The sequence below is a fragment of the Hemitrygon akajei genome, chromosome 21, assembly GCF_048418815.1.
Source record: "Hemitrygon akajei chromosome 21, sHemAka1.3, whole genome shotgun sequence".
Lineage (NCBI taxonomy): Eukaryota > Metazoa > Chordata > Chondrichthyes > Myliobatiformes > Dasyatidae > Hemitrygon > Hemitrygon akajei.
This window is the reverse complement of record NC_133144.1, coordinates 52724581-52796669: the sequence shown is the minus strand read 5'-3', so window position 1 is coordinate 52796669 and position 72089 is coordinate 52724581. Positions and strand designations below refer to the sequence as shown.

Below are 72089 nucleotides of genomic sequence, written 5' to 3'. Positions count from 1 at the left end.
CGTGAATTATTGGCAATTATCTACAGACGCTTCTCAACCCACTGAGTTCCTGCAGCAGATTTTTTGTTGCAACAACTAAAATGACTATGTTTTGATCCACGTCAAAATACTAATTATACACTCAAAGTGTCACTTCCCATCTTTTTGCCTTCCGAACACTGCAGCTCCACACTGAAAGACTTTTAGGAACAGCTTTCTCCCCTCTGCTATCAGGTTTCTGAACAGTCTATGAACCCATGAACATTGCCTGATTATTCCTCTTTCTTCTTTGCTCTTTAATTATATTTTGTCATTTATACTCATTTTTATGCCTTTGCACTGTACTGGGGGGGGGGGGGGCAAGAAAACAAATGCCGCGTCATATGAGTCAGCGACAATAAATTGTATTGTGAGCTCTTGCTCTGAGATGCCTTCCACAAATTAATTTCCTACAGCAATTTTGCCAGTCATAATTTCCAATTTTTATGTTGTTTCGGGAATGGCTGAGATAGGCACACCTGTGCCATTTGTAGGGCTTCTTTCTCGTCAGTAGGTTTCACAAGCAACAGGATCACCCTTGGCAAAAATTACATCTAGCACCCAGGAATAGTGAGTAGCAGCAATGAAACATTGTTTATCAAGAGCAATTTGAAACTAGCTACAGATGCTCTAGGCCAGGGGTTCTAACCTTTTTATGCCATGGACTCCTACCAGAGGGCTTTCTGAACGCCAGGCTGGGAACCCCTGCTCTAGGGAATTGAGTTCAAGAGCCGTGACATAATGATGCAGTTCTATACACTCAGTGGCATCTTTATTAGCTACACCTGTACACCTGCTCATTAATGCAAATATCTAACCAGCCAATCACGTGACAGCTGCTCAAAGCATTAAAGCATGCAGACATGGTCAAGAGGTTCAGTTGTTGTTCAGACCAATCATCAGAATGGGGAAGAAATGTGATCTAAGTGACTTTCATCATGGAATCATGGTTGGTGTCATATGGGGTGGCTTGAGGACCTCAGAAACTGCTGATCTCCTAGGAGTTTTCACACAAAACAGTCTCTAGAGTTAATAGAGAATGGTGAAAGGAACAAAAAAAACATCCAGTGAGCAGCAGTTCTGTGAGCAAAAATGCCTTAATAGGTCACTTTATTAGGTACATCTGTACACCTGCTCCTTAATGCAAATACCGTGCCTATAAAAATTATTCATCTCCACTCCCCTCCCCCCACTGGAAGGTGTCATATTTTATTGTTTTACAACATTGATTCACAGTGGATTTAATCTGGCTTTTTTTGACACTGATCACTTGAAAAGACTCTTTTGTGCCTAAGTGAAAACAGATCTCTCCAAAGTGATCTAAATTAATAACAGATATGGCACAGCTGTAAATCTGCCTAGAACAGCCGTCCTCAAAAACTGAGTGACCATGCAAGAAGGGGACTAGTGAGGGAGGCCACCAAGAGACCTATGACAACTCTGGAAGAGTTACAAGCTTCAGTGGCTGAGATGGGAGTCTGTGCATACAACTGTTGCCTGGGTGCTTCACCAGTCACAGTTTTATGGGAGAGTGGCAAAGGGAAAGCCACCATTGAAAACTCACATGAAATCTCAGCTAGAGTTTGCCAGAAGGCATGTGGGAGACTCTGGTCAGCTGGAAGAAGGTTCTATGGTCTGATGAAACCAAAAGTGAGCTTTTTGGCCATCAGACTGAATCACACATCATGAAAAACACACTATCCCTACCATGAAGCATGGTGGGGGCTACATCATGCTGTGGGGATTCTTCACTGTAGCAGGCCCTGGAAGGTTTGTGAAGGTAGAGGGTAAAATGAATGCAGCAAAATACAGTGAAATCCTGGAGGAAAACCTGATGCAATAGACAACAGACAATAGGTGCAGAAGTAGACCATTCGGCCCTTCGAGCCTGCACCGCCATTCTGAGATCATGGCTGATCATCTACTATCAATACCCGGTTCCTGCCTTGTCCCCATATCCCTTGATTCCCCTATCTATAAGATACCTATCTAGCTCCTTCTTGAAAGCATCCAGAGAATTGGCCTCCACTGCCTTCCGAGGCAGTGCATTCCACACCCCCACAACTCTCTGGGAGAAGAAGTTTTTTCTTAACTCTGTCCTAAATGACCTACCCCTTATTCTTAACCATGCCCTCTGGTACTGAACTCTCCCAGCATCTGGAACATATTTCCTGCCTCTATCTTGTCCAATCCCTTAATAATCTTATATGTTGCAATCAGATCCCCTCTCAATCTCCTTAATTCCAGCGTGTACAAGCCCAGTCTCTCTAACCTCTCTGCGTAAGACAGTCCGATGCATGGAGAAACACCCATTCATCCATGCAGTCTGCAAGAGAACTGCGATTTGGGAGAAGATTTGTTTTCCAGCAAGACAATGACCACAAGCATAAACCCCAAGCATAAAACTTCCAAGGGCCCATATCTCAAAAAGGATGTATTATCATTGGAGATGGTCCAGATGAGGTTCACAAGGATGCTTCTAGGAATGAAGGGGTTAAAATATGAGGAGCGTTTGGCAGCCTTGGGCTTGTACTCACTGGAATTTAGAAGAATGTGGTGGGGATCTCATTGAAACCTACCGAATGTTGAAAGGACTAGATCGGATGGATCTAGTGGAGAGGATGTTTCCTATGGTGAGGGTATCCAGAACTAGAGGGCACAGCCTCAAAACTAAAGGGCAACCCTTTAGAACAGGTGAGGAGGATTTGTTTTAGCCAGAGGGTAGTAAATGTGGAATTCTCTGCCACAGGCTGCGGTGGAGGCCAAGTCCGTGCGTATATTTAAGGTTGAATTTGATTGTTTCCAGATTGGTCAGGGCATCAAAGGATATGGCAAGAAGACAAATATATGGGGATCAGCCATGATGGAATGGCGGAGAAGACTTGATGGGTTGAATTGCCTAATTTTGCTCCTATGCCTTGTGGTCTTATAAAGGGGTGAATACTTTTTACAGGCACTGTATCTAATCAGCCAATCACATGGCAGAAACTCACTGCATTAAAGCATGCATACAAGGTCAAGCGGTTCAGTTGCTATTCATCATAATGGGGAAGAAATGTGATCTAAATGATTTTAACTGTGGAATGATCTTTGGTGCTAGACAAAGTGGTATGAATATCTCTGAAACCACTGATCTCCTTGGGTTTTCATGCAGAACAGTCTCTTACTCTTACAGTAAGAGTTTACAGAGAATGGTGTGAAAAACAAAGAACAACCATCAAGCAGCAGTTCTTTGCATAAAAATGCCTTGTTAATGAGAGAGGTCAGAGGAGAATGGTCAGATTGGTTCAAGCTGACAGGAAGGCAACAGTAACTCAATTAGACACTCATTTCAACAATGCTGTTCAGAAGAGCATCTCTGAATGCACAACACATCTCTGAATGCATGGGCTACAGGAGCAGGAGACCAGGAACGTCAGAACAGCTTTCAAAATGGTGTACCCTCACAAGCTGTCAGGCCTGCATTTGGTACCTGGTGGGGCTCTGAAAATCTGTGCCAACCAGCTGGCAGCAGTGTTCAGGGATATCTTTAATCTCTCACTGCAGCAGTCAGAGTTTCCCACCTGCTTCAGAGGGGTGACAATCATACCAGTGCCCAATGACTATCACCCAACGCCACTCATTTACTGTGATGAAGTACTTTGAGAGATTGGCTATGGCTAGAATCAACTTCTGCCTAAGTAAATACCTGGACCCACTGCAATTTGCTCATGACCACAATAGGTCTATGGAGGATGCAATCTCACTGACTCTCCATTTGGCTTTGGCTCACCTGGACAATATTATTACCTGTGATTACAGCTCAGCTTTCAACACAATCATACCATCAGTGCCTATCAACAAGCTCCAGAACCTGGGCTTCTGTGACTTCCTCACTGGGAGACCACAATATGTGTGGATCAAAATTAACATCTCCTCCTTGCTGACATCAAGTACCTTAAGGATGTGTGCTTAGCCCACTGCTCTACTCCCTCTACACCCATGTCTGTGCGGCTAGGCACAGCTTAGACACCAACTATAAATTTACCTGATGGCATCCGTTAGTCTTGCGAGACCATGGATCTGCACCTGGAAAGTCTTGCTTCAGTCTGTGTTGGTAGAGCAGCGTCTGTTGTGGCTGTAGAGGCCCACACGGGAGTGACTGCACTTGAAGGCGCGGTCCCCCAGTGTCCTGCAGGGCCTGCGTCCTCAGCACACTGCTTTACGGCAGTGAGACCCGGAGCCTCTACTCCAGACAACAGCGGCGTCTCAACGCCGTCCACCTTCGCAGCCTGAGACGCATCCTGGACATCAAGTGGACTGACCCAGTCCCCAACAATGATGTCCTGGCCCGCACCCAGATACCCAGCCTCTATTTGCCTCTGACACAACTAAGGTTGGCAGAATTTCCGATGGTGATAAGGAGGCATATAGGAGTGAGATAGATCAGCTGGTTGAGTGGTGTCACGGCAACAACTTTGCACTCAATGTCAATAAGACCAGGGAATTGATTGTGAACTTCAGGAAGGGGAAATCAAGGAAACACACACCAGTCCTTGAAGGAGTAGCAGTAGAAAGGGTGAGCAGTTTCAGGTTTCTGGGTGACAACATCTCTAAAGATCTATCCAGGGCCCTTGATGCAATTACAAAGAAAGTACAACAGTGGTTATATTTCATTAGGAGTTTGAGGAGATTTGCTATGTCACCAAAGACACTCGCAAATTTTCGCAGATGTACCGTGGAGATATTCTAACTGGTTTCACTGCTGTCTGGTACGGAGGGGGCACTGCACAAGGTCAGAAAAAGCTGCAGAGAGTTGCAAACTCAGCCAGCTCAATCACGGGCACTAGCCTCCCCAGCATTGAGAACATCTTCAGAAGTGTTGCCTCAAAAAGACTGCGTCCATCAGTAACGACCCCATCGGCAGCACATACCTTCTTCTTTTTACTGCCATCAAGGAGGAGGTACAGGAGCATTCAACTTTTCAGGAACAACTTCTTCCCCTCCATCATCAGATTTCTAAATGGACCATGAATCCAGGAACACTATCTCACTGCATATTTTCCTCTTTTTTTTCACTTTTTATTTCATTTAATTCTTTTAATATATGTATACTGATTGTAACTTATAGTTTTTTCATCATTTTGTATTGCACTATACTGCTGCTGCAAAGCAACAAATTGCATGATATATGCCAGTGAAATTAAACTTGATTTTGAGTCTGACATACATTCAGTGGACAATTTATTAGGTACATGAGGTACCTAATAAAGCTGCCTCTGGTGAAAATGTTTGCATCATTCTGATGTAAGTGTAATAAATTGTGCTTTTTGATTTCAGTGTAAAAACTAATGCATTCTTTGGATTATTAAACTAAATTCATCACTAAACATCTTAACCTTTGCTTATACATAAGTGTTCCAGCAGGTACTGGAAATCCAGAGCAATGCACACAAAATACTGGAGGAACTCAGCAGGTCAGGCAGCATCTATGGAGGAGAATAAAGAGTCGATGTTTCGGACCAAAATCCTTCATCAAGATTGGGAAGGAAGGGGGCAAAGGCTAGAAGAAGAAGTTAGGGAGAGGTAGAGAAAAAGTTGGCAGGTGATAGAAGGGCGTTTGGGGGAGGGGGGATGAAATAAGCAGCTGGGAAGTGATAGGTGGACAAGATCAAGGGCTGAAGAAGAAGGAATCTAATTGGAGATGAGAGTAGACCACGAGAGAAAGGGAAAAAGGGGCACCAGGGAAAGGTGATGGGTTTTGTAGATATTTCTTCTTTGGTCAATCTCTTCTATTCCCCACAGAATGTGAGTTGAGATGTAAATATTTCTAAATGTATGCTCAGATCAGAACATTCAGGCAGTGAAAGTAATTAGATATTGGACCAGATTTTTATTAACTCGGAGCTTAGAAAGTCTATTAATAATGAAAGTGGAAAGTGTAATTATGTCAGTCATCGACTGCAAAATCCATATCTGCTATCACCTAATTAATAAATAATAGTTCCTAGATAACAAACTAACATCACTCATCTGTCCTAGACTTCAGTTCATCTATTCCTGATGCAAGGTTTCAACTCAAAATGTCTTCAATCCCTTTCCTCCCACACAACCTGTTTGACCCACTGATTTCCTCCAGTCACTTGTTTGTTGCTCAGGATTCCAACATCTGCATTCTTGTCTTTCCAGACCAACTTTTCTTGTGCTTAAATCAATTCAATTTTAACTGAAGTTAGAAGTATATCATTAAGTTGCACTGCTGTGTGCTGGCTTGTGTCTGCTTTGACAACCATTTCCAAAACAGGAAATTTAAAAATGAATAATTTGGTGTTTCTGAGGAAATTTCATTTGCACAGAAAATGTACACGAAGGCGAATGCAGTGTTAACATTTATTTTGAGAGGACTAGAATATAAAAGCATTGATGGAATGCCGAGGCTTTAGAAGTCACTGGCCAGACCACACTTTCAGTATTGTTAGTAGTTTTGGAACCTTTAAGAAAGGATGTGTTGACATTGGAGAGGGTCCAGAGGTATATGGAGCATTAGATGCCTCTGAGCCAGAACTCACTGGAGTTTAGAAGAATCAGAGAGCATTCTCATTGAAACCTATCAAATATTTAAAAGCATAGATAGAGTAGACGTGGAGAGGATATGTCAGATAGTTGGAGAGTCTAGATCCAGAGGGCACAGCCTCACAACAGAAGGACCTCCCCTTAGAACAGAGATGAGGAGGAATTTCTTCAGACAGAGGGTGTTGAATCTGTGGAATTCATTTCCACAGACGGTTGTGGAGACCAAGTCTTTGGGAGTATTTAAAGTGGAGTGTTAAGTTTTGTAACTTCAAAACATTAAGCTAATTCAAATGAAGAAATGGGTGTAACTTCAAGTTTACTTTAAGCGAGGAGTGCATGTATCACTTGGAAACAATTAACATATTTTTACAGATGACCATGATCAATTTTTTAAATTAACAAGAATGCTTAATCAAACAATATATAAACAAGATTACTCAAATATTATTGAAATATTAAATAGACAACACTCCTTCCTGCTTAGCTATAAAATCCAACTCAATAGAGAATGCATCAAGAAGATACACAGAATACTATATATATATATACACACACACAACTACTATATACAGGCATCCACAGCATAGTAAGTTTTTAAATTGTCCCATTCAGATTCAATGATTTAATCACTGTGCAGGATTTCTCACTCTTGTGGGATAATATCTTTCCTGACAAGAGGGACCACTCTGCTTGACAGGAGAGACTTGTGACTGTGAAACAATCTCAGGTTTTGTGGTCTCCTGTGTGGTGATCATAGGAGTTGACTCTGAGACTACAGGAAGTGGTTCTGATAGTGGTAGCTATCTTTCTTCTTCCTTTTTTGTTTTCTAGTTTGTGCATCTTGATCTTGGGAAGGTGCATTTAGTTCACTGGAGCGTGCTCTTATTAATTTTTCCATTGCTCTCTTTATGATCTTTTCTTTCTTTTTCAATCTTTTTATTATTATTATTATTATTATTATTATTATTATTATTATTATTATTAATATCAACAAAATAAAATTGATACATAGATAATGGGATTACAAACATACACATTTCAACTGAACATGAAAGAATACATAAGCAATGATTACAGTATAAATGAGTATTCCCAAATCATGGTCGATACAATTTACAAATAAACAAGGCAAACCTAGGTATATCATAATATATATTTTAAAAAACAGAAAAAAGAAAAAGAAAAAAATATGCAAAAAACTAATCTAATAATCTAATAACTAATAAGGAAAAAAAACAAAAAAAGAAAAAAGAGAAAAAGAAAAAATGGAAAAAAAGGGCTGTTTATAATATCTCACAAAAATACAAAATCATCAGTGTCGTCAACTACGATCCTCTCAACATATATAAAATCGAAACTGGAAAAACAAATAGGCTTGGAACAGGGTCATATTACATCATATGAAAATATTGAATAAATGGTCTCCATATCTTTTCAAATTTAATAGAAGTATCAAATACAACGCTTCTAATTTTTTCTAAATTTAGACATAACATTGTTTGAGAAAACCAATGAAATACGGTAGGAGGATTAATTTCTTTCCAATTCAACAAAATAGATCTTCTAGCCATTAATATAAGAAATGCAATCATTCGACAAGCGGAAGAGGATAAATGGAGTGAGTCCATCATTGGTAAACCAAAAATTGCAGTAATAGGATGAGGTTGTAAATCGATGTTCAATACCGCAGAAATAATATCAAAAATGTCTTTACAGTATTTTTTCAAAAGCGGACACGACCAGAACATATGAGTTAAAGATGCTTTCTCAGAATGACATCTGTCACAAATAGAATTTATATAGGAATAAAAATGAGCCAATTTATCCTTGGACATATGAGCCCTATGCACAACCTTAAACTGTATTAATGAATGTTTAGCACATATAGATGATGTATTAACTAATTGAAGAATTTTATCCCAATTCTCAATAGGGATAGTAAGGTTAAGTTCTCTTTCCCAATCATTTTTAATCTTATAGAAGGGCTCTGAACATATCTTCATAATTATATTGTAAAGTTTTGATATTAGCCCTTTCTGAGAAGGATTTATTTCAAACAAATTCTCCAAAATACCTGAAGACACAAAATTTGGAAAAGTAGGAAGTACAGTATTTAAGAAATTCCTAATCTGTAAATATCTAACAAAATGAAATCTAGGCAAATTATATTTATTAGATAATTGCTCAAAAGACATAAAACAATTATCCAAAAATAAATCAGAAAATCGTAGTAATCCTTTAGTCTTCCAAGCTGAATAAGCTTGGTCTATAATAGAAGGATAAAAAAAGCAATTGGATACAATAGGAATATTTAAAACAAACTGAGTCAACCCAAAAAATTTCCGAAATTGAAATCATATACATCAAGTATGTTTAACTATCAGGATGTCAATTCGTTTCGGCAATTTAGAAAGAGCAAAGGGAAGAGAAGTCCCTAAAATAGAACCCAATGCAAATCCTTGTACAGATTTAATTTCCAGGTTCACCCAATGAGGGCTAAAAGATATATCCCAATCCTTTAACCAACATATCAAATATCGGATATTAACAGCCCAATAATAAAATCTAAAATTAGGCAATGCCAATCCACCTTCCTTCCTTGCCTTCTGTAAATATATTTTACCTAATCTAGGATTTTTATTCTGCCATATATATGAGGAAATTTTTGAATCAACATTAGCAAAAAAAAATTTCGGAATAAAAATTGGTACCGCTTGAAATACGTATATATAAAAACTTGGGTAAAATAAACAATCTTAATAGCATTAATCTGACCTATCAGAGATAAAGATAGTGGTGACCATTTAGTAAACAAACATTTAATCTGATCGATTAAGGGTAAAAAATTAACCTTAAATAAGTCCTTATAGTTTTTTGTGATTTTAATCCCTAAGTAAATAAAAGAGTCATTAACTAATTTAAAAGGTAAATTTCCATAAATTGGAACCTGTCTATTTAAAGGAAACAATTCACTCTTATTAAGATTTAAATTATACCTGGAAAAATCACTAAATTGAGCCAACAATGATATAACTGCAGGAATGGATTTCTCAGGATCAGAAATAAATAATAATAAATCATCTGCATATAATGATAACTTATGTATATCTGTCCCATGATTAATGCTAAAAATGTTCTGTGATTCTCTGATAACAATTGCCAAGGGTTCTAAAGCAATATCAAATAATAATGGACTAAGAGGACAGCCTTGTCTAGTACCCCGAAATAAACGAAAAAAGGGAGATCTTTGATTGTTAGTAAGCACCGAGGCTACTGGAGTATGATATATCAGTTTAATCTAGAAAATGAATGTCGGACTAAAATTAAACTTCTCAAGCACATTAAATAAGTATGGCCATTCAACTCTATCAAATGCTTTCTCTGCATCTAATGAAATGACACATTCTGAAGTGCTATGTGAAGGAGTATAAACAATATTCAATAATCTCCTAACATTGAGAAAAGAATAGCGATTTTTAATAAAACCAGTTTGATCTTCCGAAATAATTTGGGGTAATACCTTCTCCAGCCTGGATGCCAGTAACTTGGAAAAGATCTTGAAAACTACATTCAATAAAGATATTGGTCTATAGGATGCACAGTCAGTAGGGTCTTTATCTTTCTTCAATATTAAAGAAATGGAAGCTCTATAAAAAGATTGTGGCAGATTGCCCAATCTAATTGCTTCTTCAAAAACCCTGCATAACCAAGGAGAAAGAGTAGTGGAAAAACATTTTAAAAATTCTACTGTATACCCATCTGGACCTGGTGCTTTCCCAGAATTCATAGAGGAAATAACCCCTTGAATTTCTGCATCCGTAATAGGAGTTTCTAATATTGAAAGATCATCTGATGATAATTTTGGAAAATTCAATTTCCCAAGAAAATCACACATGGTATTATGATCATGAGGGAATTCCGATTGATACAGGGAGGTATAAAAATCTTGAAATGATTTGTTTATCTCATCATGATTAACTGTCAGATCCCCATTCTGCTGACGGATCTTAGTAATTTGACGTTTAACCAAAGCATTCTTCAATTGACTAGCTAACAGTTTACCCGATTTATCACTATGTATATAAAAATCAGATCTGGTTTTCATTAATTGATTTTCAATCGAAGATGTAAGTAATAAACTATGTTCCGTTTGAAGTTCAACCCTTTGTTTGTAAAGCTCCTTACTAGGAGTAATCGAATATTTCTTGTCAATCTCTTTAATTTTATCAACCAATAAAAGAGTTTCCTTCTTAATGCGTTTTCTCAGACCAACAGAGTGGGAGATAATCTGTCCACGTATATATGCTTTAAAAGTGTCCCAAAGTGTTCCGCAAGAAATATCATCTGTGGAATTAGTTGAAAAGAAGAAATCGATCTGTTCCTTCATAAATTTAATAAAATCCGGATCTTGCAGTAAGGTAGAATCAAATCACCATTGTCTAGCACTAGAAGCTGTATCCATAAATTTAATAGAAAGTTTTAATGGAGCATGGTCAGAGATGGCTATAATATCATAATTACAACCAATTACCAATGGAATAAAACAAGAGTCAATAAAAAAATAATCAATTCTCGAGTAGGAATGATAAACATGTGAGAAAAATGAAAACTCTTTGTCCTTAGAATGCCAAAATCTCCAAATATCAAAAATTTCATTATCAGTCAAAAAAGAGTTAATACAAGTGGCCGACTTATTAGGTAAAGTCTGAGTAGATATAGATTTGTCCATCAAAGGATTTAGACAACAATTAAAGTCACCACCCATTATTAACTTATATTCATTTAGATTAGGTAGAGAAGTAAATAAGGACTTAAAAAAATCGGGACAATCCACATTTGGAGCATAAACATTAACCATAGCAACTTTTTTGTTAAAAAGTAAGCCAGTAATTAACAAAAATCTACCATTCAGATCCGAAAAGATATCGTGTTGGACAAATGCAATAGAGGAGTCAATAAAAATTGGAACTCCCTTTACTTTAGCATTCGAATTCAAATGATACTGTTGATCCCTCCAAAACCTAAAAAAGCGATAATTATCCTCTTTCCTCACATGAGTTTCTTGTACAAAAATAATATGAGCATTAAGTCTTTGGATACTTTGAAAATCTTTTTCCGTTTAATCGGATGGTTTAAGCCATTAGTATTCCAAGAGACAAAATTAATGGTCTGAGCCATATTTCTGAAATCAACCCTTTGGTATATAAAGGGTTAACCAAATTATGAACTCATGCACCCGGAAGAGGAACAAAAATAAGGGGCGGACCCGGAAGTGATGACATCGCGGACATTTTAGTAGTTTAAAATCAGCCCAAATGAAGAAACTAAAAAAAACTGATGTAAGGAACATAAGATTTAGAAAAAAAACCCCACCCCCCACCCAAGAGAAAAAAAGACCACCCCAGCCAGGGATAGGCTGGGAAAAAGGAAAGGTGAAACTAAATCTACCCCCATATCAGCAGAAGACAACTCCATATATAAAGGATTTAAAAAAAAGATCCACCCAAACTCTAAAGAAATAATAATCACTATACTAAAACCAAACTTCTTAATATAATTGGTAGTAAAAAAACCAAAAAGAATATAATCACTAGTAACTTATAAATCGGGTTAAAACCCAAACAAACCAAAAAAAATTTAAACTGTGATAAGAAATGCATTATAGGAAGAAGACGAGAGAAAAAAAATGGCGAAATCAAAAAAAAGCCAAAAATATTTCAGAGAAGAAACCGCCATCTTAGTAAAAAAAAATTCACCTTCGAAGGATTAATAATAATGACCAAAGATAAAGTACAGTGGTTGAAGTAAGTAAAATAAAAAGATTAGTATGTCAAAAAAAAACTTTAACTAGAGTATAAAATATAGAGTAAGCCTACACCAATAGCCAGAAACAAAATCTGGTTTTGGAAACAAAAACCATCTTGCACGATCAAAATCACTCATTTATTAGAGATGAGAATCCGTAGCAGTAGGGAAGTTCTCATTCAGAAAGCTTCTCGCTTCAGATGTAGAAAGAAAAACACGCCGTGGTGCATTCGGAGGCGAGATTCTGAGCTTCGCAGGGTATAAGAGCGCAGGTTTTAGATTTTTCTCATAACATTCAGACATCAGAGGTTTAAAAAGAAGCCTTGCCTTCATTACTTCTGGACTAAAATCTTCCACTAATCGAAAATTGTGATCTTGAAATTTGACCATCCCTACACGCCGAGCCACACGAATAAGTTGCTCTTTCACATGCACATAGTGAAATCGGACAATTACAACCGGTGGTTTAGCTGAAACACTTGGTGATCGACACATAATTCTGTGAGCGCGATCAAGTAACGGAGGACTGTCTGGGAATACAGAAGGGAACACATCCTTTAAAAGTTGAGCAAAGTACTTCGAGGGGTCCCCTTGTTCAATACCTTCCAGGAGACCAAGTATGCATAAGTTCTGTCTTCTGGACCGATTCTCAAAGTCGACACTCTTGGCTTTAAGTGTTTCCACCTGTTTAATCGTCGAAAGTAATTTCTGCTCCAGTTTTCCAATTATCAAATCTCGCTTCCGAGCGTCCTCTTGCAAAGTTACGATTAGAACTTGCTGCTGGTTAACTACTGAATCTGTCTTATCCATATAATCTTGAAAAGCCTTTATATCTTGTTTAAAAATTTGTCGTTGTTCTTCAAATTTTTCATTTAAAACCTCCAATAATATTTCATAAGTCAATTCAGTGCGCTTAAGATCAGTTTTTTTCTTCTTCCCGTTCCCATTAGGATCCTTCCCAGGTTCTCGCCCTTTAGATCTAAGAGCCATTTCTGTATTCGTTTCTTCAAAAATTCACAATAAACTCTTAAAGATAAGTCCAAAAAAGTATCAAGAATCTTTTGGTGTAGGTAAAAGTAAGTTAAATAAGGGTGAGCATAGGTTAAAAAAAGTAAAGGTTATGGAGCGAATCTGAAACAATGCTCACTCCATGAGCGTCTCCTGCTGACCCCCCTCTTTATGATCTGATCTCTCCTCTTGGTTTCCTCATCCACAACATCATCTGCTTAATCCTCTGTTTTTGTATCTTCATTGACTCCTTCCTTTTTGGCCTTCCATTGGTCCAGCTATGGTTTCGTATTAGCATCTAATTTTATAAGAAGCTTTTTGCCTTCCACTTGAAGTTCACACAATAACTTTAATGTACTCAGGGTATATTCTGGTTCTTTATACTCACAAAAGCCGAATGCTTGTAACTTTCTCTTCCAGCTTAAAACCATACCACATTTCGCGAGCAACTGCCTGATTGACATATGAGAAGCTTTCTCAGATATGTTGCCTACAAAAACTGTTGTAGTGGGACCTCTGCTTTTGTCACTTTACAATTCCTCTGAGCAGCATGGTCCTTCCCTGGTCTGATATACTTTCCAACCAGAGGCACAGAGGTTGGCACCAACACATGCTTATGTAATGGTTCATGGTGATCAACATGGAGACATCATCCAGTACATTTCTTAATTTGCTTTCATATGGCTTCATTGCAGGAGACGTGGCATTGAAAATTGTGGATGAATCTCCAATCAAATTGTAGTAGTCTCAGTCAATCATGCCCCACCAGTGCTAGTCTTCCTGTTTTAACCACATACAAGCTCAAAGTGGCTTGTTGATTTTTCTATTTCACTGTTATGGATGTCATTCCCACAGGAGTTATCTTTTCTCAATATAAGTTCTTAGTTGGATATCTGCAGGCTTCAGTTTAGTATCATTGACATACTGTTCAAACTTATTTTGTGGAATGACTAAAACAGCTGAACTGGTGTCTAATTCCATTTTAAATAATTTGCTGTTCACTTCAAACGCAAGCCATGTTGCTTGTCTATTATTAATTTTCACACTGTAAATCTCAAGGCTACACAATCCTGTCTCACTCTTATCATTATCAGATTTTCATTAACAGTCTGCAGATTTGTGCTCCTTTTGAAACTACAACTTGACGTTTTATCATTTTCTCTTCCCTGTGCAGTCTTTTTTGGTTGCCTGAAATACTCTTTGTATATGTCCAACTTTGTTGCATTTTCTGCAAGTTTCATCTGCATTTGTGAATCCCTGCCACAACGGTAACACAATTTGTTAGGCCAGGCCGGCTTCTGTTTAGATGCTGCAGTTTTGTTCATGCTGACTTTCATTCCTGATTCAATTGCATCTCTGTCTGCAGTTTCCATTGAAATAGTAATTTAAATTGCTCCTTTGAATATAGGTTGTGCTTCAGTTGGGAGATGTTTTTGAATACTTTCTTTTAAGATTCCACAAACTAAATGAACACTTAGTGTGTCATTAAGCCCATTACCGAACAGACAGTGCTCAGACAATCTCTTAAATTCAGCCACGTATGCTGAAATAGACTCTCCTTTTGATTCCACTTAAACCTAAAGCATTCTGTGTTCAACAATGGCTTTGGTTCAAAATGTTCCTGCATTACTTTGATAATACTATCTTATTTCTGCTGGTTTTGTTGGAGCAATCATACTTTGGAGCAATTTGTATGCCTTTTTCTCCAGTCCTGCTGAAGGGTCTTGTCCCGAAATGTCAACTGTACATTTTTCCATAGATGCTGCCTGGCCTGCTGAGTTCCTCCAGCACTTTGTGTGTGCTGTTTGGATTTCCAGCATCTGCATATATTCTCTTGTTTGCCTTTAAACCTAATATACTTAGTAAGATTGGTACTCGCTTCTCACTGGATATTTAATTTGCTTCAGAATACTGTTGAATTAGCTCAGTGTACATCAGCCAGTTATCCATTGTGTAATCAAACTCATCAAACTTTCCAATGTTGCCAGCAATTTCTGCTTTTTTTTAAATGATTATTATAACCCGGTACTCATTCTTTATGAAACAGTGAATTCTTCCATTTTCTTACTTCCTTTTTAAAACTCATTTGTGTTTTCCCTTCCGAAGAAAATGTGCTGTGCTGCTTTGTTTCAAACTCGACCATCTTGCTGCACATGCTGGACTGCATACTCACTTGCCATTCCTCGCTGCGTTTTTAAAAAAATTTTGAAAATCTGTAGCCGCCTTGTGTTTGATTCTTAAAAAAGCCTCATTGCCAATGTTATGTTTTGTAACTTCAAACATTAAACTAATTCAAATGAAGATACAGGAGTTTGAAAATATAGGTGTAACTTCGAATTTACTTTAAGTGAGGTGCACACGTATCATGTAGTAGTGTGATGACATATACAATTAATGTCTTTTTACATATAACCGATAAATAATTCTTTAAACAAGAAAGAATGCTTAATCAATCAATCAATCAATATATACACGATTACTCAAATATAATTGAAATGTTAAATACACAACATGCAGGTTGATAGGTTCATGATTAGTCAGGGTATCAAAGGCTATGGGAAGAAGGCAGGAGAATGTGGTTGAGTGGGAAAATAAATTAGCCATGATCAATTTTACTCCTGTGTTTTATAGTACCTTACAAGGCTAAAACCGCAGAAAGGTTATACACTTTATTTTAAGGAACAAGACTAAAATATAACTAATTCTAGTAGAAGGCTATTTTGTAATCTGTGTTAAGAAATCTCATAGATATATCAAAAACATAATTTCTTCCCTAACTCTGCCAAATTAAGTTGATTCTTCCCTGGTTTAATCTGTATATCTTTTATATATCCATTTTCTTCCTGTCCTTCCTTCCTCCATTCAATGTGTTATGTTCATCCCATAGTCTTCCCAGCCCCATCTACAAGGAGTCTGGGATCACCACCATTCATGTGAACACCACCACCTCTGACTTTCTCGTTGTCCTGAGATCTAAACTTCCTTTCTCAAGCTCAACTTAATAACCCTCTTCCTGTATAGCCAATGAAACCAGAACTTAACCTGACAACTTTTGCACCTCAGATTCTTTCTGCAAGACCTGCATATCTGCATCGAAACATACCGTGTTAAAAATCAACACACCCAAGTATGCGCTGGGGGCAGCCCACAAGTGTCGCCACATACTCTGGCGTCAACATAGCATGCCCACAATGTTCAGCAGAACATGGGCAGAGCTAAATGAGACAACAACAACAAATCCTTTCCCACACTCCCACTCACATACAGAGAAAGGCCTCCAACCCCAGGTCAGGCCACCTCCAGGCTCCAATCCTTGGCCCCAGACTCTCACATACTGGGCCTCCAACATCTAGTGCCTGGCCCAGGACTCACAGACTCTGTCTCTGGGCCTCCATCTCTAAACTCTCTGACTTCATTCTTTGACTGTTCAGGCTTTCTATCTCTGGACTCATCTCCTTGGATGTCACAGTGTTAAGCTGGTAGAGCCACTATCTCATAGCTCCAGGAGCCTGGGTTCAGTCCAGACCTCTGGTCCTGCTAGTGTGAAGGTTGCACGTTCTCCCTAAAACTGCATGGGATTCTTCCTACATCCTCAAAAAGTGTGGGTTGGTAGCTTAATTGGCTGTTGCAGATTACCCCCAGTGTGCAGGTGAGTGGTAGAATCCAGGGGGAGTTGATGGGAAAGGGATAGAGTAAAATAGTGTTAGCATAGTCGGGTGTGTGATGGTTGGTGTGGACTCGATGAACCGAAAAGCCTGTTATGAATCAGGATGAATTCAGTGACTTGTTACTATATGAACCGGTAACGTCATCTCTAGTGAGCTGGTCACTTGAGGGTCTGACAACTGCCCAAGAACAGCTACATCCAATCTTGCCGAACTCAGTCAAGTTTCAAACTATGGTCAATGACTGAGACCATTCACTGCTTCAGAGATCAACCAAACAAAACAGCTCGTCATTGACTTCAGAAAACGTGGCAGTGCACATGCTCCTGTCTATGTCCTTCCCAATTATTGTGGCTCAGAACCAGTTGCTGAGAAGTATAAGAAGTCCCTCCTGCACCTTTGTGAAAAGCCCCCACTGAGCCACACTTCTCACTGATGCCATCAAGCTCGCTCATTCGCGAAACACCACCGGCAGTGTTTGATCGTTTTATCTGTATTGTGATAAGTTTTTACTAACCAGTTATGCCTTTGTTTTAATGTAATTTCAATCAGACAAATCAAGTGACCCTAATTAGCAACAGGACATCCACACCAAGATTTAAAATTATGTATTTCATACATCCACATTTTATTTGTTGAAATTACACCAAATCATAACTGTAACTATAGTATATTTCTGAAATAAATTGCATAAATAATATTAACACTATATTAGAGCAGTGGTTCTTAAATTGTAGTTTGCAAGGTGAAAGTGCTAGGAGCCTCAGGGGTAATCTCTGCCTACATCTGACCAGCTGCTCCTCTATACTGGAGTTGTTTGCCCTCCAAGAGTGAGCACAGTTGGGCAGATCTGGGGTATCGGGAATGGGTGGAGCGATGTGCAGGGAGCAGAGCCAAAATAAGACATTGAGGTTTTATTTTACCACTGTGCCAAGTGAGTATTTTTCTGCATATCATTAGACTAAATGAATTGAGGCCCTCTGTTCATCGAAGTTGACCCACGGATGCTGTGTCCCAGCTCTCTATGTGATATGCAAGCCCGGGCAGTACGAAATAGAGGGCAAGCAATTGCCCAAGAAGCAGACTCTTCCTCCCCATGCAGCTGATGAATCCGAAGAAATGGTAGAGACGAATACAGTTTGGAATCAGCAGTGTTGCAGGAGTTGCCAGTCAGCATCAAACTCAACATAGGAACTCCAGCTCCGGGCTTTTCCCTTGGGGTTTTTTCCTGAAGCCTTCCCCTTGGTGTAGCTGCAAGGCAGCAGAGGTTTCCCTCTGGATGAGCTGCCAACCACTGCTGACAAGCCCCATCTGCCTGAAGTGACTGGTTTTAAGGTGCCAGTAAACTACCTTTGCCCTTCCTCCCGTACGTAGAAATGGTTCTGCCGGGCTTAGTAGCTAAGCCATATGCGAAGGCCAGGAGCTGGACTTGGTTGTCAGAGGCTGATTGAGATGCACACCATTGGGAGCATTTAATAGATAGTTGGAGCTTACCCCCATTATCACCCCCAGCTATAACAACCTGAAGGAATCAAATGAATTACCATTAAGTAAACATTACACCAAAGGAGACTGCCACAAGGCCAGGTTGTGCAATCCCATAAATCCTGTTCTTTACCCATTGTCCCCAAGATGTTAAGAGGCATAGATTGAGTGGATAGACAGAGACTTTTACCCAGGGTGGTAATGGCTAATACAAGGGGGCATAATTTAAGGTGATTAGAAGGAAGTATAAAGGGGATGTCAGAGGTAAGTTCTTTTACACAGAGTGGTAAGTGTGTAGAACAGCCTGCTAAGGGTAGTGGCAGAGGCAGATACGTTGGAAAGATATAGGAGTCTCTTAGCTAGGCGCATGGATGATAGCAAAAGTGAGGGCTATATAGGAGGGAAGGGTTAGATTGATCTTAAGAGTAGGTTAAAAGGCTGGCACAAAATTGTGGGCTGAAGGGCCTGTACTGTGCTGTAATGTTCTTTGTTCTTAACTTCCTATCCATCTCCCTTCTGAAAGCTTGGATTGTTTCACAAACTCCACCCTCTCCTCTCCCTTACCTGGTGCAACTTCCTTGTCACCTTTCACCCTTCCTCAGTCCACCAATCACCTTACAGTCTTGTCTCACCACTCTCCATCTCTTCTATACACTGGACGTCTCCATTCTCCCTTCTCAGTTCAGCTCAGAGGCAGGGTTTTGACTTGAAGCATCAACAGTTCTTTTGCACTCCACAGAAACTGTTCGACTCACTGAGTTCCTCCAGCAGATAGTTTCCCACTGAATCAACACTTTATGTTGGCTTGTCTTCAAATAATTGGAATTTAGTCTCCATTTTACCTCCTCTAAACCCACAGTGATCATGTTTACCTCCATAAAACCTTCCCTCAACCTTGTTATTCCTTTCTATTGATGCTGCCTGGCCTGCTGAGTTCATCTAGCATTTTGTGTGTGTTATTCAAGCTTGTAAGATGCAATTACAGTATATATAAATTTTAAATGAAACTACATTGCATGCCATCTATACTGAATGGAAAGTAGGATTGGCTCTTTCTATGTACAATAAGTGTTTTAGGGATGGATATGGCTAATTTTTAAAAATATAAACACGAGAAAGTCTGCAGATGCTGGAAATCCAAAGCAACACACACAAAATGCCAGAGGAACTCAGCAGGTCAGGCAGCATCTACAGAATCAAATAAACAGTCGATGTTTCAGGCCGAGACCCTTCTTAAGGACTGAGCAGAAGAGGGAAGATGCCAGAATAAAAAGGTGGGAGGAGGGGAAAGAGGATAGCTAGAAAGTGATAGGTGAAGCCAGCTGGGTCGGAAAGAGAGAGGGCTGGAGAAGAAGGATTCAGAAAGAAGAGGATAGTGGACCATGGGAGAAAGAGGAGGAGGAGAGGATCCAGGGGGATGTGATAGGCAGGTGAGGAGAGGTAAAACGCCAGAGTGGGGAATAGAAGAGAGAAGGGGGAGGGAAAAATCTTTTTACAGGAAGGAGAAATCGATGTTCACGCCATCATGTTGGAGGTTACCCAGACAGAATACAAGGTGTTGCTCCTCCACCCTGAGGGTGACCTCATCTTGGCACAACGGCACAACAGGAGGCCATGGACCGACATGTTGGAATGGGAATGGGAATTACAATGTTTGGCCACCGGGAAGTTCAGGTGAAGTGGAAGTACTCGACAAAGCAGCCCCCCAATTTACAACAGGTCTCACCAATGTAGAGGAGGCGAAATTGGGAATGCCAAACTCTACAGACAACCCCAGTAGGCGAGGTGTTACCTCACCTGGAAGGACCGTTTGGGGCCCTGAATGGAGGTGAGGGAGGAGGTGAATGGGAAAGTTTAACATTTGGGCTGCTTTCAGGGATAAGTGCCAGGTTACTGGGGAGGGACAAATTTTTTAAAAAAGTTGATAAATAATTTTAAATTTGGTTCTGAAATGAAAAAAATAACACCCATCATCACTGAAGACTTACATTTGAAAGAACTGTAAAATCTTTATTAAAATATATGCTACATTTTAAAATTATATATTTATACTAACTAGTTATAATATTAAGGTGCAATCTATTTGAATTTGACTTGCTTAATGAAGAACACTGAAAATCCAATGTGTTAGACAACGAAACCAGCTCACCAAAAAGAAAAATAATATTTAGTTCAGATTTCCTGACTTAGAGACAGAATTATGTAGCTTTCTTGGAACTGAAAGCTTTGAGATAGAAATTTAAGAAAAGGGAAAGCATTGTTATACCATACAGAACACTATAAATACAGAATCCGTGAAACAGGTAGCCCCACGTTGCAAGAGCCAAGTCGAAAAGAAACTGAGTGATTTGTAATTGCGTCATTCTTTTTTTCCACACGGGTCGTTGTGTTGGGTTCATCGCACTCTGACCATAGTAAAAATACAAGACGATGTGAACAGACGAATTGAAGAGCAGGAACGGGGCAATGGCGGGCCACGGGTAGTAGTGATAGGTCAGGTCAGTCAGAAGCACCATGCTGCAGTGATGGTAGACATGAAGAAAGGAGATCTGACGGCTTCGATGCCTCAAGATCATGAAGACCGTGTCTAGCAGCTCCACGTTTTTAACAAGCCAGTACATGAAGTAAGCCTGCTGCAGTTCTGAAAAGAACTCCTTCTGAAAGATGGAAGTTGCGACGCTAAGGCCGTGCAGGAAGAGAAGGGTGGTGTACAGGCTCATGAAGCTACAGGCCATGTTGTAGAATAATAGGATCTGTAGAATTTAACAAACATAGACTGTTACAAGAACTGGTGAGCAGCAACTATTCAAATCACATTCTGTGCAACATAAAAAATGACAAGAGAACCGAATTCATTTCGCTCTCAGCAGCGTAATTAGATAAAAAAAACATTTAAGATTGAAGGCAAACTTGACTTTTGGATTTAAAGTTATAAACTATTTAACCAGAGACATTTTTTATCTGTTACTTTACTTACAGAGTAAAGGGTGATGTGATAGCACAGTGGCTAATGCCTCGCTTTACATTGGCAGCCAGAGTTCAATTCCTGCTGCTGCCTGTAAAGAGTTTGTACGTTCTCCCCGTGACCACATGGATTTCCTCCGGTTGCTTCGGTATCCTCCCACATTTCAGAAGACGTACAGTTAGGGTCAGTGAGTTGTGGGCATGTTATGTCAGTGCTGGAAGCATAGCTGATACTTGTGGGCTGCCCAACACAACTCTCGCTGATTAGACTTGATGCAAATGAGGCATTTCACCGTATGTTTCGATGTACATGTGGTAAATAAAGCAAGTCTTTAATATTAAATATCTTTTATGGCTCAGCTCACTTACCTTCTGTACAGTTTTAACTTAACAGGATTAAAAGGCAGGGATGTGATCAAAAAGATGTGTGTCCGGGTTACACTACATACAGAACCAGCATTGTCCAGCCAAAGAAATGGCTGTGGACCAAATGCTTACTTATCATTTATTTCTCTCTTCCTATGAGGGCTGTTTTTAAAGTTTCTACACAACTTCAAGATCTCATGCAAAATGTAAATACTCAATAGTTGGATTTCATACTTGGTTAAAAATAAACAATTAATGGCATTGCAAAACCTTGGAGTTTCTCTCTAGGATGCAAAAGGTCTGGAGAGATTTCATGGAGCCATTCAACATTTCGAAGGTCCTGATGAATTTTCACAGCCTGAAACACTGACTGTTTATTCCTTTCCTTAGATGTTGCCTGACCTACTGAGTTCCTCTAGTATGTTGTGTGTGGTACTCAACATTTTAAAGGATTTCAATACAAGCATTAAAAGATATATCAAAGAGGCACTGGCAATGTTTGGATGGAAAAAAGGAATATAATCTATGTTATGGAAGAGATATTCAATGGAAACTTTCAAAGGTGAGTTAAATACCCAAGAGCAAGAGAAAAGAAGTAAGTGGACGGTATTCAAAACAAAACAAAAAAAAATCACCTCATGATGGAAAGATTAGATTAGCTTTATTTGTCACATGTTCATCGGAACATACAGTGAAGTGTGTCATTTGCGTCAATGACCAGCAGAGCCTGAGGTTTTGCTGGGGGCAGTCCGCAAGTGTCTCCATTCTTCTGGTGGCAACACGGCATGCCCACACTTTACAAACCCTTACCAATCCCCGAGGACCTTTCTTTGTGGGACCGCAGGACCTCACGCAGTCACGTGGAAAAATTGTAAACTCCTTACAGACAGCAGCAGGAACTGAACCACGACTGCTAGCACTATAAAGCGTTACGCTATCATGTTACCATATCACACCATAAATTTGATGTAAGAACAGAAAATGCTTGAAATATTCAGTGGGTCAGACAGTACCATTGGAGAGAGAAACAGAGTTAACATTTTAAAGTGACTAAAAAGATGCTGGAGGAAATCAGTAGGCCAGACAGCAGCTGTGGGACGAAAAGGACAGGTTGAAACTCTTCATGGGTCATGACATGAAACGCTGACTGTTCATTTACCTCCACAGATGCTGCTCGACCTGCTGAGTCCCTCCAATTTCTCTGTTTGTTGCTCCAGATTGCAGCATCTGCACAGGCTCTTCTGTTAACATTTCAGGCTCATGAGCTTCCATCAGAGGGAAATATCAGAAATCATGTTTTAAGTTGAGAAGAGAGAGGTGGGATGTGATTCTCTACAACCTAAGATGCAGTGTTATGGAGGTGAAGGCTTGCTGATCAGAGCTGACCTACCTAGGGGCATTGTAAATAGTCAATGAATGAAAGCAAAAGAGAGACGAGAACGCTGGAACTGTGAGAAACAAAAGGCTGCAGCTGCTGGAAATCTGAAATAAAATTGAATGTTGCAAATTCTCTGCAAGTCAGACAGCTTCTGTGGAAAGAGAAAAAAGAGGTAACATCGCTGCTGAGAACCCATCACTCGAACTGGCCAAAACCTGATGGAATGTTGTAACCAAAGCTGCTGAATTCAGGTTGAGAACTGTGAGGGAAGTTCTTCAAGATAACATTGGCCTTTGCTGAGACAGAGCAAGGGCTCAGAGATAACGTGGTCAAAGTGGAAGGGGATGGAGAATCATAGGGATGGGCATCAGGAAGTTCACAGTCAACCTTGCTGATTGAAGATTTCATCAGACGATCAACCAGTCTCCGTTTGGTTTAATAGAAGATAGAACAATACGTCACAGTACATGCCCTTTGGCACACAATGTTGTGCCAAACTTTCAACCTACTCTAAGATCAATCCCTTCCCTCATACATAGCCCTCCGATCTTCTATCATCCATAGAGTCTAAGAGTTTCTTAAATGTCCCTGTTGTATCTGCCTCTACCACCACCCCGGCAAGGTATTCCATGCACTCACCATTCTCAGCATTAAAAAACTACCCCCGAGATCCCCTCCTGAACTTCCCTCCCAACAGCTTAAAATTATGCCCTCTTGAAGGGGAAATTTTCATAAAACAATCATACAGTCTGCATTTGATTTCCCCAATATGGAAAGACCGCATTGTGAGCACTAAATGGAGTGCACCGGATTGAACAGTACAAACGATTCACTACTTCACCTGGAAAGCAACTTTCAGACACTGGATGGTGGGAGGGGAAGAGATAAGATACCCAGGTATTGAATCTCCTGTGAATGCAGCGGGACTTGTCGGAGAAAGTGTGCCAGTGGAGATGGAAGAGTAAACGGGGGAATCAGAGAGGGAATGGTCCCTTCGGAATGCTGAAAGGGGAGGGGAGAGCAATAGTACCTCATCATGGTGTCACACTAAACTATGGGGCACACAAGTAGAACTGATGCCTCACAGCACCAGCGACTTGTGAGACATTCTCACTTTCAATGCTGTCTGGGTGGAGTTTGCATGCTCCATCTGCAACATTGTGAGTTTCCCTGCTTTCTCCCACAATCTAAAGCCATGCGGGCTGGCGTAGGTAGGTAGGAGAATTAGTGGTGATGGGGTCATGAGTGATCAAATGGGCTGCAGAGAAGTAAGTGGGGAAATGGGGCTGATGGGATTGACGGCACAGACCCGATGGGCCGAAAGTGAGGGTGTCCTGACCATGGAAAAATAAGCACAAGGAGAATCTAAAGTGGGTGAGGGTGGGGGGAGGAGGTGGCTGGGAACTCTGCCAACTAGGGCACTTGGGTAAGCAATAAATTGGAGTACAATAGCTTTCTAGCAGGAAGTAGGGCGAAGCTGACTAAGCAGCTATGAGCAAGTACGAACTCAAACCAACATATACCATCATTGTCATTGGCGATAGATATTTACCCTTATTAGCATTCTAAAAACTTCCAAAAGGACCACAACCTTGTTGTGGGTTTGGAGGCTTGCATGCCTCAATGGCTCAGGGAGCTGTTGGCTGGAGTCAGGGCTTCATGCCTCGGCTCTTGGTGGGGTCACCCATGCCAAACAGGTCAAAGGGCAGAGGCTAGACTGAGAGTGATCCACTGGTCATCCAGATTTGGGGGTTCAGCTCAGGGCTAAAACCCTGAAAGGTAAAGCAAATGTGATACGGAAACAGCAATGAAGAATCTACATCTGTACGATGGTATTCCTGAGTCTCCACCCGGGACTTGCCTGACTGACAGTAGTGAGAACTGAGCTACTGGCGTGATGAAAGAAGCCCTGAACAGTGCCAGAGATGGAGTATTTTCACTGCTGTCCTAAATGCCAGTGGTGTAACAGGCACTAGCAAGCTTTCTAAAAAGTTGCCCCGGTCATTGATTTATTAATTTTATTTTAGAGATACGGCACAGTAACAGTCCCTTCCAATCCAACAAGCCTATATCGTGCAATTACAACCATGTGACCAATTAACCTTCTAATCCTGTATCTTTAGCATATAGGAGGAAATCAGAGTACTTGGAGAAAATCCACCTGCTTATAGACAGTGGCGGAAACTGAAGGTCATTGGCACTGTAATAACATTACGTTACTGAGCCAAATAATCATATGCTACTGTAATTTCCCTTCAGATCAATAAAGTATCTATCAATCTATGTATTTCTTTATTTTAGTTAAATTCAGAAATTTCAAATGTTTTATTCACCGCATTGATATAAAACATAATAGAGGTGATCTGGAGAGCAGGCCACATATAGAGGACAGAGCTCATGGAGATAGCTCTCTCAGCAATTCCACACTCAGCAGATTCTAGACCCTGCTCGTCAGCCTGTGGAAGGTTTAGGGGACATCTGAACATTAGCAAGAAAAGGTTACTGAATTAATCATCCATACTTGCTGGAGTTTAGTAGAATGAGCGAGGATCTTATTGAAACCTATCAAATAGTGAAACAGTGTACAAGGAGAGTATGTATCCTCTAGTGGGGGAGTCTAAGACTAGAGGGCACAGTCTTAGAATACAAGGGCATCTCTTTAGAAGAGAGATGAGGAGGAATTACTTTAACCAGAGGGTGGTGAATCTGTGGAATTCATTCCCACAGATGGCTGTGGAGGCCAAGTCATTGGCTATATTTAAAACAGAGGTTGATAGGTTCTTTATTAGTAAGGGTGTCAAAAGTTCCAGGAAGAAGGTAGGAGAATGGAGTAGAGAGGGATAATAAATCAGCCATGATGGAACGGCGGAGCAGATTCAATGCACTGAATGGCCCAATTATGTCTTACAGTCAATAAGACAATAGACATCAGAGCAGAATTAGGCCATCTGGCCCATCAAGTCTGCCCCGTCATTCAATCATGGCTAATCCTTTTTTTCTCCTCCTCAACCCCAGTTCCCAGCCTTCTCCTTGTAACCTTTGATGCCATGTCCAATCAAGAACCTAACAATCTCTGCCTTAAATACACCCAACGACCTGGCCTCCACAACCGCATGTGGCATATAAATTCCACAAATTCACCACCCTTAGGCTAAAGAAATTTCTCCACATCTCTGTTTTGAAAGGGCACCCCTCTATCCTGAGGCTGTGCCCTCTTGTCCTAGACTCCCCCACCATGAGAAACTTCCTTTCCACATCTACTCTGTCTAGGCCTTTCAACATTTGAAAGGTTTCAATGAGATCCCCCTTCATACTCCTGAATTCCAGTGAGTATAGACCCAGAGCCATCAAACGCTCCTTGTTTGATAACCTTTTCATCCTGGAATCATCCTTGTGAATCTCCTCTGGACCTTCTCCAATGCCAGCACAACTTTTCTAAGATGAGGGGTCCAAAGCTGTTCACAATACTCAATGTGAGGCCTCACCAGTACTTTATAAAGCCTCAGCATCACATCCTTGCTCTTGTATTCTAGACCTCTTGAAATGAATGCTAACATGGCATTTGCCTTCCTCACCACAGACTCGATCTACAAGTTAACCTTTAGGGTGTTCTGCACAAGGACTCCCTAGTCCCTTTGCATTCCAGATTTTTGGATTTCTGCCCATTTAGAAAATAGGTTTGATGATCCTGTGGCATGTCATGACTGATTCCAAGAATAACTGCAACACTAAAATGTCATTTAAACCCTCTACGGATCCTCCCAAAGGAAGTATGGTTTGGTAGTTAACCAGCCACTGTAATGTGGACTGAATGCGCAGGAGAGTGGTAGAGTTTGAGGCCAGATGTTGAAAACGCCGGGAGAATCAATAATGCATAAATGCAAGACTAGTGTAAAAGGGAGGATGATGGTTGTCATAAACTTGGTAGGCTGAAGGGCCTGTTGTTACACTCTATCTCCTTAAAATTATCTCCAATTCACCTGCACTTAGGGACATCTGGACAGGTCAATTAACCTACTAACATAAGCACAAGAGATTCTGCAGAAGCTGGAAATCCAGAGTAACACACACAAAATGCTGGAAGAACTCAGCAGGTGAGACAGCATTTATGTAGAGGAATAGAGAACTGATATTTTGGGCCAAGTCCTGATGAATCTCGGCCAGACATGTCGTCTGTCTATTCCTCTCCACGGACGCTGCCTGGTCTGGTGAATTCCTGCAGCATTTTGTGTGCTTTGCTCCAGCTAGACAGTACCCAAGGTCGGGATCGAACCTGGACGGCCGGAGCTGTGTGGCGTCAGCACTGACCGCCACACGACCTCACCGGTAACACACACAAAATGCCGCAGGAACTCAGCAGGTCAGGAAAGGAATGAACAGTCGACATTTCGGCTCGAGACCCTTCATCAGGGCACATGGCCTCACTGCCCGTTTTCTCATTAAAGGTAATCAGCCCTGTTCTGCCCCACAGATTGTTACAGAAGAGCACACGCCAGTCCGGTCAATTAATTGTGTTTGTATCATCCTTCCCAGATCTCACAGGGAACTCAGTGTGGAGAAGGCAGCACTGTATTATTTTCTTGCCACGGGACAAAGTCACAGTGACCTCCAGATAACAACAATAATGCAATCTCCTGTAATATCATTTCCATTACAGGGGAGGAAAGCATCGGGGTAATAAATTAGGGCTCTCTGGAGGTTGCAGCAGCTGTCAGGAAGCAAGATCTAGAAGGCAGCAGATATACAGCAGCACCGGACACTTTAACATATTGTAGCCCGTGACGCGGGCTCGGAAAGGATTTACGCGGACTCGTCCTGGCACGAACAAAATTCGCATGCAAAATTAATACAGTTCCGGGGCGCTCATCTGCAAACTCATAGTCAAGTCCCATCAAACAAGCTTCCACCGTGACTCACAGCACCTCTCCACTTGCTCAAAAATGCCCACCTCCAAATTAAAACTGTCAGACGCAGCCGTGCACAGATCCTTGTTACTTCTGCCCCAGGTGGCACGTGAATGACAATGGGGACAAGGAGGTTGTTGTAATCACTACTGAAATTCAGCCTTTTACAGGTTCGATCCAGGTCTATCCTGGAGTTGGAGGGCTGTCCATGTGCGTGGGGGGGAGAGAGGCTGGGAGGAAAGGGCCCTGTTGTTGCTTTGCTGCTTGTTGTGCTCTGTGTGGCCCTGCTGAGCCACGTTGGCGCCGGAATGTGGGGCGACACTTGCCGGTCGCCCCCAACATGCTCGTAGGTGTGTTGGATGTTGATGGAAAAATAATGTATTTCTCTGTATGTGTGATTAGTGAATCAGAATATGATGTTAGGTTGCAACAACTGAGACTGGATTCTTCAAGTTACTGAAACCACTATTAGCTTCCAAAATCAGAGAAAAACTAGTGCAATTATGGGTCAATTATTTAGTAATCCCTCTCTGCATACCACAGAACATGGGACTTTACAGCAGAGGAAAAGGCTCTTCGGCCCACCATGTTGGTGCTGTACATGATGCCATATTGATGACCCTGGTCTTGTACTCGCTGAAGTTTAGAAGAATGGGGAACTTATTGAAACCTGTCGAGTAATGAAAGGCCTAGATAATGTGAACACAGAGAGGATGTTTCCTACAGTGCAGGAGTCTAGGGCCAGAGGGCACAGTCTCAGAAAACAAGGACGTCTCTTTAGAAAGGAGATGAGGAGGAATTTCTTTAGCCAGAGGGTGGTGAATCTGTGGAATTCATTGGCACAGACTGATCTGGAGGTCAGATCTTGGTTTATATTTAAAGCAGAGGTTGATAAGTTCTTGATCAGTAAAGGTGTCAAAGGTTACAGGGTGAAGGCAGGAGAATGGAGTTGAGAGGGATTATGTTGGTATGGTGGAGCAGACTCAATGGGCCAAATGGCCTAATTTTGCTCCTGTGTCTTATGGTCTAAACTAAATCACTTTTGGCTGTACATGATCTGTACCCCACCTCTCCCTGTATAGTCATGTGTCTATCTAACAGCAGAGGGTAGAGGCATAATTTAGATTACAATTAGATGAAAGTAAGATCACATGCAACTCTCTGGATTTCTCCAGGAATCAGAGGTGCCACAGCTGACAAATTCCTGACACTTCTGAGCAGCACTCTCTTCCATAACATTTAACAGAGGCATTAACCTATTTGCTTGAAATCTTAAAATAGATAAAAACAACAGCACATTCAATCTGTTTTTAGACTAAAAATCCAAAATCTAATATTTGTCTTCAAAATCAGAGTTCAGAGCACATTAAAATTTGTGGGAATATATACTCAAGTCAAAGCTGTTAAAGCTAATAGTATCTAATTTAGCTGCAATTAATGTTTGAAATTGACATTAAATTATTAATGGTTTGATATTAATTATTAATCCCTCAATGGCTAATATATTGGCTATGCTTTTAACTGAGGAGCTGTAATTGCCTGGTATTGCATGTTCTTCATCTGTACTCCATGGCATCACCTTCTTTGTATGTGCACTTAGGAGTCTGTTGAAGCAAAGTATATGCACTCAGTGGGCACTTTATTAGGTACACCTGATCGTTAATGCAAATATCTAATCAGCCAATCATGTGGCAGCAACTCAGTGTGTAAGACCATGCAGACATGGTCAAGAGTTTTGGTTGATCAGAGCAAGGGGGGGGGGGAAACAAATGGATCTAAGTGATTTTGACTGTGGACGATTGTTGGTGCCAGATGGGGTGGTTTGAGTATCTCAGAAACTGATCTCCTGGGATTTTTATGCACAACAGTGTCTAGAGTTCTCAGAGAACAGGGCGAAAAACAAAAAAAAAAAATCCAGAGAGCATCAGTTCCGTCAGCGAAAATGCCTTGTTAATGAGAGAGCTCAGAGGAGAATGGCCAGACTGGTTCAAGCTGACAGTAACTGAAGTAATCACGCGTTACAACAGTGGTGTGCAGAAGAGCAACTTTAAATGCACAGCACATCGAACCTTGAAGTGGATGGGCTACAGCAGCAGAAGACCACAAACATATACTCAGTAGCCACTTTATCAGGTACAAGAGGTAGCTAATAAAATGGCCACTAACTGTATATCCCAAATCAGTAACAGCAACACTTCCGTCCCTGTCATTAAGACTAACTAATGGCAGAAAATCCTCCGATGAAGTGGGATTAGAGGATGGACAATAAATGGACAATGAAGCCTCTATGCTTCTCAGTTGCCAGTTGAAGTTACAGAGTCATAAGGCAATGAGCCAGGCCCTTTGGCCCAACTCATCCCTGCTGACATGAGCTGGTCCCATTTGGGCCATATCCCTCTAAACCTTTCCTATCCACATACCTGTCCATGATATACTTCTCCAGGTATTGTGTGTGTGTGTGTGTGTGTGTGTGTGTGTGTGTGTGTGTGTGTGTGTGTGTGTGTGTGTGTGTGTGTGTGTGTGTGTGTGTGTGTGGTGTGTTGGAACTGACACATCTCATGGAAACAGCCAATGAAAATTAATCATATTCCAATTAGCATCTCTTTCCAATGAGGTTATTTTCAAAATTAGGAGGGCGTAGGTTTAAGGTTAGAGAAAGGAGTTTTAAAAGGAATCTGAGGGGTAAGATTGGCATCTGAGGTTATGTGAAGGCGGCAGGAGAATGGGGCTGAAAGGAAAAATAACTTGGCCATGATCGAATGGCGGAGCAGACACGATGGGCTAAATGGCCTAATTCTGCTCTTTTATCTTATTATTGTCTAGCAGCACTACATTTTCTCTGTAACAGTAACATCATATTCTGCATTTTGTTTTGTTTTTCCCTTGGAATACCTCAAAGTAGTTATGTTTTGGAATGATCAGTATGGATGGATGTAAAATTCAATTTCAATGACCCTCAGTACATGTGACAATAAAAGAACAATACCAGTAGCAATGCCAGAGCAGATGGTGTAATCTGATCAATTTGCCAGGTTTGAATGGCATTCATGTAGATATCTAAATAGACAAGGTATGAAGGGATACAGTCATAATGCACCCAAACAGGATTGGTGCAGTTGGGCAAAAAGATGAGCATGGATGTCGTGGGCCGAAGGGCCTTTCTGTGTTGATCTACAACTTTTATAACTCTTTGCCCCCAACCCCTTGAAAGAAACAGGCTCCATTTTTCCAATGTGAAACCTGATACTGCTCAGTGTTCTCCAAGTTCTGTCTGCAATCTCTCGGAAGACCAAAATGATGTCTCCTATCAGTGGATCATTGTCATGCAACACAAAAACAGAACCTTCGGTTCACTGTAACACATACAAAGAGCTGGAGGAACTCAGCAGGTCAAGCAGCATCTACTGAAAGGAATAAATAGTCAACATTTCAGGCCGAGACCCTAAATCATGAATCTTTGGTGACTTGTATATAAATAATTATATAACATACAAACAGATAATCAATTGTTAAACTGCAAATAAAATAGCAATTAAACAGTTTAATCTAAGAATGTAATCAATGAACTTTATGTTCAAGTTTAATTATCATTCCACCATATATGTATAGCGAAATGAAACCGTGTTCTTCCGGGGCCAAGGTGCAAAACACATTAGTAACAGCACACTGCACGTAGCACAAATAGCCCATATGGTTATGATTTCAGAGAAAATCAGTCACAAAAAGAAAAAAATAATAATAATATTGCCCAAGTCCCTGTGTGGCATGGCGAGATTGATGATGAATTATCCTGGTCGAGCATGTTCTTCCATTGAGCGAACACTGGAGGGCAGCACCGAGTGACTGCAGAGGGCAACACTGCCTCCACGTCTCCTCCCATGTGCGACTGCCACAGCTGACCCTGCAGCTTCAGCCTCGGCCTAGTCCTCGCCACAACTGAGGCAAAGCAACTCCCTCGCCATCGGATTTCCCAATGAACTATGAAATACATGTGAACTACTAAACTATTAAACAGCCATCTACACTAATTCTTTACTAATCCCATTTCCTTCCAGCTCAGCCGCTCATCCAGCACAACCCACCATATTCCAGACTTTGTTCCTTGGTTTTAACTACGCACTCCAGAGGAAGCCTCTAATTACCCGTCACTATTATCCTCAATCACCCTTCACGTGCCGCATTATTTTGCAATTGGAGTACCCACTCTCCTTGCCTGCACCTTCTCTCTCATCCACATCAACAAGACATAAACTGACAAAATCATAAAGGAATGCTGGAGCTGATTGTTTAACTCTTAGATTAAATTGTTTAATTGCTTTTATCATTGCAGCTTAACAAATAATTATGTTTGCATTTTATATAATTATTTATATACAAGTAGCTGCGTACTATGGTGACAAAAGCATGCACATTACAGTTTAATGTGCTTTTAATTTTTATAAAAAGCATAATTCTGGAAAACCCAGGAAGCTTCTTTGTTCTGCATTAAGTGATTAAATGTTTTCTCATTGGTTAACTTGGCATTATAGTATTAAATAAGTGCTTTCCAATTGGCTAATACTCATCTAAACTTGAATGGAATTTTTTCTTATCTTTGGATATAAAATAGCTGAGCACAAATCAGTGCCGTTTCACTCTTTTTAGTCTCTTGTCTTTAAGCCCTCTGCTCCTGCTTCCTTTATTCTATCAATTTTTAATAAAACGATCGTGAAGCAACATATTTTATGCCTCGTTCCTGACTTGTAAAAGAACCTTGGATTTAAATGCCAGAATCCATCAGAAATTGAACCTGCCCTAACCACTTCCTCTGGCAACTCATTCCACGTACATACCAAGCACTGTGTAAAAAGTTGCCCCTCAGATTCCTATAAAATCTTTCCCATCTCACCTTTAACCTCTGCCCTCTGGTTCTTCATTCCCTAACTTTGAGAAAAAGACCAAATGCTTTCACCCTGTCTGTGCTTCTCATGATTTTATACACCTCTGTAAGATTATACCTCTCAGTCTCCTACACTCCAAGGAAGAAGTCCCAGCCTGTCCAACCTTCCCAATCACCATCAACATTATGGGCCATGTCATATGACGTGGGTGATCAGGGTACAAAGTCCATGATTGTTCTTGGCAAATTTTTCTACAGAAGTGGTTTGCCATTGCCTTCTTCTGGGCAGTGTCTTTACAAGACGGGTGACCCCGGCATTATCAATACCCCTCAGAGATTGTCGGCCTGGCATCAGTGGTCGCAGTGATATGCACCAGCTGCTCATACAGCTATCCACCATCTGCTCCCATGGCTTTACGTGACCCTGAAAGGGGGGCAGAGCCTTGTCCAAGGGTGACTTGCAGGCTAGCGGAGGGAAGGAGTGCCCTACACCTCCTTTGGTAGAGCTATCTCTCCACCACCCCACCCTACAAAATCAGTGTCAAACAGGAGGCAGATGCCACAAGTAGACAAGTGCAGAAGATAAACACTACAAGAGAGGGATGCAGAGATGTGAGAAGGAATATGAATCAGTTACACAAAATGACGGGCTCTCTGTTTTATTGAAAGGCCTTAATAGAGTGGACGTGGAGAGGATGTTTCCTATAGTGGGGCAGTCTAGGACCAGAGGACACAGTCTCAGAATAGAAGGACATTCCTTTAGAATGGAGATGAGGAGAAATTTCTTTAGCTAAAGGGCGCTGAATCTATGGAATTCATTGTCTCTTTCAATATCCAATAGGTTTCAATGAGATCCTCCCCACCCCATTCTCCCAAAACTCCAGCGAGTACAGGCTCAGAGCCATCAAGTGCTCCCATACCTTAACCCCTTCATTCCTGGGATCTTTCTCACAAACCTCCTCTGGACCCTCTCCTTTAGGAGCAGACTGTCCATCCAGCAAGATGTAGAGCAGCAGCCCAGTACAAGGGGAGAAAAATTACTTCATCTCAGTGTAAATATTCAGCTGGAGGCCTGGAGGCGTTCACCTTCATTACACGTCCAATGGCACTTTAGGATATTGTGGCTGCATTTGAATTTCAAATTATTCAAAAGCAATCCAAAAACATCAAATCCATGTGTTTTATTCAAATCTACTTATTTTACACATGTAATATTCAACATTATAATTTTCTCAAACAACATTTATTACAGTGGAAAATATGCTCACAATGCAAGCTGCAGTTCAAACCTATAAAATGGATGGTATTATTCTAAAGAGTACATTAGGAATAAATCAAATGTGACTGTTGTTTAGAAAGGGAACAAAAGAAACACATTGCCACAACATTACTAAAGTCTAAAATTAAACTATTTTTTAAGTGTATGGGGAACAAGGGAGCCGTTAGCAATATAACTATGTAACAGTGCGTCCAATACTAACTCAGTAAATGTATCATATTCTGGTATCCTTCTGAAATCAATAGCCTCAGGAAAAAGATTTCTGGAGAAGGTTGAATTTATCAAACAGATTTAGACAAGATGGCCAATGTCAAATGTTTATATCTCTCTATCGGACTGTGTAACACTCTACGTGTGGTTTACGAGTGTCTGCCAGCCATTCATAAACATGGAGTGTCTGTGCCTAGGAAATGACACCAGATTTACTGCATTATTACTCAGCATCTAAAACCATATAAATATAAAGAAAAAAGAGAGAAAGAGGGTGAGAGGGAAAATGACACAGTGAATGAAATAGTAGGGAGTGAAATGAAGCTAAAAGTTTTTTTTATGAACAATGCATTTCCGTTTTTCTTTACGATGCATCTGGGCCCCTCACGGTTAGTTAAAAACTAAAATAGATGCCAAAGCCTTGAAAGAAAGAATATACAACAAATCAACATCAAGCATTAATTTTCTCTTTTATCCAATTCAAAGTTTCCATCTAACAAATATATTTCTTCCATATAAAAATACCTGAATTGAAAACTTTTATAATATTAAAAACCAAATTACTGATTGAATATTTGATAACGAACCTAGCCCTCGAAATGGCCAACTCTCCATCACTGGAGGCATTAATACCACTGTCAGAATCTGATTGCTTAATGCTCCAATGTAAGAAGGCGGTGCTGTTAAATATTGCACACCCATCAATAAATACTGTGGCTGAATTTATCTGCCATACAAATCAAACGTATGGGATAAAATATCATATTCTATTCTTTGAAAGCTCTATGAGTAGTTTTATAATAGTTCAGATTACTTTTAGTATAATTCTTTGTCAGTCCATTTGTGTGTAGTTTTTCATTGATCCCATTGTATTTCTTAGTTCTATTGTGAATGCCTGCAAATAAATTAATGTCAGGTGACATATACAGTACATACCAGATAATAAATTTACTTTGAACTTTGAATTCTGAGGTAAAATTTATTTACTTTCAACTGAATGTGCACTCAAAATGTATTAAGGGATATTCTACCAGCTTACATGGGCAGCAGTTCTTGGAAGAGTTCACCTCTAAACATCTTATTTCAGAATTTATGGGACTGTGATTTTTAACTGGGATTTTTGTTGGTGGCGTTGCTTTACTGCTGCTGACTTTGCAGTCTTCTGCCGGAATGGTTCACAGGCACCAATGTTCTCACTCAGGCTGCTATTCAATACATTCAAGTCAGGAGGTATAGTGTTGGGCATTGTGGTCATCTCTAACCCTCACGTCACTTTCAAGAAACATTAATAAAATTCCAGAACAGAATATAGCTACACTGAATGGCCACTTCTTTAAGTACACCTGCTCATTAATGCAAATACTGCATCTAATTGTCGTCAAGTTTGTCTGCACATATATATATAATCAAATGAAATAATGTTAATCAGCCAATCATGCAGCTGCAACTCAATGCATAAAAGCATGTGGACATAATCAAGAGGTATAGTTGCTGTTCACCTCAAACATCAGAATGAGGAAGAACCGTGATCTAAGTGACTTTGACTGTGCAATGATTGTTGATGCCAAAAACTGCTGATCCCCAGGGATTTTTTTATGCATAAATGGTGTGAAAAACAAAAAGCATCCAGTGAGCAGCAGTCCTGTGGGTGAAAATGCCTTGTTAAGGAGAGAGGTCAGAGGAGAATGGCCAGACTGGTTCAAGCTGACAGGAAGGTGACAGTATCTCATATGGCCACACATTGCAACAGTAGTGTGCAGAAGAGCATCTTCAAACACACATGTTGAACCTTGAAGTGAATAGACTACAGCAGCAGAAGATTGTGTACATACACCCACTGGGCATTATATTAGGTAGAGGAAGTACTAGTCACGTATATCTATGAATTTATTTGTTTAATATTCTTGAGGAATATTGTAGCACATTTACTGTTACCACAGTGGGACCAGCCACCTTTAGCACCAACCATTCTGGTCTGGAGTACAATGGATGGTAATTTTATACACAGCCACTGGGGGGCACTGTTTTAAAGCCGTCACCCTTCCAAGCATTTCATTCCCGTAATATTATCTCAGACACACAGTATACAGAACATTTCCACCTCAGTACTTGATACCTCAAAAGGAAACCACATCTGACAAAACCACCGCACACTCGCACTCAAGCATCCCGGCAGCGGCCACATCATTTAGTGTGGAAGAATCCAAATTTAAAATACATTTCTTGTTCATCAGCCGGCTAAAAGCAAAAGAAGGTTGCTAATTGATATAAATGTTTCTAGTTCTGCTTGCATTGTTAACACAACCCATTATTTATAATTGACACGAATTTCATACACAATCTGCAATCTATCAGCCTCGTTAATCCATCAAAATTTACTTTTGACAGCCAAGGATAAATGATCAAGTTGCCACCATTACTGTAATTAATTTGATAAGTTTTCTTAAGAAACGTATTATTCCAATCTGTATCTTTAACAGTCCCTGTCTGTGTTTAGCATGTTCCTGTAGATAATTTGTTACAACAATGTGCAACTGCTACTTAGTAACTCAGAGTAGCTGATTACGGCTGAGTGAGCAACGTAGCAATAAAAACTATCGAAATAAATTAGTGTATTACAGAAACACATGCGTCTTCACAATTAATAAATTCCACTCCATCAAACTGTGATTTAATTATGCATTATGTATGTTCGGCATGAATCATTCATGTACATTATTATCCAAGTGGGAAAATAGCAAATAGGCATATAAACAGTATACAGGAGTGCTTTTTGTCAAATATAACAGCAGGAATAATAATTAAAAGAAAAACACTCAGTCACGAAAACTAATGCTGATCTTAATACACTTTTAAATAAAGTTTAATAAGGAACAGGTCAAGTTTGAAAGTAATCACTGGCACAGCTGTGATAAATAATGCAGTGGTAACAAATCTTACTTAACGCTGCTAAATATATCAAAAGTAGACTTGCTAAGAGTTTGATATGAATAACTCTGAAGATTAGCGGTATTTACACAGGGAAGCAAATAGCTAACACCTACCATGTAGGATAAAAGATTTCACACTAAATGGTGCATTAAACACACACTCAGGAACTCCCTCAGCCCATAACATTCTTCTAAAGTGCAGTTACTGACGTTATTAGGAAACATTGCTACCAAATTGCGCACAGCAAGTTCTTACAAACAGCCATGTGATAATGACCAGATAATTTTATTTTATGAAGCATGTGAATTGAGAAATACAAATCAGAACTGTGATTTTTTTTATTATAACAGTGCCAGACAATCTTCCACCAGAGTGAAAAGCGAAATGGGCTGTGGCTTAAAAACCCTTAATGAAGACCCCCTGAAAATACCAGATGTATCCCATGCTAAAACATTGCTAATTGGATGTCTCAACTGTAATTCACAAAGTATGGGGGGGGGGGGAAGAGATTCTAAATCATAATTGAATTAATTCAAAATGCATCTACTCTCGTTGACTAGAGAAGTGGCTTCCCATGAAGTCACACAATGTGGATTTAAGAGCTCAGAGAGGAAAAAAATAGAAACAGTGATGATATTTCTGTTTAAAGAAATATGTTTTTCCTTACAACATCATGAATAAAATAGTGTGGTAAATAAACAAATCTAAGTTCTTTTTCAAAAAAATCAGTAGTCAATAAAATACCAGATCTTGAGATCCCTGCTCCAAGGAGTTGTCTATTGGTGGGTTCTGAGGACCTCAAATGGCTGTGGAGGCCAATCCGGAATCTACGCAATTGGGATATAAAGGTGGATTCCATAAATGGAGAACACCTGTGCGTGACTTTGTTTAATGTGCAGAGACTGATGTATCACATGGTCCGTGACAGATCAGGGTCCGGGTCCAGTGGTATGGAATGCAAGGTAACGGGGACCCTTCACTGCTGCAGCCTTCCTCCGTCTTCACTGCCGTTGTGCTGTGTCGTCATCTTCTGCCAGCTCCACTTCTGAGGTCTTCGCTGGCTCGCTTTCTGCCTGGAACCTCTCCCTTGACCCTACCGGCAAGGGTGACCCTACTTTGAGTGAGAAGCCGGGTGGCGAAAGTCCAGGCAACATCGCTCACAGTATCTCAGGAACACACAAGCCTCGCCACCATGACAAGGTGAGGATTGTCAGAGAATAGTCTCTGAAAATAATGAGATACCACAGAGATAAATGAGCCACAAATACATTCATAGTGCTTGCTGTCTGCCCTTGCCTCTCTCTCCTCTGCCGTTGATGCTGGTGCTGATTCCCTTGGGTTTGTATCTGCAGCTGGTACCACCTGGTACGACACTCAAGTCATAATTCTTTAATGGTGGATTTTTCTGGAAGATATGCAGCTAGAGGATGCACCACAGCTGAGCGTGATCCAGTTACAGTGACAGACAATTATACAACAGACAGACACGCGGACACACACAGACACACAACTATTTGTATGTAGGAAGTAATTAGATGTAATAGGTGGTAACTATGTATCTCCAGCCAGGATATCTGAGCACATTATTATGCTCTAACCTCTGCTCTGGCACAGGTCACCGGGCTAGAATGCAATTATTCCGGTTTTCTCTGCCCTGTTCTGTTACGGGGACAGATCGCCTACTGATCTTCTAACTTCATTAGAATTTAAAGACTGACAAACAGCCAGTGGAAAAGACAATGAGTGACTGACTTCCACTGGCTGTCTGTCAGCCATTCTTTATGTATAGATATTCGTAAATTCTATTGGTTTTTGTTATTTTTCTGTAAGTGACTGTCAGAAAATAAATCTCAAGTTTGTATATGGTGACACATGCATTCAGTGGTCACTTTATTAGGTACACCTGCACATCTGGTCATTAATGCAATTAACTCATCAGCCAATCATATGGCAGCAACTCAATCTATAAAAGCATGCAGACATGGGCAAGAGATTTAGTTGTTGTTCAGACCAAGCATCAGAATGGAGGAATGTGATATAAGTGACTTTGACTGTGGAATGATTGTTGGTACTGAGTAGGCTGGATCGAGCATCTCAGAACTGCTCAATCACACACAACAGTCTCTAGAGTTTTCAGAGAATGGTGTACAAAACAAAAAAAACTTCAATTCAGCAGCAGTTCTGTGGGTGTAAATACCTTGTTAATGAGAGAGGTCAGAGGAGAATGGCCAGACTGGTTCAAGCTGACAGGAAGACAACAGTAACTCATGTAAACCACGTATTACAACAGTGATGTGCAGAAGAACTGTGTTGCTGTTGGCATGTAATAGCATTACATAACCACTACACTACTGTGCCACCCATTAATGTGTAATGTGATGTGTACTGGAGAGTGTATTGCATTACTGTAATGGGGTGTAGCAGCTGAGCTGGTCATGCAGACAGTACAACTCCAGTTCCAGGGCTACAGTGGATTTGTCAGTAGCTAGGTCAGACTTTTATTAAACAAAAGCAATTGCTTCACTGTGATATTCATCCATGGTCATATTTCACCCCCAACTGCACACTTGATCCCCCTACCCGATCTGCTGAGTTCATCCAGCTTTTTTGTACATCTTAATTTGACCACAGCATCTGCAGTGTACTTTGTGTTTACTGTACATACAATATTTCTACCTTATATAGCTGTGTCTTTATCATATCATTCCTGCTTTTACTATATGTTCAAGTTATTTTAGGTTTTATGTGCTATTTGGTATGATTGGGTGGATTATTTTTTGGGTCTGGGAACACTCAAAAAATTTTCCCATATAAATTAATGGTAATTGCTTCTTCGCTTTACGACATTTCGGCTTACAAACGGTTTCATAGGAATGAATGCTCTACCTTCGGATAGCGGGGGAAACCTGTATATAAAATTTAAATAGTGCAAAAAGAGAGCAAAGAATAGCGAGCTAACGATCGTGGTTCATTGCTGTTTCTCTTTGCGGCTCAGGCAGCAACTTTGCCATTTCTTTAGCATTTGTTTTTTTTACGAGGCCAATTTGCTAGTTCAATGCTCAAGCCAGCACGGATGGAAAGTGTGAAGAAGCCAGCCGGATTCAAACCCAGGATCACTTGGCTCGAAGTCCAGTGCAGATGCCACTACACCACTGGCCGGCCTTCATGGGTTCATTGTCCGTTCATAAACCTGCTGGTGGAGGGGAAGAAGCTGTGGCTACAATACTGAGCGTATGTTTGAGGCTCCTGTACCTCCACTCTAAAGATAGTAATTGGAAGAGGGCATCTCCTGGGAGAGAAATGAGAATAAGGCCAGTCAGCATCTGTGGAGGGAAAAGGATAGTCAACATTTCAGTCCTGATGCGGAGTCTCGACCCGGAACACCAATAATCCCGTTGCCTCTGCAGATACAGATTAACTCAGTGATAACCTCCAGTAGTTTGTTTCCTGCTGACGTAACGAATCACCAGAGAACTGATCAACTCCACCCTAAAACAACTGACAGAAAAATCATTGCGGCATAGACACAGAACTGTGGCTACCTTCGTATATACCTCCTCGGGGTATATTGCACTTGAAGCAGCTATGGAAAGATGACCAAACAAAGGCAAAGTGGGAAGTTCAAAGTCAAAAACAAAGTTCACTTTACCATCTTTATTTGCCATGTACATTTGTATGTATTCAGAATTTGCTGTGGTGTGTTGGTCAGGGCATGACATACAAAAAAAAACATCCAACAATTATAAAGTATAAAGAATTGTATAAAAATAAAGTTAGTTGTAGTATCAATATGGAATAAAATTAGCATTAATTATACATACCAGCATGTATTTACAATGTAAACAGCCTTATAAAAAGTAGTTTAAAATATTTATAGTGCAGTGCAGTGATGGGGGGTGGGTTAATGCATAGTCCGGGGGGTGGCGGGGGAACTAATTAGGATGATTGATCAGATTAGCTGCTAGAGGAAGAAACTTTTAAGAAGGCGTGAAGTTTTTGCTTTAATAACCCAACAGTGCTTTTCAGAAGGGAGCTTTTGGAAAAGACAGTTTGCAGCGTGCGCTGTGTGGGTACTGTTTACGTATCAATCAAGAAGAGTGCTGCAAATGTATTCCATCAGTGTTTCCTGTGACTGACTATGAAAGAATTGTTTTTGAATATCATATTCCCGAGTTATTCTGTCAAAATGCCAGACAATAAAATACGATGCTGCCTATCAATCCATTTACATTATCTTGCTTCCCAGCCCTGTGACCGCAGTTCACTGCGAACCAGACACGGCGGCTGGAAGCCAGAACGAGCAGCAACCTCACCTTCCGCAGTTCCAGGGGTTTGGTGTACTTCTGCCACGTTGAGGAGAAGAAGATCACGGCCAAGTAAAGGCAAGCCAGTGGCAATGATTTCAGATTCAGGAACCGAATTAACAAGAGCCCCCTGCTGGTCGGCTCTGGACTGACAGGCTGCACGTTCTCCATGACAAGATGCTGAAAATGAACACACAAGGTTTGAGTTACGGAGTCAAAACGCCACACAGGCAGCACACCATCTCCACCCACCATCGAGCGCTCATTTCCCATCATTCCACTTCCGAGCGTCTCTTTCCTTAGTTACGACCTGACGCACTGAATACTTCCAGCATTCTCTGGCTTTGTCCTGCACTCAATCCATTCTCCGCATTTCCCATCAGCTCACTCCAGACTCTCCCACCCACCTACACGTTTGGATCAACCTACAGTGGTCTATCCGCCTACCTTCAGGAGGTGGATGAAAGCAGTGCCAGCAAACCGAGTTCGATTCAGCCGCAGTCTGTAAGGAGTTTGTACGTTCTCCTTGTGACTGTGCAGGGTTCCTCCGAGTCCCCTCACATTCCAAAGACGTCTATGTTAGTAGGTTAATTGGTCACATGGGTGTACATAGACCGCAGAAAATCTACAGCACATTACAGGCCCTTCAGCCCACAATGTTGTGCCGACCACGTAACCTACTCTAGAGATTGCCTAGAATTTCCCTAGCGCCTAGCCCTCTATTTTACTAAGCTCCATGTACCTATCCAAGAGGCTCTTAAAAGACCCTATCGTATCCGCCTCCACCACCATCGCCAGCAGCCCATTCCACACACCCACCACTCTCTGTGTGAAAAGCTTATCACTGACAGCCCCGTTGTGCCTATTTCCAAGCACCTTAAAACAATGCCCCCTCATGTTAACCATTTCGGCCCTGGGAAGAAGCCTCTGGCTATCCACACGGTCAATACCTGTCATCTTCTTATACACCTCTATCAGGTCACTCAACCTATTCTCATAAGGCATGCTCTCCAATCCAGGCAACACCCTCGTAAATCTCCCCTGCACGCTCTCTATAGCATCCACATCCATCCTGTAATGAGGTGACCAGAACTGAGCACAGTTGAACCCAATGGGTATAATCGGGGGGGCAAGGGCTCACTGGGCTGGAAGGGCCTCTTACTCAGTTGTGTCTCTAAATAAATAAGTAAGCAAAATAAACTGTTCATTTCCCTCCATAGATGCTGCATGACCTGCTGAGCTACTCCAGCACTTCTGTGTGTGTGTGTGTGTGTGTCTCCTGTTCTAGACTTGTATCTGGAGGCCTGTTAAATTAAAGTGAATGCCAGAGGTGCGCATTCAATGACCAACTGGCTTCTGGGGGGAGGGGGGGGGAGCGGCACGGTAGCATAGTGGTTAGCGCGATGCTTTACGGTATTAGTGATCAATTCTAGCCAACGTCTGTAAGGAGTTTCTAAGTTCTCCCCACGATCACATGGATTTCCTTCAGGTGCTCTGGTTTCCTCCCAAAGTCCAAAGACGTAGTCGTTGGCAGGTTCATCGGTGATTGTAAACTGTCCCGTGATGAGGCTAGTGTTAAACAGGTGGGTTGTTGGGCGGTACGGCTCGAAGGGCCAGAAGGGCCCATTCCAAACCTTACATCAATAAATAAATAAGTAAACTTGTGCTCCTATGAGAATGAGGCAAATCAATCACAGCGCAGTTCTGTGATTTAACCATTTAACGTAAAAGAAAACACAAAGTAAATTCTGGCCAATTTTTCTCCCCCAGTTTCTACTAAATATGGTGGCTCATTCCGGGATACGGTTCAACAGAATTGCCAGAAATTCACCTGGATGTTTATTCTTCTGAAGACAGCCAATAATGATCTGTTATCCACTACTGTGTAAAGCAGCACTGGGTTCAGCAGCATGAGAATCAAATGGGAAAGTGGTCTGGCTACAAGGTCACCATGACAGCAAGACAACAGTTCATCATTCGACACCAACAGTAGCTTTTGGACAGGGGAAATTCATCTTGTCAATTAGTTCTATTTCACAGCTAGTCTCAGGACCCCTGGCCACGTCGTCAAGGGTTAGAAGATAAATCCTGCAATGTAAGTCTAACTGTAAATTTAAGTGGTTCCTCTTGAATATGGTCCCTGCTGCAGCCCTTTATAATTTTTGATGTATGGTTCCCAATGTACTGACACCTCCTGAGAACCATTGAAAACCTCTTATTCAAATGCATCACAAATTGCTATGGCAACTACTCTGCTCAAGACCCCAAGAAATTTCAGAGCAACTGAAGACAGCCCAGTCTATCATGAAAACCAGACTCCCCTCCACTGACTTTCGCTACACTTACAAATGCCTCAGGAAAGCAGCGATCGTAATCCACCCTGTCATTCTCTCCTCCCACCCCCTTTCCATCAGGCAGAAGATACAAAAGATTGAAAACACGTACTACCAGGCTCAAGGACTGCTTTTACAAGACTCTTGTATAGGCCTCTTGTGCAATAAAGCTGAACCCTTAATCTTCCAATTTATCTGATTATGGCCCTTGCACCTTATTCTGTTGTGCTTGAAAATCTGTTGGAGATCAACAGTTTTGAAGATACTCAAGCCACCCCATCTGGCACCAACAATCATTCCATGGTCAAAGTCACTTAGATCACATTTCTTCCTCATTCTGATGTTTGATCTGAACAACAACTGAACCCCTTAACCATATCTGCATGTTTTTATGCACTGAGTAGCTGTCATATGATTGGCTGATTAGATATTTGTATTAATGAGCAGATATACAGTGGTACCTAAAAAACGGGCCACTGAGTGTATATCCTGCATTCTGGTCATTTCCTTTGTGCTACCTCAATGTACTTGTGTGTATTATACAATGCTCAATCTGAATGGCACACAGAACAAAGTTTTTCACTGTATCTTGATACATGTGACAATAATAAACTAGTTACAATTCTCATAAATATGTTGATATGGCAGTTTTGGGTTGATATCCCTGAGAACAAATAATTATTAAATTGAGACCCTGCAGCCTAAATCCTAATCTTCCCCACATCGTCCTCCGAACTCACACAGAAGTTTGGGTCAGAGTTTGAACATTCATTGTATCCTTTAATAACACATCAAGATAATATCAAATGAGATTATGGCATTTACCTTGCAACCCTTGTATATTCAGTGCATTCAATCACCAGTTCTTGAAAAAGGGCCTGTAAAAGAAGTTTAATCAGAATTTACAAACAGTCACCAGATCTTTCTCAACAGATTAATAATAATCTTTATTATTTTATTACTTCAAACCATCCATTACCTTCACCTTGTGGTTTAATTAATAATATTGATAAGTCCCAATATCTGAAAGTTCCTCCCTAAGCCTTTTAGTCAGATCTATAGAAGAATATAGGCATAAGGCAGGGGGTGCAATAGAAACAAAAACACAAGAGATTCTGCAAATGCTGGAAACCCAGAGCAACACACAGAGAATGCTGGAGGAACACAGCAGGTCAGGCAGCATCTATGGAGAGGAATAAACAGTCAACATTTTAGCCTGAGATTTCTCATTAGTACCTATCATCATATTCAGTCCTGATTCAGACTCCTGAATGTTAAAAAGCATCCAACAAGGAGGATTTGGTTACAAGCCAAGGACAATTACCGTTCGGCATGATAGTATAGAGGTTAGCACAACGCCTTACAATACAGGCAACTTGAGTTCAATTTCCACTGTTGCCTGTAAGGAGTTTGTCCTTACAAGGAGTCTCCCCATAACTGTGTAGGTTTCCTCCAGGTGTTCTGGTTTCCTCTTCCAGTCCAAAGACATTTAGGTTGGCAGGTTAATTGGTCATTATAAATTGTCCCATGATTAGGCCAGGATTAAATCAGGGTTTGCTGGGCAGCATGGCTCGAAGGACAGAAAGGGCCTGTTCCTTGCTGTAACTCAATAAATAAATAATTAACGATAAAGACTTATAATTGAAAAGCAAACTGCATGATATATAAACACAATTTCAAAAGAAATTGGAAATATCCCTGTATTCCTTTCATTGTTTTGGCCAGTGATCTGGATTATTAGATATGATTACATTTATTTAAACCCTGCCTTACTAAAGTCCAATTTAAACCATCATCAATCTGAAATAATAACACTGTTACTCTCCCCACAGAAACAGCCTGACCTGCTGACTATTATCACCAAAGTTTCTGATTCCATTTCTTCAAACACAATTGCACACTTGATTTCAACATTTAAGGGAAGTTTACATTAAGTATATGGATGGGAGTATCATGGAAGGCTGTAGTCCAGGTGCAGAACATTGGGACTAGGCAGAATAATTTTTCAGCATGGACTAGATGGGCCAAAGGGCCTGTTCTGTGCCATAGTGCTCTCTGATTCTATGGCTTGGAACATTGGTGATGCCAGACTGGAAGATAATTCCAGACCGTTGCTGTTAATACTTTTTAAATCACTTTCTTCACGCATTCCAGGACATTATAATAATTTTCCTAGTGAACCAGTTAAGTTTCTTGGGAGTGAATGCAAAGGGGCCCAAGCAAGTCTTAAGGGACTATGGGAAATGGGAGATCGACAATTTACATCTGACCACTGGAAACAACTTTACACCTGTCCAGTGAGCCAAATGCCTTAACACCAGGATTTCCAAATAATCAGATGTCATTGGAGATTTACTGTAACAAAAGCATTTCAAGGTTCAAAGTTTTTTTATTAAAGTAAGTTTATGTATTCAGATACAACCACGAGATTCATTTTCTTGCAGACATTCACAGTAGAACAAAAAATACAATGGAATCAATAAAAAACTACATACAAATTACACATAAAACTACTTAACAAGCAACCAATGTCTTAAAGAAGACAAAATGCAAAATATATTTTAAAAAAATAAAGAAATACTGAGAGCATGAGTTGTAGAGGCCTTGAAAGTGAATTTTGTGTGTAATACAGTAAACTAATTTGAAGTTGGTACATGTCTTCTATATAAACTCTTTTTTGTCTCATCAGCTCCTCCCATCTCATTCCACGGTAAAATGTCCAGTTAAAAAAATAAACCACTGGCTAGTTTTTTCTGAATATTACCTCCTCTTGCCCTTCCTGAAGATTTTCATTGGGGCAGATTCTTGAGGCTCTCAGTATTAGGTCTGAGAGTACAGCAGCACTGACTCATTGTGTTCTTGAAACAACACATCCATTTCCAGTTACCGGGCCATTACTAATGGACTGGGTTTAGCTAACAAGTTTTCTGTTTGAGAATAATACTTGGTTGGCTAAGTACATAAAATACCAGTAAAATACACAGTAGTTGTGTGATTTAATTTCAGTTTTAGACATGCACAGATGTAAGAATTATTGGAAGATAATTAAGCTCACTGGACTGGCACATTATAATGGCTCTTCAAAGATTTTCCCAGAGGCTTCCGTGCATAGCCTTTTATTACAGTCATGAGCTGTGCAATTTTGATGAGGCTGATAATAAGATGCCAGTGAAAGTCACTGGATCACATACAGTAAGTCATAGGTAAAGAAATGCATAAGATGATCACTTTTTTAAACTTAGAAATTGTATTCGGGACATGCTACTCAGCCCCGTTGCTTCTGTTCCACCATTTCATCAGATAAAGCTCTTCTTTTACGTCAGATTCACTTTCCTCTACTAACCCAATCTTTGTCTTAAATATACTAAGTGGGTCACCAGGTAGGCATTGAAGAGCAGAAACCATCAGCCCTCTGGCTGAAGTATCATTCGTCTCAGCCCTGAATAGTTAAACCCTTATTTTGACAGAAAATGCTCCTAGTTCCAGACACCATTGCCAGGGAAATCATCATCCCTCAATCTACCCTGTCAAGCCTCTTAATGTTGTACACTTCGATCAGTTCACTTCAATTCTCTGGTCTCTAGACGCCCTACCTGTTCAATCCCTCCTCAGAGGATAACCCTCCCAGCATCGAGAGTATCCACATGAGACACTGCCTCAAAAAGATTACATGCATCACGTGTATCACCAAAGATCCTTGTCCTTTCCTCACAGCAATTATCGGACAGGAGGCACAGAGGCCTGAAGTCCCACACCACCTGGTTCAAGAACATTTGTTTCCCTTCAACTATAAAGTTCTTGAAACAACCTGTACAATCCTAATCGTTACCTCAGTATCGCAACACTATAACCACTCTGCACCATAATCAACATTTTTTTGTCCTAATTGTATTCCTTTGTGTACAATCTTGTATAATCTGTTTCACTTATGATTTTCTTGCTCTTATTGTGACATGAACAAAGTCACCAGGGAGACACTGAAGCTAGTGGATACTTGTATTCAACAAAATGAGACACTCTTAGGGGAACAGGCCTCCCAATTCAATAATACGTGGCATTTTTATATGCTAAAGATCAAAGGTAACAGCAGGACAATTCCACAGTTACAATCTATCTACAATGCTTCCTTTGAATTACATACAATTTTCACACACCTCTGTCTTTGCACCCACACTCCAGACACCCTAATGAATGTTAATCAGGATTGTCTGGTTTGAAAACAGCTCCAGGAATACCATTCCTCACAGCTGCATTTTAAATTCAGTCTACAATCCATGTTCATGCCTGAAGACTGGTTGCTGGTAAATTAAATATTTGCTATTTACCCTAACTCTAGTATACACCCTTACATTATGTGCCTGTGATGCTACTGCAAGTATACTTTTCATTGCACCTGTGCATACATGTACTGAAGCAGTAAATTTGACCCAGCCCATCATCCCAGCTATCAACCTGGTGAATCTCCACTGCACTACTGTTCAGCATCATTCCTTAGGTAGGGAGACCAGATCAGTACACAACATTTCAGTGTTGGTCTCATCAGGGCCTTGCCTGCAGCTGGAACAAGACGTCTCTCTTCTTGTTCTCAAATCCTCTTGCAATAAAACAAAACCTCATTTGCCTTGCTAGTTGCTTGCTGAAGCTTTGGTGATGAGTGAAGGATACCCCTGTCTCACTGAACAACACTCTTATTCTACCCCTCATAATTTGGAACTAGAATTGGAATCAGCTTTGTTATCACTGACATAAGGTCATGAAACGTGTTGTTTTGTGGTAGCAGTACATAAAAATTAATGTAAATTACACGAATATATATTTAAAAAAAGTTCAAAAATAGAGCAAAATAGTGAGGTGTTGTTCATTGGCTCATAAATCGTTCAGAAATCTGATGGCAGAGAGGAAGAAGCTGCCCTAAAACCCTGAGTGGGTGTCTTCGGGCTCCTGTACTCCTCCCTAATGGTAGCAATGAAAAGAGGGCATGTCCTGGAGAGTGAGGATAAGAATGGATACCGCCTTTTGAAGATGACTTCAACTGTGGCAAGGCTAGCACCCAGGATGGCGCTGGCTGAATTGAAACCAGCTGCAGCTTTTTCCAGCCCTGTGTACTGGAACCTCCACAGCAGTCGCTGATACAACCAGCTACAATGCCATCCATGGTACATCTGTAAATATTCGCTCCAGTCTTTGGTGACATGTGTACCAAATCTCCTCAAACTCCTAATGAAATATGGCTGCTGGCATGCCTTCTTCATGACTGCATCAATATGGTGGACCCAGGACAGATCATCAGAGATGATGACACCCAGGAACATGAAACTGTTTACTCTTTTCACTGATGACCCCTTCCATGAGAACTGCCGTGTATTCTCCTGACTTCCCCTTCCCCAAGTCCACAATCAGTCCTTGGTCTTACTGACTTTGAGTACAAGATTGTTTTTGTAACAACCACTCAACCAGCAAATCTATCTCACTCCGGTACGCCTCCTTGTCACCATCGGAGATTCTGCCATCAACGTTTACGTCATATACTCCTGGTTTCGCTTATTTTTCTGCTTGCGGCAAGCTTTGACTGTTCCAAAGTACACTTTGACTGTACAGTTCCAACGCCAAATACAAGTTTGCTGATGACACCACTGTTGTGGGCTGTATCAGAGGTGGTGATGAATCAGCATACAGGAGGAAGATTGAAAATTTGGCCAAGTGGTGTAATAACAACAATCTCTCACTCAAATGTCAGTAAGACCAAGGAGCTGATAGTAAACTTTAGGAGAGGGAAACCAGAGGCCCATGAGCCAGTAATCATCGGAAGATCAGAGGTGGAGAGGGTCAGTAACTTTAAATTCCTGATTGTCACTATCTCAGAGGACCTGCTCTGTGCCCAACATATAAATAGTATTGCAAAGAAAGCACAACAGCACCTCTACTTCCGTAGGAGTCTGCGGAGATTCAGCATGTCATCAAAACTCTTGGCAAACTTCTATAGATGTTGGTGGGAAGTATGCTGACTGGCTGCGTTACGGCCTGGCATGGGAACACCAACGGCTTTGAGTGGAAAATCATACAAATGGTAGTGGATTTGGCCCAGTATATCAGAGATAAAATCCTCCCAATCATTGAGCATATCTGCGTAAAACATTGCCATAGAAAAGCAACTTCCATCATCGAAGATCCTCACCACCCAAGCCTTGCTCTTTTCTCACTGCGGCTGTTAGGTAGGAGATACAGGTGCCTCAGGATTCGCACCACTAAGCTGAAGAACAGGTACTACCCCTCAACCATCAGACTCTTGAACAAAAGAGGATAACTATACTCTGTTATATTGTTCTTTCATGCTTGTTATTTATTGCTATTTGTTTATATCTGCATTTACACAGTTTGTTTACAGTTTATAGTTCCTGACGGTTAGTTACTATACTATAGGTTGCTAAGTATGAAAGAGAATCTCAGGGCTGTACTCTGATAATAAATTTTACTTTGAACTTTTCTTTAGTTAAAACATAGCAAAGTAAGTCAAAATCATTTATGGCTTTACTAAAGAATACCTGGAATGTAAAAGTAAAATTGTATTTCCTCTGTTGTTGCTGCATTTGTATTTGGAGCCCCTTTCTATCACAGAGTGAGCTGGATGCCGCTGCTTCAGTTGGAAATAATTCAGAAAATGTGAGGCTCAGGTGGTTGAGTTGTTCCCCTATCTCGGCAATTGACTTGCAAACATTTTGTCATCAAATGAGAAGACGTCATCAGTGTGCTGTTGGTTGGGGTGTGTCTTCTGAATGGCCTTTATATATTTTTCAATGAGCTGATTCAATGTCATTTCATAAACTCAGTTGTGATGTGGGCAGTTTCCAAAATGATGTTGAATCAACTGATTGATAAGTTATATAAAGGCCGAGCATTTGGAGGACAGACCACAATGAACAGTACACTGATGGCCTCTCATTGATTGGTGAACAAATGTAAATAGCCAACAACTCAACGCAACCATGGTTTCAGTATTATCAGTTGGAGGGGTTCTATTCCTTTCCTTAATGCAAAGTTATGAATTATTGAAGATAAAATTTCAATCAATCTTCCAATGAATGACAGACTAGGAGCTTAAACTCATGGAGAGGTGCGGACTATCAGTGCTCTTATCCCTGTTAGCGCAGCTACGTTCCAACTCACTTAACATTGTTTGAGAAGACTTTCCAGGCTCACACCTGACATCTTGTGGCCACCTTGTCACAGTCTTTATTTTAAAAAAGTCAACAAGGACGTGCCACAGCACATAATTTAAGAGAAATCATTCAATAGTGGTGAAGGCTCTTGACTTTCCATGAACAAGAGGTGATTTAACTGAAATGTATAAAATCCTCTCAGGGTTTAAAAGGGAAAATAGCTGCAGGGATTACAGTCCGAAAGAAGGGATCAGCCATTCATGACCAGTTAGAATAAATTTAATCATGGGATCATATAGCACGGAAACCAGCCCTTTCAGTCCAACTGGTCCATGCTGAACAAAAATCCAACTCCTCTTCTTATTGCCTCAAGAAAGCAACCAACGTAACCAAAATCCCTTCCCACCCCAATTATTCTCTCTTCTATCCCTCTGTCATAAGACTTGAACAAACCTCATTAAAAATACAAGAAAGTCTACAGAGCAACACACGCACACAAAATGCAGAAGGAACTCAGCAAGTCAGGTAACATCTATGGAGAGGAATGAACAGTCAACAATTTTGGGCCAAGGCCCTTCTTCAGGAGCCCATACTGTATATTAATAAAGATGAATTCTGCCTTTTCCTGCTCCTTGTAGCTTACTGTCTGTCTACACTGAACTTTCTCAGTAACTATAACACTATATTTTCCATTCTGTTATTGGTTTCCCCTTTGTACAACCTCAGCGTACTAATGCTTTGAAATAATCTGTATGGATGGCATGCAAAACAAAGTTTTTCACCGTACACCAATAAAGCAATTATATAGAAATAAAAATAAAAGTAAAAAAAGGTTCTCTTTCCATCTGAGAGAATTTTGACATTAAAACCAGTTGATGGTTTCCATCACTTATAGTGTTTAAGCGGACACTTCACGCCGCAATTTCATCCTGTTCCAGAAGAAGAGGATTACGTTGGCAACTGAACAACCAGGCTTCCATTAGGTATGAAGTAGGAACCACAGGAACATGAATGGTAAGAAGCAAAAACAAAAAGAAATGTTAATAGGAACTGTCATCATTTTCAAGTCTCTCAAACATCTCCACTCTCCCAACCATTAGCCTCCTCTGGCCCTACGTGACTTAGAAACATCTGCACTCAAAGAATCCTGGCCTCCTGATCATTCTTAAGTGTAATTTGCTCCATGACTGGCAGATAGATCTTTTCTCCAAGCCCGGGGGGGGGGGGGGGGGGGGTGGGGGGGTCATATAGCATAGACATCTGTCTTTTTGGTTCAACTGGTTCATGGTGAGCAAGATTCTGTTTCCATTCCTCATTGCGTCAAGAAAGCAACCAGCATAACCATATAACCTTCCCACCCTTTTTATTCTCTCTTTTTTCCCCTCCCATTGGGCAGAAGATACTTCAAAGCTGGCCTCTCTAGGACCACAACGGCCAGAGAAGGTCATAAAATGTCTCCTCCATTGATAGTCAACACAGGAGTAAGACAGGGACAGGCAAAAAATCAACACCAGGGGGATTCATTAGGGTAATTAATTTATTTTGTATCCAGTGCAGAAAGTTTTCTTGCATAAGGTTGTTCAAGATGGCGTGGTAGCACAGTTCACTCACAGATTCTTGGTGTATTGTTCTGGTCACCTAGCTATAGGAGGTTGTCATTAAGCTGAAAAGGGTACAGAGTACGGTAATGCAGTGGTTAGTATAACACTATTACGGTGCCAACGTGCCAGGTTCAATTCCGCTGCTATCTGTAAGGAGTTGTACGTTCCTCCATGACCACATGGGCTTGCTCGGATTTAGTACGTTAATTGGTCACATGGGTGTAATTGGGCAATGTGGGCTCGTTGGGCTGAAAGGGCCTGTTTCTGTGCTGTATCTCTAAGTAAATAAAAATTAAATAAAGTCTGTGTTGGACTTTACTTTTAGGATTTTACCTCTTATGGAAAAGGACAGCTAAGGGGAGCAGTGACCTGCACTCAGACTAGCTCCTCACACACATCCCAGGCACAGGAAGAATGTGGTTCCTGGCCATTCAGTGCATCAAGTCAGTGCAGATATAAAAGTGGGTCCCACTCTAATTCTTACCACCTGCAGACCAGAGTGTCTTAAGAACCTTAAATAAGATTATTTTGATTTAGTTATTTTTTTTATTGCTTAAATAATACTGAGTGGGTGGACAGGATTTCTCTGTGATGGACTGTATAACTAATAGATTGGGTAATGGGATCAAATGCAGCTTCATTCATGTGTTCCCTCACACATTGTATATCCAGTATCTGGGACACTTGGAACGGATGTTCAATGAGGGAAAAACAAAACAACTTTACTGTAATAGCAAAGTTTGACGGTATTGTATCAGGTTTAGTTTCCTATTTCCAAGCACTTTATTTCAAGGCTGCAGTCTGTAACACACCCTACTCTATACATATACAAGAAATCCTCGCTTAGGTTACACATAAGACTGCAGATAGTGCAACCTAGAGCAACATACAAAAGCTCTGGACGAAAGCAGTGGGTCAAGCAGCATCTATGGAGGGAGATGGGACAGTTGTCATTTGAAGTTGAGACCCTTCATCTGGACATATACACAGTGGTCACTTTATAAGGGACACTTGTACGCCTACTCGTTAATGCAAATATCTAATCAGCAACTCAATGCAGAAAAGCATGCAGTCATGGTGAAGAGGTTCAGTTGTTCTTCAGAGCAAACATCAGAATGGGGAAGAAATGTGAACTAAGTGACTTAGACTAAAAAATGATTGTTGGTGCCAAATGGGGTGGTTTGAATATCTCAGAAACTGTTGATCTCCTGGGGTTTTCACAGGCAACAGTCTCTAGACTTTACAGAGGATGGCGTGAAGAACAAAAATTAATCCAGTGAGTGGCAGTTCTGATGAGTAAAATGCCTTGTTAATGAGAGAGGTCAGAGGAGAATGGCCAGACTGGTTCAAGCTGACAGGAAGGGGACAGTAACTCAGATAACCACACACAACACCGGTGTGCAGAAGAGCATCTCTGAATGCACAGCATGCTGAACCTTGAAGTGGATGGACTATAGCAGCAGAAGAGTACAAACTTACACTCAGTGGCTGCTTTATTAGTTGTAGGAGATGCCTAATAAAGTGGTCATTGTGTGTAGATGCTGCCTGACCTGCTGAATCCCTTCAGTGCTTTGTGTGTCGTCCCTGCTTCAGGTTACTATGCTTTGCTAAGGAAATTGGATATTGCATGAAGAAAAATGAGCACCTTGTAGTCGAGTAGTTTGTGATACAGAAGTGAAAATGCAATAAAAGTGTACTGTTACTAAAATAAAAATGAATAAACCAATACAGGCGTGGTAAATTAAATTACATTAGTAAATTGATTTATTATTGCCACATATCCTGAGGTGCAGTGAAAAACTTTGGTTTGTGTGCCAACCAGACAGATAATTCTAAACACAAGTGCATTGAGGTAGTACAAAAGGTAAAGCAGTAACAGAATGCAGAAAGGAGAACATGAGGGGAATTTCTGCACTCCGAGGGTCATGAGAGTGTGGAACAAGCTGCCAGCACAAGTGGTGCGTGTGAGTTTGATTTCAAAGTTTAAGCAAAGTTTGACAGGTATGTGGATGGTAGGGGTGTGGAGGCCTACCGTCCCAGAGCAGGTCAATAGAAGTAGGCAGTTTAAATGGTTTTGGCATGGACTAAATGGGCTGAAGAGCCTGTTTCTGGCTGTACTATTCTATGACTCTAATAGTTCAAGAGAAAGTGCACAGCAGGAAGACAATAAGGTGCTAGACCATAATTTTGAGTTCAGACCATGGATTTTGAGTTCATGAGTCCATCCAATCATACTAGGGACTGTTCCATCCTCTTATAACAGTGGCATAGAAGCTGTCCTTGAGTCTGGTGGGGTAGCTTATACATTGGTATTCCTCAATGATCAATAAACAATGCATCTGTTTAAATGGGCCCTCTAGAAATAGTCAAATCCCTATTTTTTCCACACACTGTCTGCATACACATCTTGTGTAAAATCTGATAGTCTAGGGCAGTGTGAAAATCAAACTGATGGCTAAGTTTTAAAGGAATTTACATGACACTTTTCCCAGATGGTTATATTTCGGTGGATGGTCTGAATAGTTGCTTAAGTCTGAATAAATATCAAAGATTAAAAACAAAGAATGCTAGGATCAGTCAGCAGGTCAGGCTGCTGCCGTGGAGAGAGAAGCAGACATAATACTTCAAGTGATGATCTTTCAACAGAATATTGAGTATTTTTTTCATGTACAAACATCGGACCTTTGAATTTATAATATTATAGGAATTCAATTGTGTGTAGGGGTGTCCAAAACTCATTTGTAATTTACCAAAAATCTATTTTATTCCAAGAATCACTTTCCTCTGTCATTAAATTCAAAACATAATCACAGCTTTTAGGATGATGTTATTTTCCATTTTGATTTTGTACTATGAAATAGACATGGTGAAAATTCTGGAAATGATCAAGTCTGACAGCACTTCTTGGGAGAAAAAAAATTGACATTTCAATATTCTCCCTGAACTCAATGGTTATGGATCTGAAATATTAACTCTATTTCTTTCTCTATAAATACTTCTGACCTGTTTTGTTGTAAATGCTCAATAATCACTGTTTTGCCTTTGTACTCCAACAGTTATGATTGATTAGAAACTGGACCTGACTGAACCAATTCTTGAGTGTAAGGTGTGCTTGGAGAAGACTGTAATGTCCCACCTACGTCCGTGAAACTTTCCATGCTTTACGTCTCTTCAAAGATTTCAAGTTCCCTGGCCCCCACCACCTCATTTTCACCATGGACGTCCAGTCCCTGTATACCTCTATCCCCCACCAGGAAGGTCTCCAAGCTCTCCGTTTCTTCCTGGATTCCAGACCCAGCCAGTCACCCTCAGTTCCATAATCACTGGGGTCAAAGACAGCACAATGTCTCTGCTACCCTAATGACATCGGGCACATTGTAGCACACCAAAATAATAGAGGGAAACATCATCATTTTTTAATTGAAGTAACATATTTATATTTTTCAATGACATCCATATAACCATATAACAATTACAGCATGGAAACAGGCCTTCTCGGCCCTTTTGGGACATTAGGGAAAAAACACATGTCAAAATGGACATTAGGGAAAACACAACATTAATTTCAAAATACCGAGTCATAAAGCTCAGAATCAGGCTCTTTGGCCCAACTGGTCTACGCCAACTAAAGTGTTAGCCCAAGTTTAGCCCATATCCCTGTAAACCAGGGTTTCCCAACCTGGGGTCCATGGATCCCTTGTTTAATAGTATTGGTCCATGGCATAAAGAGGGTTGGCAATCCCTTGCCTAAACTTCTTCTATCCATATACCATTCTAAAGGGCTTTTATACACCTTAATTGGGCCCACCTTCAAAGGGTCCCCTGGCAGCTTCTCCCTCTTGCCGTCTGGGAAAAGGCACCGAAGCATTCGGGCTCTCACGACCAGACTACGTAACAGTTTCTTCCCCCAAGCTCTCAGACTCCTCAAAACCCAGAGCCTGGACTGACACCAACTTACTGCTCTCTACTGTGCATATTGTCTTGTTTATTATTTATTGTAATGCCTGCACTGTTTTGTGCACTTTATGCAGTCCTGGGTAGGTCTGTAGTCTAGTGCAGTTTTTTTCTGTGTTGTTTTCACGTAGTTCAGTCTAGTTTTTGTACTGTGTCATGTAACACCAGGGTCCTAAAAAACCGTTGTCTCATTTTTACTATGTACTGTGCCAGCAGTTATGGTCAAAATGACAATAAAAAGTGACTTGACTTGACTTGATATATCCACAAACTCCTATGTGGAAGTACCTGTCCCTCAAGTCCCCGTTTAAACCGTTCAGATTCAGAGCAGTTTATTGTCATATACGCCAGGGTGCAATGAAATTCCTCACTGGTGTGCAGCTCACAGACTAAACTAAACATCCTACCTATAGTAATAAATATAATAAATACAGCGATGAGTGCAAAACAACAGAATGGTCCAAAGATTATAGTGCAATCTCAAGTAGCGCAAAAAGAGTAGCACACACAGAATGCTGGAGGAAGTCAGCGCGTCAGGCAGCATCTATGGAGAGGAATAAACTGTCAATGTTTTGGGCTAAGACTCTTCATCGGGATTGGAAAGGAAGGGGCAAGAGCCAGAAAAAGAAGGTGGGGGCAGTGAAAGTGGTACAAGCTGTCAGGTGATAGGTGAGAAGAGTTGAAGGAGAAGGTAGGTCCATAGGGACGGAGGATGAAATGAGCAGCTGGGAGGCTCTGCAAAAAGATACGCAAAAGCAAAAATAATCAGGAGAGGTAAGAGTCCGAGAACATGGAAGTGGATGTGAAAGAAACGATTGGTTCAGCTCTCACCTTAAATCCGTGTCCTTTAGACTCCCTTACTCTGGGAAAAAGACTGTGTCCGTCCACCTTATCTACATCCCTCATGATTTTACAAGGTCACCCCTCGGCCTCCTACACTCCAGGGAAAAATGCTCCAGGCTATCAGGTCCTCCAGTCCTGGTTACAGCCTCAAGAAGTTTTAAATTTACATTTATGTTTTTAGAGATACGACACAGTAGCAGGAACTTCTGGCCCAGTGAGCTCACACTGTCCCATTACACCTATGTGACCAATTAATCTACCAACGCGTACATCACTGGACTGTGGGAGGAAACCCACACGGTTATGGGGAGAACATACAAACTCTTTACAAGTACGGTGGGAATTGAACCTAGGTCTCCAGCACTGTAATAGCATTACACTAACCACCAGGCTAACACACATCCCCTATTCTGCACCCTTTCCAGCATAATGACATCTTCCTTTAGTTCAGCAACCAGAACTGCTCACAATACTCCAAACAATTTAAAACAACTTATATACGAACTGCAGTTACCCAACAGAGGTGCTTTTAAAATAATGTAATCTGCAGTCAGTGTGGCCAAGGGTAACATCAATGTGCCCACTGTTGATACAAGAGAGAACACTATGACATGTGCAGGATTAGATCACAGAGAACCTTAGAAAGTTTTAAACGCCTGCTATGGCTGGAAGAATTATGAACATTAAATATCCTTTCAGAAAAGCAACTTACTTTAGAATTTTAATCTGTTGGGCATCATTTTTAACTTGGGTATTGTATTACTTCAATGAATTTGATTATTGCAACACTGGCAACAGAAGTTGCCCTTCTGTTACAGAACTTCTGTCATAACCTCAAGGACGTGGATTATCTGTGTGGAGCATCACAAGGGAAAATCAATGGATTCCAGTTAATTGGGTCATTGGTTAAAAGCCGCTTATTTGAGACAATGCTTAAAGAAAATTAGTCAGCAAAATTGCTAAGATTCCCTTCATTTATTTGGGACGCTATGCTGCTTAACTGGGGCAGAAGACTGCTGCCGAACATTTTCTAACTAGTGTCAGTCATCTGGCTGTTAGACACTACTCCGAGCTTAGAGCGAACAGCTCTTATATTGCATCACGTGTGTTTGTATTCCAAAAGTACTGATTTTGTCACAGACAGTTGGCGAGTAATAATCTGTGATGATTTTGTTTATCTACAGTCAATCAAAATAACACAGCAGCATGCACTGGAAGAATTCCTCCGTCGATAAGCATTAGGAACTAATACACGGTTTTATATTAGTAGTATTGGTAGTGTTCTAATTTGTTCTGTATTTCATTTAATTTGTTACTCTGTTAAATGATAATTTGTCATTTTTATACCTTTTAAACTATTTCCATGAAACTTCTGCGAATTGGGGCACCCGCTTAATTGGGCCAAAATGTACTGGCCTGGATTTGTCCAATTAACTGGAATCCACTGTAATACCTTTGCCCAGATACTTCAAGGAAATACATTACCACTAAATGGCTACAGGTTAGGAAATTCATGTTAAACATAGTTGCTAAAATTATGCTCTTTTGACAGATGTTGTCACGTGCAGGTGTAATTATGATCAAGAGCTGTATTTACAATCTACATATATGTATATAACTTGGCAGCAACGTTACACAAATTGGTGTGTTGCCCATTTCAGAGTACAAATACATAAAAAGATTATACTGCATATTTTAGGTTCATTTGTACTATATATATATTAAACACTCCATTATTCTGGCTATCCCCTCCCCTTCCTTTCCAGTCCCGGTGAAGGGTCTTGGCCTTTTCCATAGATGCTGCCCGACTTGCTGAGTTCCTCCAGCATTTTGTGTGTGTTACTCTGGCTTTCCAGCATCTGCAGAATCTCTAGTGTTTATATTTATTACCCACTGCAGGTTCCCTCATCACGCCCTCATCAACATGAAAGTTGCAAACCAGCTCTTTAATGTCTACATGGCGAGAACACGACTAAGCTAAATCCAACCCGGTCATGCTACCGATGACTAGTTTTTGCTAGATATGGTCGAACCACTTGGAACCACCTTGGCGTCATTGCTTCAACTATAATCCCGTTTCACGAACACCGAACGTGTTTACACTGACCGTGACCTTGAGATAAATCTGCCACTTTATCTACATCAAATAATTCTGGATATCATGAGGTTGAGAACCCAGCAACTGAGAAGGTGTCCAAGGTGATCGACCGAGTGAGCTTTCACTGTTGGCAGAGAAGCACTTGTTTTGTTTTAAATAAAACAGCTGGTGTCAGTTTACGTTGAATCAATTAGGCAAAGCGTACTGGGAGTGTAAATTATAGACACTAGAAGTGTGCAGTATTGACAGAAATGTCTTGTAGGATGGGAAAGAGGCGAGAGATTCTCTGCAGATAAAACAGCTTCTCAACACTCATTCAGCTCATTTGATCCAGCCCCCAGATTCATCAGTGTGTGAAGCAAAACCCAGGACCTACCAAACCAGATTACAGAAGGTGAGGCACACTTAACCGCAGATTCTTTTAGCACAGGACACAAGAATTCTTTCGACAAACATGCAAACGTTTGAACGGTACTAAATTTCCCAGCTCGTTCCAAACTTTATTTTTGCAAGCGTTCCTGGTCTTTTATTTTCAGATCTTTGTGTGGGAGCGATCCAGGCGTGAACTAGCGGCGCCCAAGAACAGAAAGTTAATGTACTTGCCTGTTTTAAAAGACATAAGATTACTGAAGTTACAAAGTAACGGAGCAAAACTTACGATAAAAAAACGATTTTATGCCCGAGACTGTCACTCGCGGCCTCCTGTACCCACGTATCTGTTGATGTTCCCGGAACAAATCTCTCTGGCAAACCGTGACGTTTAGTGTTTTTCCAGAAATGAACCAATCAGGAAGTGAAACGGAATTAAATTTGCGAAAGAGCGCCAGAATCTACTAACAATCTGAGAACAGGGGATTTCTAGCATCTGCAGAATTGCTCGTGTTTATGGGGAAGGAGACTGGTGCGGTGGTAAAGTGGGGAGCATTTAACCGGGAACTACAATTAAGTTGCGTCTGGTTTTGTTGTTCACAGTCACCGACTATTTTAACAGTAAAAACTGGTGTCTGTCGACGCTGACGCCTACCACGGTTTTGTGCAGGTTTTTGTTGTAATATGTGCAAGAACACGTATGGACAGGTACAATGAAAAAGTTACTTGCAGCAACATTACAGACACATGGCATCAGACACACGATATTCACAAAAAAACGTAAAATAAACCGAGAACACAATTAGAATGAGAAAAATATCCACTGTGATGTTAAGTGGGCATTATATTGCCGTACTGAGGTAGCGATTAGGGTTGTGCAGATTGCTTCAAGAACCAAAGGGTTGAAGGGAAGGAGCTGTGTTTGAAACCGGTGGTGTGGGACTTTGGCTTCAGTACCTCCAGCCTAATGGTAACTGCAAGAAGATGGCATGGACTGGATGGTGGAGATTTATGATGACAGGTGTTGCCATCTCGGGGCAGCGCCCTATGCACTTTTAATGGTGAGAGATGTGGCGCCATTATGTACTGAACTGAGTCCGCTGTCCTTAAATTCGTGTGATTTCGAATTGTTGTACCAGACCACGGTGCAACCGATACATTCAACAGTGTACCTGTTGAAGTTAGAGTGGTGACAATTCTACAATCTTTTAAGGAAGTAAACAGACTGGCAGGTCTTGTGATTCATTGCTTTTGACTCAAAACATTGACTTTCCGTTTCCTTCCGCAGATTTTGCCTGACCCACTGAGTTACCCCGGCCGTTTGTTTTTTTTCTTCTTCTAAGGTTCAATTTAACATCAGCGAATGTGCACAGTATACAACCTGCAATCCTTACTCTTCCTAGACATCCACAAAACAAAAGAACCCAAAGAATGAATGACAGAAAAACGTTAGCACCCTCCCACGCACAAACAGCGGCAAAAGCATCAGCCCCACCACCCACCATGCAAGCAATAGCAAAGCCCCCCACCCCAGAGGCCATAATCTAGAGTCCATCAAAAACCACTGTCTGTTGCAACACTTCGACAACTCAGACAGGGTCTCTTGCTTTCACTGGTGAGGGACAGAGAGATATCGCTCGTACAACAGACGAGAGGGAGACCAACAGTCGTTTCTTTCTTTCTTTTTCAATCTCTTTATTATTAATAATATTATGAACAAAATACAATTAATATATTAATAAAGGGATTAGAAACATACAAATTCCCATTACACATGAAAGAATACATAAGCAATGATTACAGTATAAATGAGTTTTCCCAAAACATGGACCATACAGTATATGTATGAACAAGGTAAATCTAGGTATTTCATAATATATGGTATAAAAAAACAGAAAAAAGAAAAAAAAGATTGCAAAATTGACTAAACTACTAATCTAATAACTAATGAAGAAGAAAAAAGAAGCAAAAGAAAGAAAAAAAAAGAAAAACTAAAAAGGAAAAAAAAGGGCTGTTTATAATATCTCACAAGAATACATAATCATCAGTGTCGTCAACTCCGATCCTCTCAACATAAATAAGATTAAAGCTGGAAAATCCAATAAGCTTGGAACAGGGTCATATTACATCATATGAAAATACTGAATAAATGGTCTCCATATCTCTTCAAATTTAATAGAGGTATCGAATACACCACTTCTAATTTTTTCTAAATTTAAACATAACATAGTTTGAGAAAGCCAATGAAATACAGTGGGAGGATTAATTTCCTTCCAATTCAACAAAATAGATCTTCTAGCCATCAAAGTGAGAAATGCAATCATTCGACAGGCGGAAGAAGATAAATGAAGTGAGTCCATCATTGGTAAACCAAAAATTGTGGTAATAGGATGGGGTTGTAAATCGATGTTCAATACCGCAGAGATAATATCAAAAATATCTTTCCAATATTTTTTCAAAAGCAGACATGACCAAAACATGTGAGTTAAAGACGCGATTTCAAATTGACATCTATCACAAATAGGGTGTATATAAGAATAAAAATGAGCTAATTTATCCTTGGACATATGGGCCCTATGTACGACCTTAAATTGTATTAATGAATGTTCGGCACATATAGATGATGTATTAACTAATTGAAGAATTCTATCCCAATTCTCAATAGGAATAATAAGATTAAGCTCTCTTTCCCAATCATTTTTTGTTTTATAAAGGGGCTCTGAACGTATCTTCATAATTATATTATAAAGTTTTGATATAAGCCCTTTTTGAAAAGGGTTTAATTCGAACAAACTCTCCAAAATATCTGAAGAGACAAAATTTGGAAACGTAGGAAGTACCGTACTTAAAAAATGCCTAACCTGTAAGTATCTAAAAAAATGAAATCTAGGCAAATTATATTTATTAGATAATTGCTCAAAAGACATAAAACAATTGTCCGAAAATAAATCAGAAAATCTTAGTAAACCCTTAGTTTTCCAAGCCAAAAAATCTTGATCTATAATTGAAGGGTGGAAAAAACAATTAGATACAATAGGAATATTTAAAACGAATTGAGTCAACCCGAAAAATTTCCGAAATTGAAACCATATACGTAAGGAATATTTAACTATCGGGTTGTCAATTCGTTTCGGCAATTTAGAAAGAGCAAAAGGGAGAGAAGTCCCTAAAATAGAACCCAGAGCATAACCTGGTACTGATTTAATTTCCAAACTCACCCAATGAGGGCCAAAAGAACCATTCCAGTCTTTCAACCAACATAACAAATATCTAATATTAACTGCCCAATAATAAAATCTGAAATTAGGTAATGCCAACCCACCTTTCTTCTTTGTCTTCTGTAAGTATATTTTACCTAACCTGGGATTTTTATTCTGCCATATATATGAGGAAATTTTTGAATCAACATTAGTAAAAAAAGATTTCGGAATAAAAATTGGTACCGCTTGAAAAATATATAAAAACTTAGGTAAAATAACCATCTTAATAGCATTAATCCTACCTATCAGAGATAAAGATAATGGTGACCAGTTAGTAAACAAGCCTTTAATCTGATCAATTAAGGGTAAAAAATTAAACCTAAATAATTCTTTATGGTTTTTTGTGATTTTAATCCCTAAGTAAGTAAAAGAGTCATTAACTAATTTAAAAGGTAAATTTCCATAACTTGGGACCTGTCTATTCAAAGGAAACAATTCACTCTTATTAAGATTTAACTTATACCCAGAAAACTCACTAAATTGAGCCAACAATGATAGAACTGCTGGAATAGATTTCTCAGGGTTAGAAATGAATAATAGTAAATCATCTGCATACAAAGATACCTTATGAATATCTGTCCCACGATTAATACCCGAAATATCCTGTGATTCTCTGATAGCAATTGCCAAAGGTTCTAAAGCAATGTTAAATAGTAAAGGGCTAAGAGGACAACCTTGTCTAGTGCCCCGAAATAAACGAAAAAAGGGAGATCTTTGATTATTAGTAAACACCGAGGCTACTGGAGTGTGATAAATCAGTTTAATCCAAGAAATGAATGTCGGAATAAAATTAAACTTCTCCAACACATAAAATAAGTAAGGCCATTCAACTCTATCAAATGCTTTCTCCACATCTAATGAAATAACACATTCTGAAGTGCTATGTGAAGGAGTATAAACAATATTCAGTAATCTCCTAACATTGAAAAAAGAATAGCGATTTTTAATAAAACTGGTTTGATCTTCCGAAATAATTTGGGGTAATACCTTCTCCAGCCTGGAAGCCAGTAACTTGGAAAAGATCTTGGAGTCCACATTCAATAAAGATATTGGTCTATAGGATGCACAGTCAGTAGGGTCTTTATCTTTCTTCAGTATTAAAGAAATGGAAGCTCTATAAAAAGATTGTGGCAAATTCCCCAATCTAATTGCTTCTTCAAAAACCCTGCATAACCAAGGAGAAAGAGTAGCGGAAAAACATTTTAAAAATTCTACTGTATACCCATCTGGACCTGGTGCTTTCCCAGAATTCATTGAGGAAATAACCCCTTTAATTTCTGCATCCACAATCGAAGTATCTAATATTGAAAGATCATCAGATGATAATTTTGGAAAATTCAATTTCCCAAGGAAATCACACATGGTATTATGATCCTGAGGGAATTCCGATTGATACAGGGAGGTATAAAAGTCTTGAAATGACTTATTTATCTCATCATGATTAACTGTCAAATCCCCATTCTGCTGACGAATCTTAGTGATTTGACGTTTAACCAAAACATTCTTCAACTGACTAGCTAACAGTTTACCCGATTTATCACTATGTATATAAAAATCAGATCTGGTTTTCATTAATTGATTTTCAATCGGAGATGTAAGTAATAAACTATGTTCCATTTGAAGTTCAACCCTTTGTTTGTAAAGCTCCTTACTAGGAGTGATCGAATATTTCTTGTCAATCTCTTTAATTTTATCAACCAATAAAAGAGTTTCCTTCTTAATGCGTTTTCTCAGACCAACAGAGTAAGAGATAATCTGTCCACGTATATACGCTTTAAAAGTGTCCCAAAGTGTTCCGCAAGAAATATCATCCGTGGAATTAGTTGAAAAGAAGAAATCGATCTGCTCCTTCATAAATTTAATAAAGTCCGGATCTTGCAATAAGGTAGAGTCAAATCGCCATTGTCTAACATTAGAAGCTGTATCCATAAATTTAATAGAAAGTTTTAATGGAGCATGGTCAGAGATAGCTATAATATCATAATTACAACCAATTACCAAAGGAATAAAACAAGAGTCAATAAAAAAATAATCAATTCTCGAATAGGAATGATAAACATGTGAGAAAAAAGAAAACTCTTTGTCGTTAGGATGCCGAAATCTCCAAATATCAAACATTCCATTATCAGTCAAAAAGGAGTTAATACAAGTGGCCGACTTATTGGGTAAAGTCTGAATAGATATAGATTTGTCCATCAAAGGATTTAAACAACAATTAAAGTCACCACCCATTATTAACTTATATTCATTTAGATTAGGTAAAGAAATAAATAAGGACTTAAAAAAATCAGGACAATCTACATTTGGAGCATAAACATTAACCATAGCAACCTTTTTATTACAAAGTAAACCCGTAATTAACAAAAATCTACCATTCAGATCTGAAAGGATATCGTGTTGAACAAATACAATAGAGGAGTCAATAAAAATTGAAACTCCCTTAACTTTGGCATTCGAATTCGAATGATACTGTTGACCCCGCCAAGACCTAAAAAAGTGATATTTGTCCTCCTTCCTCACATGAGTTTCTTGTACAAAAATGATATGAGCATTAAGTCTTTGGAATACTTTGAAAATCTTCTTTCGTTTAATCGGATGGTTTAAACCATTAGTATTCCAAGACACAAAATTAATGGTCTGAGCCATGCTTCTAAAGTCAACCCTTTGGTATAGAAAAGGTTAACCAAATTATAAACTCATGTACCCGGACGAGGAACAAAAATAAAGAGCGGACCCGGAAGTGACGACATCGTAGACATATTTGTAGTTCAGAAACAGCCCAAATAAAAAAACTAAAACAAACTGATAAAAGAAAAATAAAATTAGAAAACAGACCATCCCCCACCCCCACATGAAAAAGAAAAAAAGCCAAAATATGGCTAGAAAAAGGAAAAAATGAGACTAATTCTACCCCCATATCAGCGGAAGACCACTCTGTATATAAAGAATATATATTAAAAAAAACCACCCCGACTTTAAAATTATAATCACTAAACTAAAAACCACGCTTCTTAATATACTTAGTTGTAAAAAAAAAGAATATAATCACTAAAAAACAGTCGTTTCGATGTTACGATCTGCAACATCGCTTACTCAAGTCCCCCCAACTCAAGGGCCAGCAGACTCTCACTTACCATTAAGAGGGAGTGACCACTCACTCGAGGATTTTCTCTCGACAGCAGCATACACTGCTGTCATGATGTTTCAATGTCCCATGACACTTAGGTTGACACCGGTGAGTAATCGTGTCATCCACGGCGCCGCAACCCGAAGGTGTACGTCTTCCAGGCCACGCCTGGAGACATCGAAATCACATGGCCGCATGGTGAGTTCTGAGAGCGAAAACCCACCACCGTGAAGAACCACAGTTTGAGTGCAGCTGTAGATCACAGACTCCAACAGGACCCAGCCAACTTGTAAAGGAAAAAAGGAGACATTAAAAGAGAAGAAATTAAATTTTGGAACTAATTAACTACTTAGCTGCAAATTCCCCAGCTCATTCTATACCGCGGGTTCCCAACCAGGAGTACGTAGACACCCCCCCCCCCCCACCCCCATGCTTAATGTTATTGGTCCAAGGCATTAAAAAGGTAGGGAACCCCTTATCTAGAGCAAGATACCACTACCACTTCACCATAGCTTATAACACAGAACAACAGCACAGGCACAGTCAGGGATTTTAACTTAAACTTTTGGAGGGACATATGGAGAATCAAAGCTAGGTTTATCATCCTGGCAAAAGTTATGTTGTTTTACAGCATCAGTACAATGAGAATAATAAGCAGCGCAAATGAGGGATAGTGAGATAGTATTCATGAGTTCATTGTGCTGCATACATGCAACCCTGGGGAAAGTACCTCTTACATGCACGCAACACTAAAATGTTTCAGCAGCAATAGAACACACCTGGAGGCTGGTTTTGGTGTTAACAAAACACTATTTTATTAGTAACTACAGCATATAGTAACTTAAACCAGGTAAACCAAGGATTAGCACTATTATATATATATAGGTGTAAAAATAAAGATCCCAAACTTATTCAAGCTCAGGTGGCAAGAGTTACAGTCTTACGATGGTAAGTAAGAAAGTTCTGTTCAGTTCAATCCATGGAATTTTAAGTGAGAGATATTTGTAATCCAAACAAACAGGTGTCGTTGATCTTCCCGTTGTCCTCTGAATCCTCACACAAAATATCACCAACAGTAGCTTATCACAAAGGAAACCCTCTTCAAGGAAACCATCATCCAGACAAGGGTCGACACACCAGTAGATTCCACAAGGTTACCCCAATCACACACAATGTGATAGCCACTTATCCAGTTCCACGATATACAAAATAACTCCAACAGTGATTTGCCACAGGGGTGCCTTTCTTCAGTGAACTACCACACCCAGGCAAAGGGTAAACACACACATGGTATACACAAGGGTTTCCCCTCACCAATGAACCCACTCCTGTGGATTAACTCTGTGACAATCACACTTTCGTATTTGAATGGAAACAAACTCACCTTCACGGGCTACTTGGACAGGGAGTCCAAACAGTGATCCTTTGTCACTAGGTTTCTTCTGTTTCAAACCTTCCTCACCTCTCCTCTCTGCAAACTTCTAGTTGCAGCAACTTGTGAGAGTCATCTATCAATATTCTGGATCGATCTCAACTCACCCCTTTGGACTACTGAAAGTTTAAACCAGCGACTGACTCGCTGGTGTCTTCCATTGACTGAATCCATCTTGACTCTAAGCATGTGGCTTTCTGTGTGTGTCTCTGTGTCCTTGTATATTCAAAACAAGCCGTGAGAAACCATAAACGTTCATTGTCCATCAAATAACTCCACCTCTCTCACCATTGTAACCAAGCAACTCTGCAGTCAGCCGAAACTCAGCAGTGTCCAAAAGTCAGACTCATTCTCTCGGCATCTTAAAGTGACAGTCCACAGAAAAAATTAACCCTAGGGGTATATAACAACTGTCCAATCAGAAATCTGATGGCAGAGCAGAAGGAGCTGTGCCTAAAATATAATGAGTGTGGGTATTCAAGTTCCTGTAACTCCTCCCTGATGGTGGTAATAACAAGAGAAGATGTCTCCGATGGTAAGGTCCTTAATGATCTTAAAACATTGCATTTTGAAGATGTCCTCAGTGGTGGGGAGGCTTCAATATATGGCTTTGAGAGTATATCCCTCAATATATTCAGGGGAGAGGGAGTGTGTGTCACTGTTTCCCAACCTTCTATAGTCCACATTGCTGAGCATGTCCTTGGATCTCAGAGACATGTGATTTAGCAAGTTGACTGTCTCTGTAAATTGCTCCTGGTGTTTAATGAGTGGCAAAAGCAGTGGTGAAAATGTGGGCAGAATAAAATGAGATTAGCATAAGGTAAACGTAGATGAGTGCTTGATTGTCAAATCTGCCAATTAGCCATCCTGCAGATGGTGTCAGTGCTATACCTGCCCATTCACCTCCTTCCTCACCTCCATTCAGGGCCACAAACAGTCTTTCCAGGTGAGGCAACACTTCACCTGTGAATCTGCTGGGGTTGTCTATTGTATCCAGTGCTCCCGATGGTTTTGTCTACATTGTTGAGACCCTCTGTAAACTGAAGGACTGCTACACTGGGCATCTCCACTCCATCTGCCGAAAGCAGGACTTTCCGGGGGCCAAATATTTTAATTCCAATTCCCATTCCATTTCTGATCTGTCAGTCCATGGCCTCCTCATGTGCCAAGATGAGGTCACCCTCAGGGTGGAGGAGTAACACCTTATATTCCAAATGGGCAGATTCCAACCTGATGGCATGAATATTGATTCCTCCTTCCCCTCCCCTTCCCTCTTCTCCACTCTGGCCTCTGTCCTCTTCTCACCTCCTCCTGGACCTCTCCTTCTTTCCTTTCTCCTATGGTCCATTCTCCTGTTATCAAATTTCTTCTTCTCCAGCCCTTTACCTTTCCCTCCCACCTGGCTTCACCTATCACTTTCTATAGCTTCCTTTCCTTTTCCCCCACCTTTTTATTCTGGCATCTTTTCCCTTCCTTTTTGGTTCTGGAGAAGGGTCTCAGCCTGAAAGGTTGACTATTCATTCATTTTTGTAGATGCTGCCTGACTTGCTGAGTTTCTCCAGCATTTTGTATGTGCTGCTTGGGATTTCCAGCATTTTGTGTTTACAAACCAGCCATCTTGCAAGCAGACTATAGTCGCTGAGTAGAAAAACAGACCTTTCAACCCATTAAGAACCATTTACATTGGCACTCACTACATATGAGGGACAATATACAGTGCCCAATCAATCAACATGTATGATTTTGAGATATGTGAAAAGGCATGCAGGCACGGGCAAAACATGCAGACTTTACATGGAAGCACTCACTTGAGCTACACTTGTAGCCACGTTATTAATTACCTAGTGTAACACATAGTTATTTGAGGTACTATTACCTTTCTGTTATCTTAAACCAGTCTGCCTCTGACCTCTCTCATTAACAAGGTGTTTTTGCCACCAGAATTGCCACACTTTGGATTTTTTTCTCTTTTGGCTTTCTTGCCACTCTCTGAAAAATCTCTGTAGACTATTACACATAAAAATCCCTGGAGATCAGCTGTTTCGTAGATACTCAAATGACCCGGACAATCATTCCACGGTAGATCACTTAGATCACATTTCTTCCCCACACAGATGTTTGGGGTGAAGAACAACTGAACCTCTTGACCACAGCTGCATGTTTTTATGCATTGAGTTGCTGCCCCATGATTGGCTGATTAAATATTTGAATTAATGAGCAAATTTACTCAATGAAGTGGCCACTGTGTATACCTTGGCTGTTGAAGCAGTGTCATTGTGGCACTCAGTGGTTCCAGGCCAGTGTTCATTTATTTTACTCAAGTAAACAGAGGGAGAATTCTAGGCATCAGACTTTCAGCTGCTATGCTCAAGTGGAGACTGGTCTCCAACCACTGCCTGAAAAGCAATTGAAGGCAAGATATTCCTGCACACTGAATCTGAGATCCAGTCAATAAAACACTCTCCAACTGACTACTGGAAAGCGATCAAGGATAACACTTAGATATATTCTTCCACAGAATCCAGGACAATTATATAACCATATAACAATCACAGCACGGAAACAGGCCATTCCGGCCCTCCTAGTCCGTGCCGAACTCTTAATCTCACCTAGTCCCACCTACCCGCACTCAGCCCATAAGCCTCCACTCCTTTCCTGTCCATATACCTATCCAATTTTACCTTAAATGACACAACTGAACTGGCCTCTACTACTTCTACAGGAAGCTCATTCCACACAGCTATCACTCTCTGAGTAAAGAAATACCCCCTCGTGTTTCCCTTAAACTTTTGCCCCCTAACTCTCAAATCATGTCCTCTTGTTTGAATCTCCCCTACTCTCAATGGAAACAGCCTATTCACGTCAACTCTATCTATCCCTCTCAAAATTTTAAATACCTCGATCAAATCCCCCCTCAACCTTCTACGCTCCAATGAATAGAGACCTAACTCCAATGAATAGAGACCTACCACCAATGAATAGAGACAAGGTGAAAGGAGGCAGCTTGACCTCTTCTCTGTGAGTCTGTTTCTCAGATACTGTAAAAGCTGAGGCATTGAAATAACTTTTATTCTAAACCACCAAGTGACTTACTGGAATAGTTTGGCATAGTAAACTGAAAAAGGCAGTTCAAAGAAAGAAATCATGGGGTGTTTTCCAGGAAACAATGAATTGTGTTTCTGCTCATTTATGTGTTGGGCCAAATAACTTCTCCTTAAATATAATCAAATAGTTAAATAAGATATTCAAAGTGAGATGGACATCATACGCAATGCTTTCCAGTAGCAATAGGGCTCCCCAACCTAACTTGGGGTTTATCTGGCAAGGGAATTCCACCACAGTTGCTGCAGTGAAGTGGGCAAGTATCCAGAACTTTAACCTGGGTTGTTTCTAACCAATTCCCAAAGTAAAAGTTAATTCAACTTTAAACCCAAAACAGAATGGGTTCTGTATGGCAGTTTCTTTCACAGCAGCACATTAATAGTCTTGGCCAAACATTGACTCTTTATTCCTTTCCAAGGCTGTTGCCTGCCCTGCTGGGTTCCTCCAGCATTCTGGAAAGTCACAAGAAAAAGTTTGTGAACCCTTTGCAATTACTTGGTTTTCTGTATTAATTATTCATATTTCTGATTTTCATCTAAGTCACAATAATAGACAAACATAATCTGCTTAACACAATTATACTTTTCATGCCTTTATTGAACACAATGTTTAATCATCCACAGTCCTGGCTGGAAAAAGTATGTGAAGCCTTGTATTTTAATAATTGGTAGAACCTCCTTCAGCAGCAATAACTTTATCAAGCATTTCCTGTAGCTGCTGATCAGACTCACACAACGGGGAGGAATTTTAGACCTCCATATAAAACTGTTTCAGTTCATCAGTATTTCTGGGATACCTTGCATGAACAGCCTTCTTCAGGTTATGCGGCAGCATCTCAATTAAAGGTCTGCAATGTAACTTTAATTCCAAAACATTAATTTTCTTCTTTTAAACTATTCTGTTGTTGATTTGCTCGTGTTTTGGATCATTATCTTGTTGCATCAGTCGACTTCTATTAAACTTCAGGTGATGGACCGCCACCCTGACACTCTCCCGTGAAATGTCATGATACAAATTTTGAATTGATCGCTCCTGCAACGATAGTAAGCTGTCCAGGTCCTTTGG

General features: G+C 40.3%; 1 protein-coding gene across 1 annotated transcript; it reads right to left on the bottom strand.

Moving 5' to 3' along the window:
* Positions 1-20517: 20517 nt before the first annotated feature.
* LOC140714308 (very long chain fatty acid elongase 5-like) lies at positions 20518-60558 on the bottom strand. Its single transcript, XM_073025426.1, has 4 exons — positions 60393-60558; positions 44907-44959; positions 41758-41928; positions 20518-21286 (listed from the first exon to the last, which is right to left on the bottom strand). The coding sequence occupies exons 3-4, from the start codon at positions 41917-41919 to the stop codon at positions 20732-20734; spliced, it is 717 nt and encodes a 238-aa protein (XP_072881527.1). The 5' UTR covers positions 41920-41928; positions 44907-44959; positions 60393-60558; the 3' UTR covers positions 20518-20731.
* Positions 60559-72089: the final 11531 nt, after the last annotated feature.

Coding starts and splice junctions, on each gene's coding strand:
- LOC140714308 (XM_073025426.1), bottom strand. CDS start 41,919: ATGGAGAACGTGCAGCCTGTCAGTCCAGAGCCGACCAGCAGGGGGCTC. Junction 21,287..41,757: donor AACCCCTGGAACTGCGGAAG/GTGAGGTTGCTG, acceptor TAAATTCTACAG/ATCCTATTATTCTACAACAT.